At 32.9% G+C, this 70,675-nt stretch overlaps 5 protein-coding genes and 1 non-coding gene across 25 annotated transcripts; 2 read left to right on the top strand and 4 right to left on the bottom strand.

Annotated features, from left to right (window-relative positions):
* Positions 1 to 22,195: 22,195 nt before the first annotated feature.
* Positions 22,196 to 33,075, top strand: LOC107425364 (DExH-box ATP-dependent RNA helicase DExH9). 3 transcript variants are annotated; one of them, XM_016035367.4, is made up of 15 exons: positions 22,196 to 22,674; positions 22,992 to 23,280; positions 24,096 to 24,296; positions 24,388 to 24,606; positions 25,315 to 25,653; positions 26,094 to 26,198; positions 26,348 to 26,458; positions 27,579 to 27,829; positions 27,931 to 28,054; positions 29,061 to 29,343; positions 29,422 to 29,576; positions 31,061 to 31,210; positions 31,310 to 31,542; positions 32,007 to 32,271; positions 32,427 to 33,075. In XM_016035367.4, exons 2-15 carry the CDS (start codon positions 23,011 to 23,013, stop codon positions 32,703 to 32,705), a joined length of 2,985 nt encoding a protein of 994 aa, XP_015890853.3. In that variant the 5' UTR covers positions 22,196 to 22,674; positions 22,992 to 23,010; the 3' UTR covers positions 32,706 to 33,075. The 3 variants fall into 3 exon arrangements, with proteins under 3 accessions (XP_015890853.3, XP_024932436.3, XP_024932437.3); XM_025076668.3 differs by lacking the exon at positions 22,196 to 22,674 and adding an exon at positions 22,685 to 22,812; XM_025076669.3 differs by lacking the exons at positions 22,196 to 22,674; positions 22,992 to 23,280 and having other exon boundaries at positions 24,157 to 24,296; positions 24,401 to 24,606.
* Positions 33,076 to 33,210: 135 nt separating this feature from the next.
* Positions 33,211 to 35,546, bottom strand: LOC112492589 (formin-like protein 3). 2 transcript variants are annotated; one of them, XM_025076673.3, is made up of 3 exons: positions 34,654 to 35,546; positions 33,979 to 34,538; positions 33,211 to 33,363 (listed from the first exon to the last, which is right to left on the bottom strand). In XM_025076673.3, exons 1-2 carry the CDS (start codon positions 34,717 to 34,719, stop codon positions 34,014 to 34,016), a joined length of 591 nt encoding a protein of 196 aa, XP_024932441.3. In that variant the 5' UTR covers positions 34,720 to 35,546; the 3' UTR covers positions 33,211 to 33,363; positions 33,979 to 34,013. The 2 variants fall into 2 exon arrangements, with proteins under 2 accessions (XP_024932441.3, XP_024932440.3); XM_025076672.3 differs by lacking the exon at positions 33,211 to 33,363 and having other exon boundaries at positions 33,691 to 34,538.
* A 142-nt stretch (positions 35,547 to 35,688) lies between these two features.
* On the bottom strand, positions 35,689 to 43,683 carry LOC107431430 (auxin response factor 1). Of its 5 annotated transcripts, none has more exons than XM_048479362.2 (15): positions 43,336 to 43,683; positions 42,429 to 42,491; positions 41,154 to 41,269; positions 40,068 to 40,163; positions 39,920 to 39,976; positions 39,599 to 39,751; positions 39,392 to 39,476; positions 38,805 to 38,895; positions 38,541 to 38,705; positions 38,019 to 38,138; positions 37,832 to 37,907; positions 37,045 to 37,210; positions 36,468 to 36,970; positions 36,084 to 36,274; positions 35,689 to 35,953 (listed from the first exon to the last, which is right to left on the bottom strand). In XM_048479362.2, exons 2-15 carry the CDS (start codon positions 42,472 to 42,474, stop codon positions 35,782 to 35,784), a joined length of 2,037 nt encoding a protein of 678 aa, XP_048335319.2. In that variant the 5' UTR covers positions 42,475 to 42,491; positions 43,336 to 43,683; the 3' UTR covers positions 35,689 to 35,781. The 5 variants fall into 5 exon arrangements, with proteins under 5 accessions (XP_048335319.2, XP_048335314.2, XP_048335315.2 ...); XM_048479357.2 differs by having other exon boundaries at positions 42,429 to 42,515; positions 43,336 to 43,682; XM_048479358.2 differs by having other exon boundaries at positions 42,429 to 42,510; positions 43,336 to 43,682.
* Positions 43,684 to 47,025: 3,342 nt separating this feature from the next.
* LOC107425341 (uncharacterized) lies at positions 47,026 to 53,686 on the bottom strand. Of its 9 annotated transcripts, none has more exons than XR_009639580.1 (10): positions 53,414 to 53,686; positions 53,149 to 53,288; positions 52,204 to 52,350; positions 52,041 to 52,100; positions 51,670 to 51,903; positions 50,581 to 50,745; positions 49,634 to 49,786; positions 49,312 to 49,383; positions 48,803 to 48,903; positions 47,026 to 48,703 (listed from the first exon to the last, which is right to left on the bottom strand). XR_009639580.1 is itself a non-coding variant. In XM_048479399.2 (5 exons), the coding sequence occupies exons 1-5, from the start codon at positions 53,673 to 53,675 to the stop codon at positions 51,727 to 51,729; spliced, it is 786 nt and encodes a 261-aa protein (XP_048335356.1). In that variant the 5' UTR covers positions 53,676 to 53,686; the 3' UTR covers positions 51,340 to 51,726. The 9 variants fall into 9 exon arrangements, 2 of the variants coding, with proteins under 2 accessions (XP_048335358.1, XP_048335356.1); XR_007242553.2 differs by having other exon boundaries at positions 48,803 to 48,893; XR_009639579.1 differs by having other exon boundaries at positions 49,312 to 49,786.
* Positions 53,687 to 54,084: 398 nt separating this feature from the next.
* Positions 54,085 to 54,158, bottom strand: TRNAV-AAC (transfer RNA valine (anticodon AAC)). The gene has a single exon. It is a non-coding gene; the product is annotated as a tRNA-Val (tRNA).
* Positions 54,159 to 54,234: 76 nt separating this feature from the next.
* Positions 54,235 to 64,645, top strand: LOC107425320 (mitotic spindle checkpoint protein MAD1). 5 transcript variants are annotated; one of them, XR_007242613.2, is made up of 18 exons: positions 54,235 to 54,583; positions 54,725 to 54,824; positions 55,225 to 55,385; positions 56,240 to 56,437; positions 56,530 to 56,622; positions 57,070 to 57,186; positions 57,564 to 57,811; positions 59,548 to 59,719; positions 60,528 to 60,635; positions 60,731 to 60,934; positions 61,618 to 61,780; positions 62,818 to 62,908; positions 63,026 to 63,095; positions 63,348 to 63,476; positions 63,671 to 63,709; positions 63,976 to 64,026; positions 64,117 to 64,220; positions 64,319 to 64,645. XR_007242613.2 is itself a non-coding variant. In XM_048479439.2 (16 exons), exons 1-16 carry the CDS (start codon positions 54,389 to 54,391, stop codon positions 64,033 to 64,035), a joined length of 2,148 nt encoding a protein of 715 aa, XP_048335396.2. In that variant the 5' UTR covers positions 54,235 to 54,388; the 3' UTR covers positions 64,036 to 64,050. The 5 variants fall into 5 exon arrangements, 2 of the variants coding, with proteins under 2 accessions (XP_048335396.2, XP_048335395.2); XR_007242614.2 differs by lacking the exon at positions 63,976 to 64,026; XM_048479439.2 differs by lacking the exons at positions 64,117 to 64,220; positions 64,319 to 64,645 and having other exon boundaries at positions 63,976 to 64,050.
* Positions 64,646 to 70,675: the final 6,030 nt, after the last annotated feature.

Genomic DNA, 70,675 nt, shown 5'->3' with positions numbered 1-70,675 from the left:
AGACTTGGCAGAATTTTCTATGAACAATTTTTTCTCATTTTTATTTAGTTTAAAGGAAGTGAATAAGCTTTTGTCTAAACATACATGGTGGGTTGTACCATTATCAATTCACCACTCTTTAGAGTTTGATCTCACCAAGTTCACTTCAAAGACAATAGCACTGAAGTCGATATCATCAACCTCTTGAGTGATTTGGTCCACCATCTGTGCCTCTTTGTTCTTCTTCTTTTTTGGTAGTCTACAATCTGCTAATTTGTGATTCATTATATCACAGTCGAAGCATTTACCTTGAAGCTTGGTATTTTTAGAGATCCCTTCTTTAGGTCCCAACTTAGAGTCCTTGGAATCTCTTCTAGTCTTCTTCTTCTTCTTGTTCTTGAAGCTTCGACTATGCTCAACAATATTGGCCTTATCTCGGCTTGTAAAAATTTTTTGTTAGATCTCCTAATGTCATATTTGATATGAAGTTTGCCAACAAGAGTTTTCGCATCAATTTCCTTCCTCTTATGTTTAAGATAATTCTTGAAGTCTTTCCAACTAAGCGGTAAGCTTCTCAATTATAAATGATATTTGAAAGGGTTCACTAGTTATCATCCCTTCAGAATGAATCTCTTGAATGAGCACTTGTAATTCATGTACTTGAATCATCAGAAGCTTTGATCCACCATTATGAATTCCAAGAACCTGCCTACTACAAACTTTTTGGAACCAATATTCTCAGTTTTGTATTTGCGTTCCAAAGTTTACTGTAAATCTTTTGTTGTTTTTGTGCTACAACACAACCCATACAAACCATTTAATAGGCTATTCAAGATATAATTTTGATACAAGTAATCGGAATGCTTACATACATCCAACCATGAGTGTTTCTCTATCACTCTTTTCATTACTTAGATGTGTATTTTTAGTCAAGAACCTCACAAGGTTCAGGATGGTCAAGTAAAACAACATCTTTTGTTTTCATCTTTTAAAATGTGTTCCATTAAATTTCTCTGGTCACTCAGTATGATTTGCAGGTATAGCAACCGGTGCAGGAGTAGGCATTTGGACCACAGGAGCTGGAGTTGGCGCTTGTTCAGCATGCACAGTTGCTCTTGTATCAGAAGTCACATTATATGATCCACTTGCCATTTCAGTAAGATTACAAATAGAAATCAACTAGTTGTTATTCTAAACCCCCTAAAACTAATTAAACCCAATTTCCAATATGAAAATATAACAATGTGATTTTTTTTATTTTTCTTTATACACCCACAAAATGTTGTAAATGCCTGCAAAATTATTGTAAATACCTATAAAATTACTGTATACACCATAACATTTCTATATACACTTGAATAATTACTTTATACACCTACCAATGCCGACATCATCACTAACATTATTGCTGATATCATCCATCGATGTCATGATGATGTGGCATTCTAACATGGCACACTGCTGATGTGGTATGGTGATGTGGCATCATAATGACATTCATGATGATGTGGCATGCTGATATGGCAGATGATATCACCGTCTGGTGTCACACGTTGCTCTGCCACTACACGACTCGTGGCTATGCCACTACTCTGCAGGTGGCACCCTAAACCTTTTGGGCCAGCATCTCATAAGCCAATTTTTGCTACTGGACCTTGCATTTGAGTTGAAATACCAGCCTGCTTGTAGATGGGTTGAGCTTTAACATAAGCCAAACCTAGCAAAATTCATGCTCCAGCCCATATGTCCATTATCCAACCTGTTTACCTATGGCTGACCAGTCTTCAACCTTCAATCGGGTTATTCTTGTTCTGTTTCATTGGTAAACAAGTTGACTGACTAGGTTGGATTTTTTTTTTCCACCATTTTTCAACATTCCGGCACCGAAAAATCACCAAAATATTTATAAAAACATGGGTAATCAAATTATGAGAATAAATTTTTGATAAAACAAGGGAAAAAAATTATGCCAAATCAATTTAAAAAGGGACGGGAATGGAGATTTTTTTTTTTTAAACAAACAAATATATATATATATATATATATAGACATAACGAAGGAAAGAATGAACATATAAGAGAAATTCGTCTTAAAATTGTAAAAAAAAATTAAAAGAATTTCCCGAACCTGTATATATGATGTTGAAAGATTTATCTAAGGTCTGTGTGATACCATAGTATTCTTAAGACGAATTTCGCCCTACTAGTGTAGATGGTTCTGTGACATGCGTCTTCCAAGATACAATAGACGATTTAGATTTCGAACACGGTATTACCAAAATCTTTCACTACGAACTTAATGTATCTAAGCTTTATCACACTTTTGCACACAATGTAAACTACACTAAAACTCCACAAAATTCTTCTTCATTGTTCGATTCTTCTTTGTGCTCAAAAAAGAGCTCCAACAAGCTGTATATATAGCTTTATAAGACCCAAACGGTAAAAATATGTCATCAATTCCATTAAAACTCATTTATTCCTTATTAATACAAAACCCATTAATAAAAAAACAAAGTTAAATCATTCAATTAAATTAAACGTTAAAAGTTACATTCGAATATCAAGGAAATTCAAAATCCCATGTTCTCATATTTGAGAAAACTGCTATCGAGATTGATTATCCCTCTAATTCCAATCCTACAACTTTCTATGATCATGAAACTGATTGATCTAAATATATATATATATATATATATGTATATGTATACACACACACACACACACACACACACACACACACACACACACACACACACACACACATATATATATATGAGTGTTTTTAGACATATTAATTTCTATTACTTTATAATTTATTTTAGGTTTGGTTTTTGTTTTCTTCTAACTAAAAGACGCTTTTTTATACTCTCTTTTTTTTTTTTTCTGATTAAACAGACCGCAAACAAAAATCGACCAAAAGATCAGACAATGCCATGGACAGGAACAAAGCTACAGCTATTCAAAGAGCTGAAGCTTTCAAGTCCAAAAGCCCTTTCTTTTGGAGTCTCTTGCGGCCAACTTATGTTCATCATGGCTACTTGGTAATTAATTATTAATTAAGCTTTCAATTCTAAACGGTTTTTGGTACTTTCGGAGGATGTCCATTCGGGTTCAACTCATCAAAGAACAATTTTTTTTTTCTTTTTTTCAATAATGTACAAAATATACCTAGAAAATTTGTTAAGAAACATCTTGAAGATAAATCCACAGTTGTCATCCTAAAGAATTCAAATGGAAGAACTTGGCCGCTCAGGTTGGTGCACACAATTGACAAGAAAAAACCAAATGGAAAATTCTCTTGTGGTTGGAAAAAGTTTGTCGAGGACAACAATGTGGACATTGGTAATGTGCATATTTGAGTTGATCAACAAGGATCAACTTTCTTTCCGAGTTCAAACTTTCTGCTTTCCATGAATTGTCGTATTAATTTATGATAACTCCTTTTGAAAGTCTCTTTTGATGTAGCTATAGGATATTTTTTATTATTATTATTATTCTTTTGCTTTAAAAAATTGAAAAATAAAAAATTTCTATTTTAAAACATAAATTAATTGAAATGGAGGGTTTAAATTATGTATTGCTGTTTTTAAACAATAATAAATAGATTCAAATACATTGAGCTGGCCACTAAATTGTAGACAAAAAAAAAAATATATATATATATATATATATATATATATATATAGACATTATTAAAATCTTAGATTTAGCTTATAAAAATCTGAGTAAAAAGCCTGACAAGAAGTAAGTGGATTTTTAGATCAAGTTTTCCATTTATTGGACAAAAATAAAGGTACATATCATTTAGATATCTTCATTTTTACTGTAATTACTATTATGATTTTTTGTATAAATTAACAGCAAAAAACATTACAGAGATGAATTTTGAATATGATTTTCTAAAAGTATGAGACTAACTGTAATTAGGATAAAATTGAAGAACTTTAAATGAAATTGATGAAGAAAAGCAAAAATAGTGATTGAAATAATTTTTTTTTTTTTGTAAAAAAAAAAATTATTTAAATCATTTAATTGAAACTTGAGACGACCATTTAGATTTTTTTTTCTTTTTTCTTTTTTTTCTTTTTTTTGCATGTTTTCTCTCAAATATTTAGTTGAGTATTGGATTGAAGTCTAGTTGTAATTTGTAAATCGAAACTGTATTAGGGGTTGATTTTTTATTTCTAAACCAAACCAAAGTAGAATTTTTTTTTTTTTTTTTTTTTAGTAATCTAATTAGAGTTAGAAAGGCAATAAACGCTTCTTAATATTCTTCATTCCACTAAGTTGTATGTTTAAAACTTGCAGTCTTTTTTTTTTTCTTTTTTTTTTTGAAAATTCAATTTGCAGTCTTTGAGTATACTCAATTCCTAAATTAGTTTTTCAGAAAAACTTGACACTAATTAATTAAGGAGGTTTTGTACTGGTTGGACTTCAAGCTTTTTTCCTATTATTTGCAAGCTAATTCTCTGAATACTCTGGTTGAGAATTGCTAAAATGCAGATGTAAGTTTTAAAAACTTCATAAAGAAGATGAGTGGCAATGGTGCATGAAAATGATCAAAAGTGAAACTATAGAAGTTTTTTTTGTTCTACTTTTTTTTTTTTTCTCAATTTTATCTATCACTTTTAGTTTCTACAATCAATTTTGCTTCTATTTATTTTACAATCAGAAAATACCTCTATTTATTTTGCTCATAATGAAAAGCTATCCTCAAAGGTCAACTATAGTGCAAAAACATTATTTTTCAACTATAGTGCAAAAACATTATTTTTCTTTTCTACAAACTTTTTATACAAAACAGAAAACGAGGTTTCTTGTTCCATAAAATTCAGACTACTACCTCTCATCCCATTCTTCATCACCATTTTCGTATCCTTCAGAAAATTTTGGCCTCCCCGTATCGTTAGATCGGGAAGAGAAAAGGATTATGAAATTCCAAGGAAAGCGAGCTAGCTTAACATTCCCTTAACCTTCCCTCACTGTTTCACCCTTGAATTTCTCAAAAATCTCTCTCCATGCATGGCTTTGGCAGCAATTATGTAATATATTGTATGAACTAATGCAGAATTTGTCTGAATGTTAAGTCAATGTTATGTCTGATGATTTGGTTCTGCTGATCCTTTAGCATCCATGCACTCAGCCTGATATTTTGAAGCAACCAGATTCAACTTGTCCTGCATCAAAGCAGACATCATCTGCAAACTCCTAGTTAGGCTTTCAGTTCCACGCTTTAATCCCTGCACTTTCATCTTAGATTCAACAAGGAAAAAACCATCTAAACCATGATTACTGACTTCCGTGCCCTGCTTAGTTTCCGGAAATTCGCTTGCTTTCCCTTTGACAAACTCAAACAACTTTGAACATAACTGTGAGCTCTCATTCAACATTGACAACCCTTGATTTTGCAAGTAGCAAACCCGAGTCCACATTTCCTTGGCTAGCTTAATATTTAAAGCTTCACTTTCTTTCCCATCGCCTTTTAAACGATGTAATAGATTTATATTCTCGTGCTGAAGAGAGTCAACTTCAAGCCTATAAGATTCAACTCCCTTCTTAAGGCTAGTTCTACTCCGATTAACCTCGCTTGCTCCATCTGCAATTTAGCCACATGCTTATCAAACTTCTCCAGTGATTCATTTTTCCCTAATTCCTCACTAAAACCGTTTCTCAAGCCATTGATTGTCTTCTCTTGTTCATTGCAGGTTCTTACTAATTTTGTAATTGTTGTAGACCTGCTCGCCGACCACGTAGACGCCGAAGGAGGCGACTCCGAGGCCAAGACCGGGAAAGGTGTGGCGAAGCTGATTGCTGAGCTTCCTCCTCCTGAAATAACTCTCCGGTCGTCCCAAGCTGCATCAACATTCTCTCTTTCTCTTCCTCTTTATTTTCATGCTCAGTTTATGGGAAAAATGCATAGCTTTTCGTCTTGATTTTTCCTTTTAATATTTAAAAAAGATAATATTAAAACATAGAAAGGTAAAATAAAAAATAAAAAAATTGAAATGGAGCGGGTAGATTCATTAAGACCCTTCAAACAAGGATACTGGGTCAAATTCTCTCTCTCTCTCTCTCTTTCTATATATATATATATATATATATATTTATAAAAATAAATAAAACAATAAAAAAAGTGTGAACTCACTGTAGTTTATGTACAACCCCAACCATATTTTGGCACTGGACCTGAACTATCATTCCTCTCATACTATACTATTTCATTTAATGGGCCTCCACTTTGGGTCCATGGAAATTATGTACCATTTTCTTTCAATTTTAAAAAAATGAAAAAAAAAATAAAAAGGAAAATTTCAATAACATATCCAAAGTTTGATGATGACTATTTGACAATTTTGAAATTTGAAAAACTGTCTTACACTTTTAAAGGTTTGGAAAAAGAGAGTTTCTAGTTGCAATGCAAAAATAATTTTATACAGTTTCAAAAAATTTATATAATTATAATATCTTTGTTAATTTTTAGCTTTCAAAATAAATCATTTGGGAATATTGGAACTTCCTCCAAAGTCAGGCTATGTTACCAATTTTCTTTTCCCAATTGTTAGATTAGATTATGATAACATTGGATGGGTCATTCTTTATTGTTCATGATTTCTTTTAGAAACAAATCAGAGAATAATTTTTGTCGAAAAATAATATCTAAAGATGAAATTGGTTATATAGAATCTAGCAAATGGAGAAGTTTCAGGAGTTTTAGACCCATAATATCTGAAGTTTTGAGTGTTTTGAAAGGTGACAAGCATTGATAATATTTGGAAGCCCGCCTCCACCCAGGTTCTTTACCAAAACTGTTTCAATTTTGGTGTTGGAGACCAACTAAATGTTACCTTCTCTGGTGATTAAGAATAGTTGAAGATTCAGTGGCTATTCCAGCAGATTGCCCAAGTGGTGGTTGCTCCTTTTTTTTTTTTTTTTTTTTTTTTTTTTTTTTTTTTTTTTTTTTTTTTTTAAAGAAGAAGAAGAAGAAGAAGACATTAAGGGGAAAAAAGGGGGGAGGGGAAATTGGATAGGTATTTTGATAATTTAAATGTTTTTGGGATTACATATAGATTCTTTTACATTGTAAAAAGAATTGTAAAAAAAGTTTTTGGAAAAATCATTATTTACCATCGTTGGAGCAAATTTTTAAGTGAATTCATTTTTGAAAATTCTATTCTACCCCTTAATTTATAAATATCAAAACTTTATTTAATGATATTTTATATAATAATATAAATTAAAAATTATAATTCGTTTATCATTTCTAATTATATAATTTATCACTAGGTAAATGAAATTTATAGTAAATGATTTTTTTTCTGTTCATTATTTAAGAAAATAATAAAATAATAATGTAATATATATATATATATATATATGTTGACATATAAAAGTAAAATAGATTTTTTCATAAATCAATTATCAAAAATCAACTTTTAGAATAGTAAATGATAATTATACAAACTTCATGGATAAATGATGATTTTATAACCGTGTATATGAATTTTCATCAAACTTAAAATGTAGATGAAATTTTCCTTTAAAAAAATTCAAATTTAATAAAAAACAATACAAACAAGAGCTTTTTTTTTTTTTTTAATACCGGATACAAACGACGTGGCTGGGTTTAACTCATACAGAAGAAGTGGAAGGGTTTAATTGCTCTCCCTTCCTGTCAGCCACATGAGAAAATCTTGCATACCACTGTGTTACCACGTCAAATTTGTACCACTTCAATTAATTTACTGCTACATGTTTAAATATTTGCCACCTGTTAAACCATTTGGCTTATCATTTAAAAATTTCCAGCTCATCATTTTTTTTTTCTAAAATAGTATTTTGTTTTATTGCCCCTTTTTCCTTTCGCACACTCCTATGTACACTTGCAGATAACTCCGGTGGCTACCGAAAACAACAACAAATGTGCAAAGAGATGAAGGGAGGGTACAAATTGTGTGTCTCCTTACTAATGCTTTAGCAAACCAGATTTCACAATTTATCGTTGGGTTTAAGCTATTAATTTCCTCTGTGTTCCTTCTGCATCCAATTCTATGACTTTTTTTTTTTTTTTTTTGGTCCTTGTTTTTGGTTTTCACAATTTTAAATGAATTGGTCTATTCGTTGCAAGATTTTTGATTCCCAAAGTTAGAATTTTTCACAATTTGGACCACTGTTAGATTTGTTTTTAGATTCGAGTCTTGTTGTGGAGGGAGAAATGTCTGAGAATCATGACATTTCGAGAGGTCATGGACGAGTTGTGGAAGACGAATACCAGCCACTTAGCCCACCTAACCCTTATTTGGATCAAGTAGATTCACTTGATTATCCTAATGGGTTTGTCCCTGCTGAAACTCCGTCACAATGTGGTGGATCGGTTTATCAGGTAACCAAGTTATGGAAATTGCAAGAAGTTTCGAAACTTTTCACTCATGGGTGAGAAATTTGGTTTGGTGAAAGGGAGACCTAGACCTTGTTTAGTTTCCTTCCACGTTTGCTGTTGTTTCCGGTGGCTGCTGCAGTTAGCTCTGCAATTCGCGAACATGAAGTTACCTGCGAAAGAGAGAACGGCAGCCACAAGAGGAGAAAAAAAAAAAAAAAAACTATTTTAGAAAAAATGGTGAGCTGGAAATTTTTAAATGACATGGGTAAAAGTATAACAGGTAGTAGATATTTAAACATGTGGCAATAAATTAGTTGAAGTGGTATAATCTGACGTGGTAACACAGTTTATTTATTGTTGATTTCTATAAAATTAAAAATAATAATAATAATAATAATAAGATCGTTAAATTTAAAAATATTAATAAATATAATTATTTTTTTAAAAATAATGTACAGTTTATTTTATTTAATACAACACAAAACATGTATTGGTCACAACTTTTTAATTTTATTTTAATAGCATGGTTAAAACTTAGTAATTTATCTACCACCTTTAAATATCAACTAATTTAGGTGATGTAGATAACTCAATAATAATAATAATAAGTTATCAACTTTTATAATAAAACCGAAAATAAAATAACATAGCACGTTTCTTGCACTAAAACATTGTATAGTGGTTGATACAATATAGAGCTATACGATCCAACCCAACACGATATAAATATTATAATATAATCTTAAGTGAAAAATGAGCCATTAAAGTATTTGACTTTTAATGTTATCCACTGTAAAATGTAGATTTAAAGTTGAAAATTTTAACCTTTAGGTTTATCAATAGCGTTGTTGCTGCACCAAAAAAAAAAATATATATATATATATATATATATATATATAATGGACAATTTATAACGGGTGTTATGAAAAAATTATTTATATATAAAATTAATGTAAATGGTTAAATGCTTTATTGAAATGAACAAGAAACTTACTCTTTTTTTTTTATCTTATTTTATTGTAATTATCTCAATTTCTATCTACGGCTACACATATGTGTCATGTTTTGGTATTTTGCGGTGGTTATTGATTGCCATGATAAAAAAACGAGAACATACAAAGCAGCAAAATCAACTAATACGTCTATTTTTAAAAGAAAAAAAAAAGGAAGAAAAAAAATCAATCAATATGAAAAAGGTGCCTATGTTTGGTTGGAGAATTACGATGTAAAAAAGTGCTTGGTAGATTTGTCATTCATGGTTTTTGGCCTCAATATACTAAGAGATTTAGGCGATTCAATTAAAGATTATACGATAAGAAATGATATGTTCTTAACTTTTTTTATTTTTTTCCTTTTTATTATTTTCTTTTAAAAATTAATGATATTTATTATTCTTTCAAGATGAGGAATGGTAAGTATCGCCAAGGGTTTTTGGCCATCTCCATCCCTAAAGAAAACGAGATATACTGATCATCAATTTGGAAAAAGAATGGAAGACTCATGAAGTGTTATTTGGGATACAGTGAGAATATTTTAGTCGAGCATTGAAGATTTATTACATGGATAATGTATTCAAACAGCAAGGAATAGTTATTGGAGAATATGAACCTGCTGTTATCACATTTAAAATTAAAGGTGCTACAAGGTTTACACCAGAACTTGTTTGCAAGTCGATGCTTTGGATGAGAATGAGGCTTAGAGTAAAGTAGAACTTGTAGAAGTTAGGTTTTGTGCATCAGAATAGAAAATATCTTAAAAGGTTGCACAAATCAAATCTTAAAAAACTGCTTATCAAAAGTTTATTTTTCAAGGAGTCAAAAGGGAATTATATGATTAATTGTGAGGCATGATGGAGTTAGAAGTTCTTTGTAATATTTATTTGTTCATGCGACTTGAATTTTTTTGGATGTTAAATAGAATGTTGAGTTACATTTTCACAAGCATCAAGCAAAAGAGACACACCAATATGAGTTCTGTCAAGTATTCTAGAAAACCAAGTTAGACACACCAATATGAGTCCTGTCAAGTATTCTAGAAAAACAAATTAATCATTTTAATGCATGTTTTGAACAAACGTTGTGATGCTAGTGTTATGTTGTTTTAAAAATTGTTTTATATGATATTTTAAACAAATATTATGATTTAATCATTTGAACACATGTTTTGAACTAATATAATGATGTTTTAGACTAATATTGTGTTTAACTATTAGCACTTATTTTTATAGAACTTCAAAGAAAAAACAAGAACCTAAAAAAAAAAAAGAACTAAAAAAAAAAGAAAAAAAAAGACGTTTTCCGGTGTTGAAACACCAGTACATTGGTCATTTGAGACGAAAATTGTGGATCTTCATACATTTTAGTGCACCCATCTATGTGTATGCGATACCATAAGCATACCTACTCAACCTTATAAAATGAAGAAAAGCAAGGGATATATCCATAAATGTCTAGCTAAATTATCATAAAAAAAATCATAAAAAATGACATTTTGACATCATCCCATAGTGAGCTCAAAGAGCAACAAAACACATAGGTTAAGTTATTGACATCCTCATAAGTTGTATAGACAAACTAAAAAGCACATGCCAAATCACAATGACATCGAAACAAAACAAGCCAAACCACATACGTCTAAGTCTTTGTGTAAATGACATCTCTCAATCTAAACAAAAACAGAACATGTCTAAACATAACATGTCTAAACACTATTTACAGGATCAGGATTCAAGATATGATAGACCGTTCCAGTTCTGCTTACTTACATTCTCATTAGTGCAATCACTGGCAAAACGAAAGGCATAACCGTGGTTGCATTGACATTTCTACTAAATCCTCCGAGAAGAGATTGGCCTCCCTGAGAAATTCCACCACTAATAATAGGCAGAATAACTACGCCACCTACTATAGGATTAGTCCCTGAGAAATTCCATTGCCAATCATGGAGGTAATAACCATTCCACTTGCTCTAAGATCAGTCCTCTAAGAAATTCCATCGCCAATCACAGATGTTCCAACTGCTCCACCTCCATTGGAGAAGGCATTTGCAAAAGAATTACGGCAGTTCAACAACAAGCTTTCATGATTTTGCATTAAGAGTTGTAGGTCATGCACTCTCATGATATTAGCTCGTAAAGAGATGAGTAGGGCGGCTGAGGCATAATCTGAGCCAACGGCTTTAAGGATTTGAAGAAGTAGGTCTTTATCCGAGTCAGGAAAGCCAACGATAGATAGATTGTTGGCTAACATCAAGATTCTTTCGAAATACTCAGCAATTGAGAGTGAACCTTTCTTCTAACTCTGAAACTCAAGTTTAAGATATAACATAAGATTTAGATTGGCATGAAAAGATCCTTTTGATAGTTTTCCATAGACTAAAACTAGAGGTATGGTGGACAATTTTACACCCAATATCAAAATCCATAAGGATAACAATTCGTGTTGTCGTGTTGTGTTCACGTCAAAATTACTCAACCCGAACTCGATCTGTATATTAATCATATTAAAAATCTTCAACTCGAACACCACCTGTTTAATATGCAAGTAACATGACACAACCCATATAACCCATTTATTAAATTGGTCAATTTGAATCAACACGATCTCTTTACACAAAATTGACTATTTATACGAAATTGACTCGTTTATAAGAAATTGATAGGTCTGGTAAAATCTCACACAACACAATAACACCACATGAACCCCCACGATATTTATGGATTTAAGTTGATGATGTCGTGTCGGATCCATATTAATATCACTTAATCAGGCCCTTAACGAATTTTAATGGGTGAAATACGACAATATACGATAAGCTCATTAGATCCATTAAAGATGAGTATTTTTGTACTCACACAAGTTTTATAATATTAAAACTACTTAATTGATTATTAAACATGTATTGATTTGTTCCTTTTTAGTTTAATTTTTAAAAAATCTAAAAACAAACAAAAAACTTACACTTTATAAGTTTTTTTTTTAATATTATTTTATTATTTTAAAGCTAAATCAAATTTAAATTTTTAAAAATTTATATTTATTTTTAATGGGTTAACAGGTCAGGTGACAGGTTACACGATAATTTTTTTAAATGGGTTCGGATTTATCTATTTTCACACGAAAACTTAATGGGTTGTTTTTGAGTTAATTATTCCACATAAGCATAACACAATACGACATGAACACGATTCAATATAATACATTGCCAGGTTTAGAAATTGACCTATTTATACAAAATTGAGTCATTTATACGAAATTTATCCAATTAAATAAATTATCTAGTTTAAATTAATTATTTCATATAAAATAAAAATAATTTAGTTATTAATTAATCCAAAATTAATATATATATATATATATATGTAAAACCATATAATTATAGTTACAAATTTTCAAAAATATAACATATAATATGATAATATAACAATCTCATATAATAGTTAAATATATATATATATATATATATACACACATAATAAACCTAATACTACTTTTCTAAAAATAATATAAAAAACTTTATTAATAATTATGTTTTTAATTTTCTACATCTCCAATACTCTTAGGCATATTAATTTTTATCTTTTCGATATCCATAAATCCATGCATATATTAAACATATTATATTTAAGTAATTAAATATTATTTTAATAATTTTTATTTTTTAATTAATAAAATAAAATTAATAATATAACCTTAAATAAGTTTGATATTTAGTGATAAAAAATATTACTTAAAGTTTTAATTTAAACGTGTTATAATTGTATCGAATTAAATTGATACGTTAATTGATACATTTAGTTAAATGGGTCAATTTGAGATTAAACGGTTTAATTTCGAGTTAAACAGGTCAATCTGAAACTGACACATTTATTTAATGGGCCAATTTTGGGTTAAGCGGGTCAACTTGAAATTGACACTTTTATTAATCATGTTAAACAGATTAACTCAAATTTGACCCGAACACATTTATAATAAATCCAAACCTGCTAACTTCATATCATTTTCAAGTCATGTTACCATATCATGACCTAAATTGTCACCTCTAAGAATCCATGCTTGAAAGTAAAAGTTTAACAAAAACTTATCGTGTCTTTCGAACATCTCAAATTCTTCCTCTAGTTTCCGTTCATAAAGTCTAATGATTCAACATTACTATAAATCGGAGGAGGAGTATAAAATTCTTCGATGAGCCAGAGGAGGCCATGAGCCTTGATTAAACAGACAATCATCAATTTCTACATGCATAGTTTGTAAAATTGAGTTTTACAGGAGGAGTATTTAGAAACTTTACTAGTTTGCTCGCCATTGGAGTAGAAGCTAGTGGAGTAGAAGCCATTTCACCCAATCGCCTTGCCATCTCCCTTGCTGTTTCGTTACTGTTTTTAATGTTAGCTAAACAGGGGCTTAATTCTATTAATTATATAATTGGTTCACTATACACTAGAAATCAAAAAGTGGTTGATTTTTTTTTTATTTCTATTTTTATTTTTTCATTTGGACACACACATGCATATATATATATATATATATTTATATATATAGATATAAGCTAGCGATAATCTTAATTCAAAATATACATCCGTTTATATTAGTAATAATCAAACCCCCAAGTTTCTACATCGGAAAATGGATTCAATTTACAATGGATGATGATATGCATTTCACTTCTCACATTTCACTGTCAAGGTTCTTCCAATTTGAAAACACATTCAAATTTAAACAATATGCTGCTGTCTTGATTCATCCACATGTCATTTGCTTTTTTTGCCTTTCTTTTTTTTTACTGGGTTTTTCATATTTTTGTCCCATGTGGTGGGCCTGTTTGGAAGGTAAGAGTTTATGCTCTTGGCAATGGACTGCGACCACCTTTAACAGCCAGCTTGAGGGCATCTTCCAATTGAAAATTGTTCCCTTGTCACATGGATAATGGATAATTCTTGTATGCTAATGGTAACGTGTTCATTTTTTTATGAAATTTTTTTAGTTTTAAAAAAATTAAAAAGATATAAATAAAATTTAATTAATTGATATTATATCATCATTGTTTGTTTTTATTATCGATGGTGATAAAGACTATTATTTTCCATTACATAATATAATGATTTAAATGAGTACAAATATAGACAATAAAATCTATAAACAAGTGTAGTTACACTAGCGAGTAGAAGTGTAGGTGGAACCCTGGAAGCAAATGTTGCATATAACTTGTCATAGCAATAATTTTAAACACATATACTCCATTGCATTAAACTTGAGCTTCATCTTTAAATTTTTGAAATCTAAAAAAAATAATAACTGAAGTTAAATGAACACCGACCTAGTACAACAATTGGCAAAAAATAATAAGATCAACTAAAAAATCCTAAATCTCCATTATCCAAAATGTGCACCTGGAAAAATTATGAATGTTGACAAAAAGCACAGCATATATACATACCATGATGTGGTAAGTATTTAAAGGAGCTCAAACCTCCATAATAACTTAAAAGCAGCCTCTGCAGACCCAAATGCCAGGATACAATTCATTTCCATGAGAATTCTTCCCTATAACATTTGTAAATATAAAGATAATAAATTGAAAGTGATGATAAAACATTGAACAATGACTTAAGTCTGCAACATCTTCCCAAGTCTTAAATCATAGCCAAATTATTCTCTTACAAAATGCCAAACAATTTTACTGGGATGCAAAATTGAAGAAAATCATTGATCGATTTTAAGCCTATAAAAGTAGAGAAAAATTTGATTCTACTCAACCATCAATAGTAAGGATTCAATTATGTCAACTTAAGACAACATTATCTGAAATCTGGAGCCGTATTGGGTGGTTAAGCACGTTTCCTTTTCCTAGGTGTTACGAGAAAACATAAAACATAATCCCAAAGTGTCAAGGTTTCACAAGAAATACTCAAAGATGCAAATTGAAAGGTCAATAGAAAAACTCACCAGCAATCCAAATTTTAGTAACTGAATCACCAACCAATAATCAAAATATAGTTACTTAGTAAACTAGCAAACTACTTAGTTGGATAACTTTAATATACATAGATAGGAATTAACCGTCGTTACAACAAAACATAGCATTTAACAAAACTAAATAACTGAAAAAAAAAATTTAGTAAAAATCAAGTTTTCACCTTTGGATAATCAAAGCCAAACTCCTACACCATAATTGACTCTATAAGATAGGTTCCCTACTACTCCCAGTACACCAATATAACCAATAAAAGAATAAAGCATTATAAATAAGTGATTATTAGCATTAGCCTAAGTATAGAAAGATAGTAAACTAGTATGTCATGACTACATAAATAAATAAATAAAGCATATAAACATGTGACTAGCATACGGGATAAGTATATATAAATAGATATGTATATATATATATATAGAGAGAGAGAGAGTGTAACACCCCGTCCCGAATCGCACCGGAATCCGTGCACGTTGACCGAGGTTGACCGTTGACCGTTGACCGAAGGGGTCAAAGTTGACTTTTTGACTCGGTGGGAATTTCGAGTTGACCAGGGTACCGTGGCGAAGTGCATGACGCCCTGAGTTCGTAGACTAGTAGCACGTCGAAAACGGAGCTACGGTTTGAAAGTTATGGGCAAAACAAGTTGAAGTGTAAACTGTCTAAAAGGGGTGCCGGAGTTGACTTTTTGTTTATGGGGAATTGAGCTTTGACTCATGCATGGTTGTGAAGTGCTCGTCGATACGAGTTCACAGACTAGCGGCACGCTCAAAACGGACATCCGGTTAAAAAGTTATGGACGTTTGAAGTTTACCGGATACCGTATTATTTTAATATTTTTTTTTTTGGGTCGGTGAACAGTGAAACGCCACGTGTCAGTTTCTGATTGGTCCACGTGGCATGAACAGTGTCATGCAGGGGTTTTATTTGTTAAAACACTCGGGGAAGAGAGAGAAAGAGAGAGAAGAGAGAGAAAGAGAGAGAGGAGAGAGAAAGAAAGAGCCACCGCCGGCCACCGGATTTTGCCACTGTTCCGGCCGAGTTACTGTACACGCGCCGGACAGAAAGCTTGCCCACCTCATTTCCGGCAAAACCTCCAAATTTCACGGCGAACGGCCGCCGGACGCGCCCGGATCGGACGTCCGAAGTTTGGCGGCGATTTTTCCCCTCCACCGCCGGCCACCGCGAATCGGCACTATTCCGGCCTATAAACAGTACACGCGCCTGACAGCCTTGATCCTCTCCTCAAGTCCGGCCTACCCACCAAAAATCACGACCATCGGACCACCGACGCGCCGGGATCGGAGCGTTTTCCGGCGAGGGGTCGAAAATCTTCAAACGGTGATTTCTCCGCCGTCCGACCTCCGTTTTGCTCACCGTCGGTCCCGTTGGATTGCTCTCCTCACGATCTACAAATCTGCAAAATTTCACAGCAAACGGCCACCGTCGGAAATTACTGTTCCGGCGACGGTTGCCGGTGACGTGGCGGCCGCCGGAAAGTACTGTTCCGGCGAGTACCCTGAAAATTCCGGCCAGCTCCAGTCCGCAGTGTTCGACCTCCTGAACCCAAATCCGACTTCCGTTTCCACCAATTCGCGACGGTTTGGGAGAATTGCGGAGCCGAAACCCGAAAAGCTTCCCGATAAAATTCCGACCCCGTCGGGTACGATCATCAGAAATTAAGACCGGATCTGTGATTAGCATCACTCGAGCTTCGATTCGGTATATCATTCGTAAATTTTAGTTATCGTTTGGTGTTCGCTCCTCGGGTACCCATTTGGGGATTACCCGAATAAAATATTAATATTTGTGGTTTTGGTACTGTGGATGTTTTAGGTGCACGTGCAAGTAGCGGAGTCGATCCTGCGGAGGATCTTGATTGAGATACGTGCACAAGGTGAGTGACCCACCTTCAAATTAATTTTGGGGAATTTAATTGATGAATATATTATGTGTGAATTAAATATTTGGAATTTAATTTCTATGTGCCAAATATTTATTGGATTTATTGTAGAATTATTTATGAATTTATTGGATTTAAGAAAATGCGAATTCTACAAATTTATGCCGTGTGGAATTATTTTATGGTTTTGAGGATTTTGAAATTGGTGTGGTTTTAATGGTAAATTGGGCACGATTTGAATTTCAAATATTTCAAGGAAAATATTTGGTTATGTTGGTGATTTCAATTTTTATAAAATATGCCCATGAAATATTATGAGATTTGATTATGAGATTTTGAGAATTATTTATGCTTGGAAAAAATGTGGATATTTGAATTGATGGATTTGGGAGTTGGTGGATTTGAAAATCATGGGATTTATGGTATTAATTATAAGGAAATTGTGGAGAATTTCCCGGTTCAAGCGGATGGATTATGCCCGCTATGTTTATGAAAAATGTGAAATTTGTTTTATAATTTAAATTGTGGATTTTATGATTTTTAGATGCACCGTGCACGTACTGGTGTTCTGATTATGTGATATGGTATATGTGATATGGATATTGTGCACACGGATATGATTAGCGCGCAGGTGGGTGTGAGTAGCGCGCGGTTGATATTATGAGGGTGTCCTGTGGATGCCATCGGAGAGGGCGGCCACCCCCCTTTGGCCGGGACACCAGGTTAGCAGCGGCGCAGTGGGACGCCACGCGACCGTATGCCGGTTTCTTTCTATAACCTCCTGTCTGGCGGTACCTTGGGACGCTGGGTACTGTTGGCGCCACTGGTATATAGTGGGTGCATCAAATGATTTTCAGAACTGTGTTTTAAAAATAAAATGTTTGGAAACTGTATTGGAATTAAAAATATAATATTACTGTTCTGGTATTTAATTGATGTCTTGGTTTTCGGGAAATATGAATAAAGGGTTTTGTGAAAATGTTTTAAAAGGGGAACCTTTCCAACTGAGAGAATTGTAAGGGTTTTGAGAGACATTATTATTTCCAAATAATTATTATTTATATACCTATTACCGTGGTATGATAGTGTAGAGTAGTAGGGTCGCTCACTGAGATGATTAGCATCTCACACTCTTAAATTCCGTTCCTCTAGGTACTAGGTTGTCGGTGTTCACTCGGAGCGGACTCGATCTTCCTCGCTGTATTTGTTCGTGCAGTACCTTGTTCTTCTTTTACTGCAGTTGTAATATTTCGTTCACTTTTGCTGTATTCTGTATTTTGTAGTACTTCATAAAGCTCTGTATACTGTAAGGGACACTTATGTATTTGTATTGCACTGGATTACTGTATTTTTATTTTGGAGTGCTGAAATTTGTGGAACCAGTTCGTCGTACTGTGGGAGGAATAAGGGAACAATTATAGAAGTGTGTTTTCAGTGCAGGAAATTTTGTGGTAAGTCCATCCCTTAGGGGAGGTTCTGCCGGATCTTCCACAGAAGGGTCCGGTAGGGTTTCCCTGGGATCAGGGCTTGTCTAGGGTTCCGGTGGGGAACTTTGGACGGGTCCTGACAGAGAGAGAGAGAAGGCGGGGGAAGAGAGGCCTTGAAAACTCATTTCTTAATAAAACAATATGTTCATTGAGTATACTAATTCAAGTATGTTTCAATTCAGGACAATATAAATTAGTTAAAAACAATATGTTCATTGAGTATATTAATTCAAGTATGTTTCAATTGAAGACAATATAAATTAGTTAACTTAAGTTTCACCTTTTACCCTAGTTCCTACCATTTCTCTTCTATCTTCTTATATAAATTCAATCCAAGCAAGATACAGTTTCTAAAATTAAAAGAGGACATATATATAATTCAGTAAAACACGTGAAGGAATTCTATTAGGTCTTATGCAGAAATCATTTGTAAATATATGAAGGTACCTGAATCAATACATCGATAGCAGCTCTTGACCATGCATACTTTCTTGTGGATCCAAGTCCTTTGAAAGTGGAAGATATTTCATTAAGTCTTTCTTGTGGAAAGCAGAGCCCTCAAGTTTTACTGGAAAATAATTATAGTTGAATTGGCAACTCAATAACAGAAGTTTCACACCATGTATATCTTACATGATATATAGAATCCAAATTAATTATGAACCTCCTAAAGAAATTAGATTCCATTACAAAGAACTACAACACAGAGATGATATAGTATGTTACAGTGTAACACAAGCTGAAGAACAACCCAAAGTTTGAAAATGACAATTGTAATTCATGTGATCATAAATTAGCCTAGAATTCAGAACTATTTTATTGAAACTTTATAGAATCTGAAGCTCAATCACAAAAATTAATGCAAATAGTGTATCAAAGTGGTCGTTCTACTAGCTATGTTTCAATTCATCAAAGGGTGTGACCAATTGGAATCCATATTTGTTCTGATACACAACAACAAATTATCTGAGCCAAAGAAGCAGCATGTAATCCATCATCAACATTTTGTGAAATTGGAACATGAGGCACCAGTGTTGTCTCGAGTTCCATATTTGAAGATGGATTAGTCTCTCGGTGTAGCAACTAGTCATAGACCAAAAGGACATAAGTGCCTATTAAGATGCACACTTAACCAGCATTCCTTGGTATCATGGCCCATGCAACCATAAGCATGACCAAAGTAATTGCACATTTAATTCTAATTCTTGCTGCCCGATAGCTGTAACCATTGTCCCTCCAAGATTTACATCAACAACCTTACCCAAAGATAACTCAAAAGAATATTAGGATTCAAATAGTCCATAGGCATAATGAAGCAAAGGTATAAAAACAAGCTACGGTACAAAAACAATTACAATAGTTATAAACATGCAATTCCATGAAAGGTGTTGCCAGAACATATTGCCTTATGTAACTAATGATTAGCTAGAATGGTTGACTTCATTTTTTTCCTTTTTGTTGCTGTCATGATTGAAGGTTGAATGGATATGTGTTTTATTATATATATATATATATATATATGATATCAGAGCTCAAAATCCTAATAAATCTTAATAATCTAGATTCAAATACCACAATCGTCATATTATCACTAATTTAAAAAAATGACACTTGTAAAAACCAAAATGATCTACAAGTAAAAAGGAATATTAGACATAAGTTTAATATAGATAATAAACCTACATTCTAACAATTTATGTTCTTGGGATAAATGATAATTTAATAAGCAAACTATGAATTTGCACCTATAAGTAGGCATTATAAATACTCAATTTAGTCAGAGATATTTTTGGCTCCCATCTCTGCAGAAGTAAAACACTACCATTAGAAACTCCAAGGGCCACGCTCCTCCACTTTACAATATCTACTTCACAAGCAAACTGAAAACAATAAATATTTCTCCAGTTCCTTACAGCCAACCCTTTTAGCCAAATTCCTACCTCTTTTTGAAAACTGAAAACATAGCATTGGTATTAGCAGCTTTATTGCTTAATAAGCGACCAAACAAACTCAAATGGATATTGGGATGATAAGGAAGTTCATCATTCGCAATATCAACAAGAAAATTGGTTTTTATTAAAAATACCATAAATATGATGTATATCATCTATGGTAAAAGTATAAATGGTATTTGGGAAACAGGAAAATTAAGTCATCGAAATGAAGAGAGATTTAAAATGAGTGATTGAGAAATAATCAAAATCATGCTTTCAAGGTTAGACTAGAGATTAGAGATTAAATAGTTACATTTAAAAAGGAACATAGCTGCAGTAAAGCAAAAGCGGTTATTTTTTCAATAATTGTAATCAGGAAAATAGCTAGGATTTCATATTTGATAATTTTTTTTTTTAAAGAAAAAATGAAGTTTGATGGTATGGAAAAATTTTATTAATGAAGACCTGATTTTTTTTTTTTTTTTTAATTGCAACTTGGGAGAGAGATGATCTCACCTAGATCAAGGTTTGAAAGTGTATTTTCAATGGTTTTACCACTCTATACTAAACAGAATGGGACATCATGAATCATACTTCTTAATATTCATACAACTGCCACAGTACATTAACTCTTTAAAATATATATATATATATATATATGATAGTAAAATGTTAAATCTAAATACAATAAATATGCCAAAAAAAAAATGATCTGCAAAGTGAATAACAAAAATTCTAAATTAATATTAGGAAAACATAAAAATTATGTCTTTTAATAATCAAGCTTCTAACTACTTGATTCAAATTAGTCAAAAATATCATCACAATCATTTTTTAATGTTCAATTTCACCGATCAAAGTGGCATATTCTAACTCATAATCACAATTTTAATATGCAACTAATATTCAATTTATCCAAAAAAAATATGAAACTAATTTTAATTATAAAAAAAAAAGACAAAATTTCATAGTCCCAACTCCTAATTACCCACTTTTTTTTTTTCTGGAAAAAGACAAAACAAACTTTTATTGTTACAAACTAACACATAAAATACCACTTAAATCCAAAATTGCCTATGCTTGCTCTTAGTTTTTTTTTTTTTAACAAATCAATTAATTTACAAACTATCCAAAATTTTTCTGCATATGGTATAACTCAAACTCGTGCTCTCATGGACAACCACTTGAGCTATCCATTTCGTCTTGCTTTTAGGTATTTATCCTTTTTTTTTTTTTTTTTTTGGGTTTATGTCCATCCTATTGTTTTTAATTTTTTTATATGAATATAATTGTTATAAAATATATATATATATATATATATATATATTATATATACACATATAGTGTGTTGGATGGGCTTGAGCCGTCAAAAGGCCCAAAGCAAGCCCATGAATTAGCTAAAGAGTGCTTCCTTTTACACGCTTAAACTTGCTCCTTACACTGCATTAATATGTAAAATTACCAAAAGCCCTTTGATTTTTTGATTTTTTGTTTTTTTTTTTTTTCAATTTTCTTAACCATTTTTATTTTCTTAGGGTTTGAATTTGATACTCTTGCAACTGCAAAATCTCTTAGATCCATTGACCTAGGGCTAACCTGCACGGCAGACCATCGACGACAAGAGCACACTGGTGGTGACTTCCTCATAAGTTGAATTACTTACCAACAGAAATCTACTTCATTGACAAAGAGAGACCAAAAGCTTTTCAATTTTTTTTTTAAGTTTTTATTTAAAAAAAAAAAAAAACATCAAAGCTACAGTCACCGACGGCGAAAGCTCCTCCGAGCTAGATATTAAAAAGTTGAGGAATTAAAGGGCATTTTTAGTAATTTCAAAATAATATGCAGTTTAAGTTGAATTTTAAATCGTGTGAATTGAACGACCCAAAATAACACCCTAAAAATAAATTAAAAAAAAATAAAATGCAATAACACATAAAACCCTGCATCCCAGTGTAAACGCCGGAACTCTTAAAACGTTTACAGGAACCCAACACCGGTGCCCTCTGCTAACTTCACACTGGTATCATTTATTTTTCCTCTTTCTCTTTCTCTCTGTTTCTCTGGGTTTGTGAGGGTAAATTGTTTTAAAGCTTTGGATGTCTATGAGACTGGATGCTTCAAAAAGTAGTAGGCTTTCTGTGTGTTTATGAGGGTAAAGGTAGTAGAGAAAAATGAATTCATTCAAAAGCTCTTCTTGTTTTTGTTTTGGATGTTTTTGGGATTGGGTACTTCAGGAAGTTATAGGCTTTCTATGGGTTTTCTGTGATTAAAGTTAGGAGAGAAAAATTAAGTCATTCACAGTTCTTATTGTTTATATTATTTTTTGGAATTTTTTAGGTGATTGGTTTATGGTTTCATGGGTTCGTTAAAGAGGAAGTCCGATGAAAACCCATCCGGGGAACCTGCACAGAAACAGCAGCATAAGGAGAATGGTTCGGATATGGTTGATAGTGAACCCGTTGCCTGCATACATGATGTGTCCTACCCGGAGGGATATGCTCCTCCCACCCATTCTGGTCCCTCTTCAGCTTCGGATCATTCGGAGCCTCCCAAAGTATTCCCTTTTACTCTTGATCCTTTTCAGGCTGAAGCAATCAAGTGCCTTGAGAATGGTGAATCTGTAATGGTAAATTTCTTGGTTCATTTTGGTTTTCATGATGATGATGAAACTGTGAGTATTTATGATCGTTCACTTAGTTTCCGGTCAGAATGTTTCACTTGGTGATAGCATGAATTTTTTGCCCCCCCATTCCCTTATATTTGACATTCACTGTGATTTTGTTATATAATTCAGTAGATATTTCTACTATCAGCTTGATTTTTGTATGAAATATGTACATATATGGTAATAATGGAAGTATTTATGATAGTTTACATAATTTTCCTTTTGAATGTGAGGTATGTCTTTTTGCTTTTGTTGCAAGTGATTTGTTTAATTATACAACAAGGTTATACTCAGTCTTTATGCTTGCGACTCTCCTCACTTGAGGGAATACTTGTTTACCTGTTTCTTTGACATTTTTCAAATATGGCCATGGCAATCAAACAAATCAATGATAATTGGGGATACAATTCAGTTGCAAAATATATGGTTGAATTAGAAACTAAATTAATATTTATATTAATAGGGAAGTCATGCCAGAATTGCTAGAAGAGGTTGTCCTTGGTCTTGTAGTGGAGAAATATACCTAGTTTTTACACATTAATTTACTTTGATGTAAATGTTATTTATTAGATATAACCTTTTCAAAGATTGAATATATGGAAAAACATATCACCACTGCTCTGTTTACAATTGTTTATTTGTTTCGCTTGCTTGGGCTATTCCTCTTGGATTACTTAAGTAAAATCTAAGCTATAATGGCTTGAGTTCTTAAACTGTTAAACGATAGAGGATTTCTTTCTAGTGTCTTGTAATTGACCGAGCTTTATTTTTTCTAGGTGTCTGCCCATACATCAGCTGGAAAAACTGTTGTAGCATTATATGCTATAGCTATGTCCTTACGGAATAAGCAACGGGTCGTATACACCTCACCAATCAAGGCACTCAGTAATCAAAAATATAGGGAGTTTAAACAGGAGTTCACAGATGTTGGATTGATGACTGGGGATGTGACGCTTGAGCCTAATGCTTCATGCTTGGTATGTTGTTTTTTTGTGTTGGTTATTTATATGTTTTCCTTCATTGCATTATCTATATCATCTTAGGGATTGCTAAGCTGTGTTAATATAGGTTATGACCACAGAAATTTGGCGTAGTATGCAATACAAAGGATCAGAGGTAACACGAGAGGTTGCTTGGGTCATTTTTGACGAGGTACATTACATGCGTGATAGGGAAAGAGGTGTGGTATGGGAGGAGAGCATTGTTATGTCCCCAAAGAATTCTCGATTTGTATTCCTCTCTGCAACTGTGCCTAATGCAAAAGAATTTGCTGATTGGGTTGCAAAGGTGATGGACTGTTATTTGGATTTTTCATATATTTTGCTTGAATAATCATTGAAGCCTTATGACCACTAGGTTTAGCAGAATTTGTAATAATCTGATTTATTTTCATATTTTTATTAGGAAAATAAACTTAAAAATTGAGCTTCGGAGATTCCTAAAAGATTAGAATAAAATAAGCAGTTAGATTGATATGAAACTGAGGATCATAAGATTTTGCCAAGTGCTTGTGGTGGTTTTTTAACATACATTCAAAAGGTGTAAAGGCCATAAAAGAGCAACTGCATGCTTGCTATATGAAAATTTTCATTGAGGATTTTTAAGATATATGAACTTTCATTATTATCATTGGTACTGATCATCATATATTCAAACTAAACTTGGAAAAAAGAAAAGAAAGAAAAGAGAACTATCATTCGTTTACAAAAATTTAAGGTTTAGGATTCTTGAAGTTGTTATTACCCCTTCATATCTCCATTCATTGTTCTAAATTGTTCTTGTTGATCAAATTTAAATCTGAAGAGATTTAGGTAGAAAAAGAAGTATACCATGGCCTCCTTGCTACTATTCTAGATTACATGGCACAAGATAGAGAAACTTGACCTCACTTTACTATGTTCATATGTAAATGAAAACTACATTTCATGTATTTTTTATTTATTTATTTTTGTTATATGATAGAAGAAATGCAATCTTAATTTGGTTGCTTTGCAGGTGCACAGACAACCATGTCACATTGTTTACACTGATTATAGGCCAACACCTCTTCAGCATTATATTTTTCCATCTGGAGGTGATGGTTTATTTTTGGTGGTTGATGAGAAGGGGAAGTTCCGAGAGGATAGCTTTCAAAGAGCTTTAAATGCACTTGTCCCTCTTAATGAGAGTGAGAAGAAAAAGGAGAATGGGAAATGGCAGAAGGGTTTGATAATGGGCCGAGTTAGTGAAGAAAGTGACATTTTTAAGATGGTGAGAATGATCATTCAGCGTCAATATGATCCTGTCATACTCTTCAGCTTTAGCAAAAGAGAATGTGAAACTCTTGCATTGCAGGTAACATTTTTTTTTTTTTTGGGTAAAATATAGTTCTTTAAAATATGCTGCATGCTTGTGATACTCTTATTTGTCCCTGGCCAAATAGTTATTCCCTTAAATCACGACCCTTCAAAAAAGAGGAAAAAAGGGAGGAAAAAGGAAAAAAGAAAAAAAAGCCCTGAAAAATATATTTAAAAAGAGAAGAAAGTGTTGTCCTTGAAACATGTTTAACTTCATGTTCTTTTTTTCTTTTTCCTCCCTTTTTTCCTCTTTTTACTTTTTGAGGATCTATGTTAAATTAAGCCCTGAATATAGATAGAACTCTTGCTGATTATAGATGTTACAACTTGTTTATTGCTATGTTGTATTCTGTAAGTTCCCTATCTTTGGTCACACTTTGGTTAATCATCAATTGTTCATTTTTATACTTGTTTTCTGTCTTCTCTTTGGTTTTATAGATGGCAAAAATGGATCTAAATGGTGATGATGAGAAAGTGACTGTAGAAACCATCTTTTGGAATGCCATGGATTCACTTGCAGATGATGATAAAAAGTTACCCCAGGCAAGTTCATTCTCTTCTTTTCAGTGTATGCACATCCATAACAAGGATTTTGCTTCTCCTTTTCCTCCATGTTGTTTCATGCTGAATATGTGTGTGCGGCTGTTGCTTTCTTTTGTCTAGACATGACAATGTATATTGTTGTAAAACAGGTTTCGCATATGTTACCACTCTTGAAGCGTGGGATAGGTGTGCATCATTCTGGCTTGCTTCCAATTTTAAAAGAAGTGATTGAGATATTATTTCAAGAAGGCTTGATTAAGGTTGGAATTAAATTTGTATTCAGTTATTTGCAATTTTTTGTACACTTACATTTTAGGATTTAATTGGTGATTACAAGGTTGTTGTGCCTTTTAGCTTTGGTTTTCATCAGTGTTTAGAAGCCAGACTAGCATTGAGATTATATTGTTAAATGGTTGTATATTACGAAAGTCTGGACCGGATAGGGACATTGTTAATCCGGATGTTGGGCTGTTTTGTGCCAAACACATTGGTGAGAAGTAGACAATTACTCACCCTTAAAAGTTCAAATTTGTCACAAACAGCATAAGCAATTGGCAACAACCATCAATCTAAAGTTTAGTATGTAGAAGTGGAATAAAAACATGTTATAATGATCGAGACTTTCTTATAACCTTTTTCTAATCTTTTATTAAATTAAATATTACTAAGATAACTATCTTTTTAAAGAAGAGATCTTGGCGGAATTGCCACATATGAAATTGAGCACAATTTTGCAAAGAAATAGCCCACTTGTTTCTCGAGAAGAGATGAGAAACATGCTCAATATCATTTGATTGGATAGTTGACCAAGCTCCTTGTTGTTTGAAGAAACCCTCCGCTTCAATTGTTTTTTTTTTTTTTTTTTTGTGGGGGTGGGGGGGAGGCAACAGTTGGACTTTACGGTTTACTGATAGTTATTCTTCCTGCTAATCTGGACTCATTTCTTAACATACCATTTAGTTTATACTATTTTGTGGATGTGCCTACAGCATTTGCTCCTTTGATGGTTACCCACATGGAGAGCAACTTAAGGAAGGTACCATAGACAAAAATTTTAGAAACAAAAAATTCGATATTCTCCAAAGTGCTTCTTATAGACAGCTTCACAGCAATTCAATATTTCTGATCTCTTTCTTTAGCTTTTGAAAGAAGTTTTGCGAATATAGACTGAAGGGCCCCATTTTTTAAGGAAAGTCTTAGTTGGCTTCTTCTTCTTCTTCCCTTTTTTTTTTTTTTTTTTTTTTAATAATATAACTTCAACATTTTTTGCCAAATTTAATACACTTATGTTTCAAAAATTCTTTTAGCTCTCATGTGTTATTATTTTGATTATTTTTTGTTCTTTCTATCTTGACAGAGACTGAGATTTTTCCCTTTCAGTGTTTGTTTGCCACAGAGACCTTTAGCATAGGATTGAATATGCCTGCAAAAACTGTTGTGTTTACCAATGTGCGTAAATTTGATGGGGATAAGTTCAGATGGATATCTAGTGGAGAGTATATACAAATGAGTGGACGGGCTGGCCGTCGAGGTATTGATAAACGTGGAATATGTATACTTATGGTTGATGAGAAGCTGGAACCATCTACTGCCAAAACAATGGTTAAAGGAAGCGCTGATTGTTTGAACAGGTACATCCATGCATGTGCTTTTGTGTACTTGTACTGTTAGAAATGTTCATCTGTCCATTTTGTTGGAATACTAGCTTACTTTTACTCCTCATACATTTCAGTGCATTCCATTTAAGCTACAACATGCTTCTGAATCAAATGCGCAGTGAAGATGGTGACCCTGAAAATTTGCTCCGTAACTCATTCTACCAGTTTCAAGCAGATCGTGCCCTTCCTGATCTCGAGGTTAGTCAATATTGGAAGGGGACAAGATGGGTATTAGCAATTGTTTTCATGGTCATGAATTCCTTGATAATGATAGTTTGGATTGCAGAAACTCATATTGTAATTTAAAGAAGAACTGTTGAAAGAGGCAATTGTATTCACTCCATGATACTATTAACCACAGCTTCCTTAATAGTTAGTTAACACTATTTTAAGAAATTTAGAGAAATTTTTTAAAGTGAAAATATCATTGGGGAGGGAGACTGGGCTGACATTAATATCTTATTTTCTTTTACTATTTGAAATGTATGTAAGATAAAACCTGTATTCTATGTTTTATATATAAGCCTAGTTTAGATATAAACATGAAATTATTAAATTGCACTTGTTCTTGAACATGGTTCATCAATTATTTTAGAGCAAATAGCACCTGCTTATTTCATTGGATGTTTGATTTTTATTTTTTGTTTTTTTTTAATTTTTATATCTATGGAGTGTAATAATGGGAATGACATAGCCCCATTACTTACAAAAGTTATGCATTTCCAGAATGATAGTTTCAGCATAATTCAAGAGGAACTAAATAGATTAGCTCTTCTTCTTCTTCTTCTTAAACCTTGATAATAATGGTAGCTCAGTGTAGATTTTCATGAAGGTTGTGAAATATTGCAGATATTCAGCAAGTTGAGAATCAAATATATTTACAAATTTGAAGTCAAAGAAGAAATACATTAGGGGAGAGAGAATAATCCAAACTGGTCATGCTTTACTGCAGGCATGGAAATATGATCATACAAAAGAGAAGAGCAGCTTAATACTTTCATTGATTTTAATTCCTATTTGCTCTCTCTCTCCCTCTCCCCCATCCCCTTCCCCCTCCCTCTCCCTTCTTTCCTTTCTTCTTCTGATGCATTGGCAATGTCAAGTTAGGGTTCCCTCAATTATTCACATACTGCCTGTTTGATTTGGCCAATTTCTTGTCCTCAAATAAGATTTAAAACATACCGTTAATTATATTATTCTGCAGAAACAAGCAAAGGACCTGGAGCTAGAAAGGGACTCAATTATAATTGAAGAAGAAGAAAGTGTGAAGAATTATTACAATCTGCTACAGCAATACAAAAGTTTGAAGAAGGATATTCATGATATTGTGTTTTCTCCAAGGTACTGCCTACCATTTCTGAAATCTGGACGGCTTGTGTCTATCCAATGCACTAAGAGTGATGAAATTTCTCCATCATTCTCCATTGAGGACCAGGTTACGTGGGGTGTGGTAATTAATTTTCAACGCATTAAAACTGCTTCTGAAGGTGAGAACTTAAGTTCTTTTGGTTATACAGTGAGTTTTGCTTTGCAATTTTTAGTTGATAGTATGTTTGGGTACCCAGATGATGCAAGTAAAAAACCAGAAGATTCAAACTATACTGTGACTGTTCTTACAAGATGTGTGGTCAATAGAGAGGGAAATGCAAAGAAAACGGTTAAAATTGTCCCTTTGGAAGAGCCAGGAGAACCTTTTGTTATTTCGATTTCCCTTTCTCAGGTAAAAGTGTTTGATGTTATTCTGCTATTTCTTTTTCCTCCAATCTCCCATTCTGATCTTTCTGGTGGGTCTTTATTTGTCAACTTTCCATTCATGCCCTTAAGTTGTAAAAGAAAATTCTAAAAAAATAATTTGCAATCAACCTGTTTAGTAGTTAATATGACCAATACTTAGTTAATCTTTGTGCATAGTGTAATCCTTATGATCGTTTATGTCCATCATGGTGCACATATGCGGAAGAAGCTGTGAGTTCATTGTCCATTTATTCATTAGTTGTAAAGTGGCTGCTAAATTTTGGTCTTGGTTGGTGGAGGAAGCAGGGATTGTTTGGGTAATCCCCCAACCTTGTTTGGATTTACTAATTAGAAAACTTAATGGTTTTGCGGGCAGAAAACGAGGAAAAGTCCTTTGGAATTCTTGTACTATGATGGCTTTGATTTGGTCATTGTGGCTGGAAAGAAATGCTAGGATTTTTGAAAATTAGAGTCAAAATGTGAGGAATTATTGGATTTTAGCAAGTTTTGGGTTTCTATACGGCCATTTTCTTTAAAGCAGTTTAGGGATATTCTGATATCTTTAATCTTGTTGAATTGGTAGGATGTAATATGGTTAATCTTTTTCGTTTCCTTGAGGATCTCTAATTATCTTAAATTTTCTGTTATTTCTTTTTTATCAATAAGGTATACTTTAAAAAAAAAAAGGTTTTTGTCTTGTTAGTTGCCATTACCCAAGTCAATACTCAGTATGTTATAAAATGTTAAACCGTCCTTATATGGCTTTATCTCCATGCTGTCGTGCATAATATAGAGAAAGTGGCGAAAGTATATATGATTTGTTTTATGCATTGTCAATCTTGATGAAGTTTTGGTTTCATATAAGGGGTGTTATTGGAGCTCCATGGGTGATATTTTATTATGCATTTGGTAGTGATAAAGGCGCCGAGATTTGTGAAAACATGCATTGTATGGTTATCATGTGGGTAATTTGGTTGGAGAGGAATGCCAAAATTTTTGAAGAAAAATCACGAGATAGGGAATTTATGTTGGACGGAATCCAATTTGGGGTGTACTATGAGATGCTCCAGGAAGGGAATTCTATGATACTCTTTCCTTTATTATTATTTATGAATTGGAAGAATGTCTGTAATTAGGGTTTTGATTAGTGGGTTGTTTTTAGCTTTGTTTTGTTTGTTCCTTTTGGTGGATTTCTTGTCCCCAAAACTTGTTTTCTACATTTTTTTTTTTCTTTTGAAATAAAGTTATTTTTATTATCTGAGGGGGAAAATAAGAAACAAACTAAATCTAATTTAATTCTTATCATCAAGAAAAATAGATTTGATTAAATCTGCCATGGACCAATTAGTGGAGAAAAATCATTGTGAAGAGATAATGTTTCACTTGAATGCTGTTTGACTAAGTGGTATTTTCATTATCAGTTGTCCTGTGAAAGACATATTATATCATAGTCTTATATTGTGTGTGCAGATTAGTAGTTTAAGTAGTCTCCGTGTCACTATGCCAAATGATACTTTGCCTTTAGAAGCACGTGAGAACACACTGAAAAAGGTTTCAGAAATTCTTTCAAGATTTCGTGAAAAAGGGGTTCCCCTCCTAGATCCGGAAGATGATATGGATGTATGCTACTCACAATAGTTCCTACATGTTTCTCCTTTTTTCTTTTATTTATTCATTTATTCTTCCAAGTATCTTACCCTGACTTTGTTTTTTTTTAAGGTCAAAAGTAGCTCATACAGAAAGGCAGCACGTAGGATAGAGGCTCTAGAGAACCTGTTTGACAGGCATGAAATTGCGAGAACTCCACTTATTGAGCAAAAGCTTAAAGTGTTTCACATGAAGCAAGATTTGAATTCCAGGATCAAGTCGATCAAGAAATCTATGCGTTCTTCCACTGCATTGGCTTTCAAAGATGAACTTAAGGCAAGAAAGCGAGTTCTTCGGAGGCTAGGGTAAGGAAACTTCTCTGCATCTACATTTTACACTATCTGCCTCCCTTCCCACTTTCTTTTCCTGCATATCGTTTTGTCAGCTTGATTAATAGGCTGCATGACAAAATATCCACTTTGTTGATGAACTTGATATCCAAATGAGCAGAAATTTCCACATGAAACTATTGTTTATGAAATGTTTTAAGTTTTACCTTGTGATGTTTCTGGAGTTGTTTTAGCTTCCTGGATGATTTCTAGAAGTAGGAACTAATGGTGAATGTAAACAAATTACGTGCTGTTTTAATTTTTTTTCAGGATTTATTACTTTTTGCTTATTGGTATAAAATTCTTATAACTATTATCCATATCTCTGAGGAGAGGGAGTTATAAAAGCTTTGTAGAACTCTCCATTACCTTTAATATCCCTTAACAGTCTGATTTTTGACTAGTGTTGTTGAAATGCTTGGATGAATTTACACGTGCAGATATATTACAAGCGATGATGTTTTGGAGTTGAAGGGGAAGGTTGCTTGTGAAATTAGTAGTGCAGATGAATTGACCCTGACAGAGCTTGTGTTTGATGGTGTTTTAAAGGACATTAAAGTGGAAGAGATGGTGTCTCTTCTCTCTTGTTTCGTGTGGCAGGAGAAAATCCCAGAGGCTACAAAGCCTAGGGAAGAACTTGACTCTCTTTTTGCACAACTACAAGATGTGGCTCGGAGAGTTGCTAATGTTCAGCTTGAGTGCAAGGTAATGATAATTTTCTTGTTAGCTCAGATAAGAACTTTGTAAAACTCCCTTTTTATTTGCATGCATAATCCTGTTCTGTTACTGTGAATTCAAATTAGTAAAATGATTATGCACTTGATTTAAAAAATAAAAAAATAAAAAAAATTACTACACAGGTCCAAATTGATGTTGAGAGCTTTACAAATTCATTCCGGCCTGATATAATGGAAGCTGTGTATGCGTGGGCAAGAGGATCAAAATTCTACGAGATCATGACAGGAACTCCGGTCTTCGAGGGTAGCTTGATAAGGGGAATTAGAAGACTGGAGGAAGTCCTACAGCAGCTTATACTAGCAGCCAAATCTATTGGAGAAACAGAGCTTGAATCAAAACTTGAGGAGGCTGTTTCAAGGATCAAGAGGGACATTGTCTTTGCAGCTTCCCTATATTTGTAGGTTCATCCTAAAACTCAAGATTCTTTTGGTCCTGACCGAGTGCCCAAATGGAAGGGGGCAATCATTGTAGAAGCTAATTGCTACACAATATTTTAGTGGATGATACCAGGAGGCACTGTCACTTTCCGAAGCGCAGGATGGAAGACAAAGAGGTTTTTCAGGGAGAACTCAACAAATAGTACTGGAACCATTCACTTTTTTGGGTTTAGGAAACAATGTAATGTAGTTGAGGTTTTAGCTAGCAAATGATATATACACACATTACTTTTCCTTCTATATTAATTTGAAATTTTTTTTTTTTAATGGAAATTTTGGGTGTATGGATGGATTTAGCAAAATTATAGAAAGTCATATGTTTCTCTTTCTTTTCTGATCACTGGTTGGTTGTTCAGGATTTAAGGCTGGAAATAGATGCATGGATGATACTAAATTGCTTGTGTAGTAGATAAATTATTTCGTGCCAGATCAAAATTGTAATGCTAAATATAAAGGATATATTGATGAATCACATTTTACTTTACATGTTACTAGCAAATGGTCTAAGCTCCTTTCCCTCATTGAAGAAACAAAAAAAAAAAAAAAACGGTGCCTAATTGTTGCTGCAGTACTCAGATTGAGGCTAACTTTTTGGCAATGCATTTTTCTCCAACGACTGGCTCTGTAAAAGAAATCTTAATGAGAACATAGATGACCACAAAAATTGTATTATTTTTCTGATCTGTTTTTAATGTTTTTATTAACATATTTTTCTATTGGTTTTTTCACTTGGCTACCAACGAAACATTATAACTATAATCATATTCAACAAAAAAGAAACAACAATCGACTTCAAGACCAAAATTTTTCAAATACTCTTTTTCACTTCGCGTTCTAAGAATCTAAAGATAAATTAATAATTAATGGAGCAAGGAAAGATTGTTCATTTAGCATTGCTCTGGTATTGATTATGAAAGAATGAATCAAAGAATAGGTCCATTCAGGAGCAAAACTAAAATACTATGTCTTATGTGTGTATATAGATTTCATTTATGTTTATGAAGGGTAGAAATACAATCTCCTATAGCAGAAACCAAAAACAGAAACAGATTTGAGAATCAAAACAAGCAATCTGCATACCCATCTTTCAGTTCACTTGTCTAATTACATATGCTTTACAATTAGTCTAAGAATGATATCAATATGCAGTGACCTGAGTCTAGAAAATACTACCCCCCATTCCAAGATAGCCACACCATTTTCAAAACAGACAGATCTTGAAAAGCTATAAACATACCAAAAGCAAGAGCATAACTATACTTTTATAACCATTCAGCGAACTTCGCGAATTCGATAACATGGAACGAAGCATCGAATCAGATGGATTCCGAAGTTGACAACACAACCAAAAATTCCACCAGATTTTTCTCTTCTAGATGTTTGTGAAACTGGTATGCCATACACTGGGTTTGGAACCATGTATTGCTGATAAGATGAGTTGCTTTCAGGCAATGTTGGATAGAGTGGGGTGGTGGTACTATCCAGCACAATTTCTTCAGGTTGGTTTGGATTTGGAAAGGATGATTCTGGAGCTGGAGGATGGACCCCAGGTCCCAAAAACGTGTCATGGGTCAGATCAGAGTCGAACCACGATGGTGGAAGAGGTGGAGCCGAAGGCTGAGTTGAAGAGGAGTAGCATGAGCAGCAACAATGGCTTCTTGGTGGTGGTGGTGGTGGTGGTGGATAAGGAGGAGGAGGAGGAGGAGAATAGTAGGACTGATGGGTCTTCTTCTTTCTCTTCTTTCTAGACCAGAACTTGAGCTTCTTCACAGCTTTTATCATGTTCCTGCTTGGGAGCTAAGAAAATGTTGTAAAGATGAAAGAATTTCAGCTAGTATTCTTATTTGGATGTATATAATATTTTATATATATGTATATATATTATGATAACAGTAATTTCCTTAGGACTTACAAGAGCGTCGCCATGGAATCTTTGAAAAACTGAAGGCTGATCTAGAAAGTATGTCAAAAAGCACATACTTTGTGCTTTTCAAATATTATGACCGTTGGCTACCCAATTAGTGGCCCCACTTTCACGATCTAGATCTTAGATTAATATATTTTTGTGCAGTTGTGCTTTTTTCTTTTTTCTTTAATTTATTTCGTTTTGTTATATTTGATTTCCCCTTACAGTTTTCATATTTGCAAGTTTTATACGGTGTGCCTCGTCAAATGCTTCCAAGTGGAAAATAACAAAGATAATAAAAAAATCCAAAAATTCATAACAAATACAAAGAGAATAATTTGGATCTGAATATTGATAATTACCATCTGCATCATGTATTTGCATTTTAAACGTCTCTTCAACTATGAAAACATAAGTAGAACATAACAACATTAAAAAAATATATAATAACAATTATTTCTCGAACTCCTCTTCGCTGAGTTTCCTGTCCATATTTCAGTTTGAATTCCTGCAACTTTTAGATGAAAGAATAAAAATTAAATAAAAAACCTCCTGGGTGACTATTGAAATAACATCTACTTGATAAGAATCACACATGCATTAGAAAGCAAGAAAGGCTATATATTTATGTACAAAAGAAATGCAACATGTCTTGACAACAAACCCCAAAAAAAAAAAAGAAGAAAAAAAAGGCCAAAAAAAGGACAAAAATATATGAAAGGGAAGGCGTAGACTCTTCTATTTCATACAGAGCAGAAAGAAATTTGAAGCCCATCTGAGTCTGAACAAACAAGCACCATGAGATTCTCTTGACAAAACTAGACCACAAAACAATAACCAAAACACCCGAACCTAAATGTGATCAAGTCAGTCTCCAAATGGCATGTCTGCCGACGAGCCGTCCCCCTCATCTCAGCTTGTTCAGAAACTGTTTTGAGCCATTCTGGGTAATTGGTTTTGAATACGATCGACCATGTAATACCTACAGACAGAATCTTAAGGCGACAGTCAAGTTCCATTTATCCACTTCATTTCTTGCTCTTCTCTTTTTCTTTTTTTTTTTTTTTTTTTTTTTTTGGATTTTTATTTTTTGTTCTTTTCAATACTCGATATATATGGAGAGACATGGGCATCTTAGCACCCAGATCCCACAATAGACAATTGGTCATCATTGTTGACTACCCCTTCAGAATCTGCCTTGCCAGGTTTGACCTCTTCATTGACTGAGAGTTTTATCTTGGGTGATAACCTCTTGACTTCTTCTGTTGTATAGATAAAAATCTTCCTCACCATATTGCAGAACTCACTGCAGTGAAAATCAAGGTTTAAACAAGATCAAAATCCTAAGGTTGCTAGCAGACAACAAAAAGACTATCATTTATTACAATCTTGACAGATCAAAAAAAAATAATAACAACTCGGTCAAATGAACTTACTGCCATGGATCATCCCCAACCATCATCATGTCATCCTCATCATCAGTGTAGACAACTTGCCATTTTTTAGCGGACCCACGGAGCTCACCCTCGATGTCAAACATCTGCTCCAGTTTCTTCAGCAGATCCTCGTAATGGTCAAATCGTGTCAAATCTACAGCTCTTCCAACGGCAATCCCTTGCATGTGAACCTAAAATACACATACATATTCTATGAGGTAAACCAAATTAACACTCAGCAGACACTATCAGGTTTTAACAAGTAGATGCACAGATGGGGGAAGTGGGACATCCAGCATTGCTCCGCATTCTTAAACACCATTCTCAAAGATGTGCATTCAAGACCAATACTACAGACATAAGAAAGAAACAGTCAAGCATTACCTTTGTGCAACTCCTAATTTGCCTGCTTTGTGACTCCTGAGGAGATCTCAGGCATGATTTCTCTGCATCACAACTTACAGACGGATTATCAGCTCGATTAACATTTGAAGGTTCAAAGAGCTGATCAGATTCAGCTTCTAAAGATGGAACTGGTCGAATATCCCCAACAGTTCCTGACACTGTAACCACTGGTGAAGTGTCTTCTATATTGGAATTTTCAAGTAGCTGAATCCCAAAAAGCCTACAGCCATTCCCTGTGCTCTGTCTCCTTTCCCCAGAGTCTTTGTTGATAGCAGGCGAAAAAGACTCCGTTACAGTTTCCACTCGATTAGACCAGTACATTGAGTTGCTTGAAACAGCAGCCAGAGAGCTATTCCCACTAAAACCAAGAGAGTTGGTTTTTGAAACAGAACTAAACTTGGGTGATGTATAGAGTTCTCGTCCACGCTGTGGGTCGCAATATGAAAAGGCTGATGGTGATTCAACTGGAGATTTCCATACACCTAAAAATGTTTAAATTGAGAATCAATATGATGGCAGTGGAGCAGTTAAGAACAGCAGTAAGAACATATCATACCAAGTACAGAAAGATCTGGGGAAGGTGATGGTAAAACAGAAGGTCGTGCACGTTTATTCCTTGGCGTAGGTTGAGAACTCGGGGGGGAAGCTGTCACAAGCGGCTCCAATTCCCATGGTGATACTCTTTCAGGTCGCAATATGGATGAAGGTTCGTCCCATTGAACCTGAAGATAAAAATGTGAATAGTTGACAAGATGAATCAATTTCAAATGTACAAACAAACAAATAAATCAATCAAAACGTATGTTCAAGAAGTATGTCGTAGTCAAATATTCCTGCATAGTCCAAATGAAAAATCTAAAGGAATTTTGAATCTAAGCAGCAGCTACCACAAGAAAAGGCAAAAAAGAGCACATTTCCTATAGCTCCCACTGAAAGTAAAAAAGTAGGAGGGCCAAACCCATGCTAAACAAATGAATTCAGAAGAATATACAGATATCTTTGTAGTCAGAATCTTTTTTTTATTTTATTTTTTTATTTTTTATTTTTTTCCCCTTTCTTCTTTTTCTTTTTCTTTTTCTTTTTCTTTTTTTTTTTCCCCTTTTTTTTTTTCTCTCTCTCTCCCTCTCCCTTTCTTCTTTCATCCCTTCTCATGTATCTTGTTAGTTGCATGTAGAACATATATGCTGTTACTAAATTATCCCCCAAAAGAACTCTCCTACTAAAACCTGGTAACATGAGAAATTCATGCACAAGTTCCAAGAATTTCCTTCACAAAAGCAAAAGGATTGTCCAAGCTGCACGTTAGAATACTAGTAAAAGAATAATTGAGGAAATATGTGAACCTTTAAAGACCGCCACTCAGAGTTGGCCCATCCAGATGATGAGTTGTCTCCAACACCAACAATTGTGCCACTGAACCTGTAGGTCAGGGAAATATTTTAGGGTACAAATTCAAGTTCATCATTTCCTTGGAGAAGAAACATAAAATAAAAAAAAATTAAAAACTAAAAGAAAAAATTAACAATATACCTTCTTTCAGGAGCCTCCTCACCCTCAAATCTCATCTTAAACCTCATCCCAACAGAAAGTTTGTGACTTCGAGCTTCAAGGTATTTGTTAACACTAACAAGGAATTCTGATCGACTTGTTCTGATAAAAATGAAGCTAGTTTAGCAAACATCATTTATAGTGATAGGATAAAGCAATAGCATATGAACAGGCACAAAGGGGGAGAAAATTATTTATCAAGGCAATAAGAAGCATTCAATAATCAAGTAAACGGTGAACAAACAGTAGGGCATTCATAACTAAACCTTGAAATCAACTGACAAAAGGGGGATGATGGGCTACAAACTAAGAACCTTGAAAACCTCATCCCACTTCCTCTTTTTTCTCATTAAAAATTGCTTTATATTTAAAATGCCTTAACATAGCATCCTCAAATATAGATATCTGGTCCAAGAAACAAGGCCCAATGCACAAGAATATAAAAAATACAAAGTAAACAACATAGAAATTTCAGTTGCCCTAAACCAAGAAAAAGACATGGACCTTGGCTTGTAGAAGACAGAAAAGAGTGTTCCAGTAGCAATGGCATGAGATGCAGTAGCTAGAACGCCAAGATGCATGCTGTGACTAGAAATAACAGAAGATGGCATGTTACTTGGTTGTCTCATTAGCCTCCTAACTCCAACACGTAACTCTCCATTTTCACCTCTGGAAAAGACAAGTAATACATTAAAAAAGAAATAAATAATTTAGTAATAAATAACAACCGTAAAAGCAGATAATCCCCAGGAAATGTACTGAACTTGCCTTAGGAAAATAAAGGCATCACCAGCCACTAACTTTTTGGAACTGACAAAAACACTCCACCCAGTTGTGAGTAAATGACGTCTGGGTTGCCCTGTAATCAATTGTTTTAAGTTCAATTCACAGCCATATATGACCTTGTAGTATTACATTCACACTCTAAAGACAACATCCAATCCATAGCATTAAAAATTTTAAATCATCAAAGCCTAGCCAGCATGACAAATATAGAGATAGAAATACATAAAGATACTAGACCATTACTGTTCTGAGAGAATCTAATACCATACTTTCGTGTTTTAACATTCTACTTTCCAGAAACTTTCCACAAATCGCTAATGTGTTTCTTACCAGCTCTTAAAAAGGAAAATAAAATAGTAAAGATGCAAATAGAATGCAAATTCTGTCTTCACTAGTCACAACACAAATGTTCCAAGTTGGGACATCACACGATCAGAATCAAAGGCTATATAGCCTATAAACTTAAAAAAATAACACTTTAAAAATGTTTCAAATAAGAATTTACAATAATCTCTATCTCCCACAAACTAAAGGCATTCAGCATCACAAATCAAAACAAAATAACGAACCTCGAAATATGTGACGAAAATGCCATTCATTCCCATGCAAATCAGTCGCAACCAATTCCTGCCACGGAGGCTGCTGGGACATATCCTGAATGAAACAAAATTACAGGCACTTACAAAAAAGAGCAAGAAATCCCATCTACACTCCCAACAAGAGACAGTGAACAGGACATAGATACATAGTCTATTACAATCAAGTAAATAAAGTACCAGTGGTGGGAGACAATCATCAGCATGCCTCCGGAGGACAGAAAATCCACCATGAGTGCTTGTGTCAGAAGCAGTAAGTGTCTTGCAAAATGAATGGACCGTGCACCTTGGAGGATCTGGGAGTGGAGGATCTGGACTTGTGACCTCACTTTGCTGGTTAATGAAGGCAGACAGAAAAAGGGCAGATAGAAAGGAGCAAACATAAGAAAAAAATGCCATGGGTTAGGAGCAATCGTGCACGATAAAAATATGTAAGTAATACATTTCAAAATCAAATTTAGCTTCATGGCTTATAATGATTTCAAACAAGAGAAAACTCACTTCTGCTTCTGGTAACAGAGTTATTTGTGCATAAACTTCATCTGTTTCTGGTTCAGCCTACATTTCAAGAACAAGACCTTAAAAGCATAAGCAAACCACTAATAGAAGATCCACTATGAACAAGAAAAGTCATTTCGACATAACATACCCGAAGCTGAACATGAACAACTTTACAAAGAATTTTAGATGGCAGATTAAATGAAGGCATTTGCTGCTCCAACACCTGATGCATTGAGGCTTCCAGCTGCAAAAGAAGCATATATGTTAAGTTTGTGGAGATTGACAAAGTTAAATAAAACAGAAACTAATCATCATGACACCAGACTGAAATATTTAGTTTGTATTTTCACTTGTACAATTTTTGGATACAGACAGGGAAGATAGTAGAAGAACTATGATACTTACTTTTGGTCCACTTCCTATTTAGCTTAAGCAGTTACTAATTTGAGTTGATGGTACCTTATTTGACCTATAGTTGTTTGTCTCATATTCTAACCAAACTCTACTCATCAGATTTTGACACTCATCAGATTTTGACAATTTATTTCTATGCACATGTAAGTTCCACTTTCAATCCCACTGTTGGTTTAGGTGTACATGTGAAGAGTGCTAAAAGACTATTCTATCGGCTTGATTTGAGTGCACTTTCTACTAAATTAAGCTTTTCAAATCGATTGCAACTTAAACAATTCTAAACAATCAATCCTACCATATCATTCCGACGCACTATACTATACCCAAACAAAGTCCATTTCCTAGACAAATAATCAAATGTCCAATGACATACAAACATACAATTTGACTCCTACCCCATACTTACAGCAGAAGAAATGCTATCATAGGTAGTCATGTGCAAAGTGTAAAACTGAAGAAACATCCATGCAGGATATTGGAGGTCTAATCAAGATTTTTCCTTCTTTTCTTGAAAAATTAAAATCAAGACCTAATCAGCAAATCACCAACTCGCATGACTTATATAATTAATAATTTGGCCATTTGTTCCATAAAAGACCATAATAGGCTAATGCATTATCATATTTGTAATTTGTCAACAGCGACATTTTGAAAGAGGCATTAGAAATAACAGAGTAAAGCAATTTAATCACATGTATTGAATTTAAGTAAAGCAATTTAATCACATGTATTGAATCTAAGTAAGCAAAATAGGGTTGAAAATCTATAACAAGAAAATAACATTCTAAAGGCTGATATTTTCACTTTATCTTCAACATACCTGTTCCATGTGACCCTGTGGAAAGTAATAAACACGCTCCTCTTCACGAGGAAGGGTAACGAGTGGTCCAGCACATGCATGCCATAATTCCTTATATAAGGCATCAGCAGAGGCCCCTGCATAAAATAATGCAATTAAAGTAAACAAAAGGCCTAACAAAAAATATGTAGAAGCCGGGCCAGGCCCATGAGATACCACATTTAATGGATTTAATGAGTAACAACCAAAAATGCTATGATAAATTATGATAAATGTAATTTCATAGATAAAGCCTGTCAAATCAAAGCATAATAGAAAAGCATACAACCAAAATAATGGACACCACTGTAAGTTTAAGTTATAAAACCAAATTAGTATACCTGAGTACATCCTATCTTCTTACATTTACAAAATAAATGTTAATTATGTTATGCACATGCCCTAGAAAAATGCCATTATTTTGCAAAGCTATCAGCTATCAGCTATCAGCTATCAGCCAATTCCAGGTCAAATGCGAAAATAAACAGACACACGAGAAAGCAAAGATCCAAATATTCAGTTATCTGAACCTTCATTTCAAACAGCTTTGCTAAGCAAACTGCAAAAACTCCATTTCATTGCCTTCTGGTCCTAAGAATGTTAGAATGAACTATAAATTCATAACTTCTTGCACTAAGTTAACTTAGATTTATAGTTACATTTCCCAAGTCCCTTTCCACAGCAGTCGCAACCTATGAATTAAGCTAACTCTAGTTTTCTAATCGTGAAGTTAGTTTATGATTATTTAGTATATGTAAAATACTACGGCAAAGCAAATCATGGTCTCACTAGAGCATGGACCTGTTTATAACTGAAAGAACTGAAAAGCTTGGTCCTTCCATTGTAATTTGGGAAAATTTAGGTGGTAAACCTAAAAAAGTTTTCAACTACCGAAAGCAGCTAAATATCAAATCCTGTAGTTAATACCTAGTTTGCATTAAGGGCAAATTTTCTTGAATGGACAAGCAAAGTCAAATAACAGACAAGCAAAATAGTTCCTTCCAAAATGCCAAAACAACAACCCCTTGACAAAATTTTCTTGGACAATAATGCATCATCAACCAAAGCTTGATTAAAAGTTTTGTTGCGCACACAATATGAGAATATACCATTTCAGGTTAAATTGGTTACTCAACTCCCATTTTAAATAGATATCCATTTCAGTTGCCATTTATTAACATTCCAGAATTATAAATTGAAAGCAGCAAAGAAGATTTTAAAAATAACGAGAGGCTTTGTGAAAAGAAAAACTCAAACCTGTATGGGTTCCTCCAGAGGAGTGATTCGTAGCTGAGAAAGCCATGGCAGAGCAACGCAAATCTGCACCAAATGCTCAAATCTATTCTATAGAAAGCCAAAATTAAAAAAGTTGCTTGCATTAATTCTTCACCAACTAAACCAAACCCATTAACTAAAACCATTTATTATCAACCATAATCAATGCTCAAATTGGCTTGAGAGCACGATAGTAAAAGCCATTTAGTTATTCACTTTGTGACAGAGTTGTTTGCTCTGTGACTTAAATGCAGAAAAAAAGAAATGGAAAAAAAGTTTGGGTTTCTAGAGCTTTAACGCAAATCCCTGAACAATAATAAAGCCGCGAGACTTTTAATGCGCAAAATCTGCAGACTTTTTTTTTTCTGTAAAGTGAAAAATAAAATGCTCGTTACTTTAAAAGACATCTATCTTGTGAAAAAATAAAATAATTTTTATAAAAAATTAAACCAAAAATCCAACGCATTTTCCATTCGGTAGACTTTGATCTGGACCCATGAGAAACACTCTGATTCAGTTCAATACCCCCCCCCCAAAAAAAAAAAGAGTTGGATTTCCACCCAGCAACAATGAAAATGAGAAGGGCATACAAAATTCATAGCTACAACCGTTCAAATCCCTTTTTTTCCGTTCTATCATTTCCTCACCAACCAAAAGAAAAACACTTGGCAGGAAAATACATTCCATGCTTTACACAACCAACAAAAAGAAAATTTAAAAAAAAAAAAAATTCGCACTTGCCTCTCGATTCAGACTATTTTCCTACCAACCAAACAACAGCCCCCAAACACTGGATCTCATAGATTTCCGATTCTCAGCGTACGGAACAGACCAAACCCTCTGTCCTAAACAAACAAACAAAATAAATACAAAGAAAAAAAAAATTTACCTCAAAGACGAAGCGAAAAGCAAATGAAAAGAAATGAAACCCCCAGTTTCGAAAACCAAGGAAAAAATAAAGCTGTACAGCAGAGACCACTAGCTTCTGGCGAGTGAATTGGAGGAGAATTTAGAGAAGAATAAGAAGAAGAAGAATACGAAGGAAGAAGAAGAAGAGGGTTTGGTTTTGTGAGCAGATCGATTTGGGGGGATCCGACGACGACGATAAGGTCGTGTTTGGTTGAAGCCGACACGAACCCTTCTTTGCCTTTTTTTTTTTTTTTTTTCCTTTTGTTTTTTCAGAGACACACACTCTTTCTCTTTCTCTTTCTCTCTCTTTTACTCTTTCTCTGTCTACATCTATTTTCTCATTTTGTTTAAAAAAATAAATAAATAAATAAACTGTGTTTAATTAATCTTTTTGTCTGCGTCAAATGGGGTTAGACTTGGACTGGCCTTTTTTACACACACAACAAAAAATAATAATAATGATAATTTTAAAAAAAAAAACAAAAAAACAAAGTAAAAAGCGACGCAGACACAGAGAGAGAGAGAGAGAGAGAGAGAGAAAGGAGAGTGCGTACTGCGCACCACCCCCAATTCATTACAATAATTATTTATTTATTTGTAAATAATAAAAGATTGGGTGGGAAATTGGGAAATTTCGGTGGGTTAAGGAAGAGCAAACAGCGATCCAAAGCGTGCCCTTAAATCCCTACAAGTTTTGAAGATTCCCACTGTCCCATTATCCATGCGCAACAAAATCCCCTTTTCCTCCCTACTCAATTTTCCTTTTCCCAAATCCCCCCAATTTATTTTTCCCAACTTTTCTCAGGGACAAATATGTAAATTTCGTACACTGACTAAGGTACGTCTCAGAGGTTTCTTTCATACTATTATTTGTGGGTTTTAATTAAAAAATCGATAAGATGGTCTTGTACGGTAATTATGTAGGTTTGTTGTGAAATTACTTATCAGTCCTCATGCTTTTGCCCTTTTCAGTCCTTTAAAAAAAAGAAAAAAAACACACTTTTTTCGTATTGTACCCCACCCCACATACAAATAGTACCTCTACTCCTCCTATTCCCCACCGTCTCTGCCACCCCTCTCCATTCCACTCCACCACATAATTATATTATATTTATTTGATATTTTATTTTTTGACCTGGTATAACTAAAACATAAAATTTTGAAAAAAATTATAAATTACAGAGTGTTCCAACTGTTTGTTTGGAAGCAAATTTAAAATGTTTAAAATTACTTTCAAGTTGATAAAAACATTTTCTGCGTGTTTCACGAAATTATTTTTGTAGTGAGTTTGATTTTATAAAATCACCTACTCGGTGATTGTTAATAACCAATTAAATGATTCTTCTTTATAGGGATCGTAATTACTTTTTTAAGGTTTGGCAATATATCATATTAAAGTGTATTTATTTATGTCATACAATATGTCATATTAAAGTGTATTTATGTCATATTATATTGTATTTATATTAAATTTTTCATCCGATTATAACCTATTAAGCATATATGAACGTGAATTCGTTTATTAAATTATTATATAATTTATAATACAACGTCTTAACTCATTAACCATATATATCAAATTTTGATTAAATACTATAATGACATAATGAAACTTAAAAAAATAAATAAATGGATTTGTTTGTTGATAATTCAAACATTTCAAAAAAAAATCTAAATATTAAAATTGTAGATGCATTAATAATTGTCAATTTAAAATGTTACAAATTAAAATCATATTAAAGATTTATGTAAATAAATAATGTGTATTGTCAATTTTAAATATTCAAAAAATACAAACTAAATCAACATTCAAAATTCAACATGACTATTAAAAAATAATAAATCTAAAACAACACATCAGAATTTAAATTTCCATGTAAATTTAGTTTCAAAATAAAATTATCATGTTACGTAAAATTATAAAACTATCTCATATTAACGGATTTCTTCCATTATTATCCATTTTCTTAATAAGTTTTATCAAATAAAATTTATATGAATCCAATTTAATATTATGGATCAAAACCTGCAATTTATCGGATAGATCCATATCATGTTAACGAGACATGTGGTTTTTGTATATATCATATTAACGAGACGTGTAGTTTTTGCACATATTAATAAAATGTGTGGCTTTGTACATATCTTGTTAACGAGACGTGTGGCTTTTGCACTGACTTAATTTTTTCCAAAAATCTTCTATTAGTGCAAGGAAATTTTCAAAGTCTTTGTTGTTATTATTAATTATTTTTGTTTTGTCATACACCACCTTTGCATGTACGTTTGTTAGTTTTTTCTTTGTTTTGTAATTCACCTTTTTTTTTAATATAATATTGACCAAAAATCTTATATACAACATTTTTCCATGAATCTTCAATCTTGTTATCATTCGTATTCTGTTATTTTTTGGTGATTTTTAAGTTAAATTTTTTCCACCAAAGTCTTCAAATTTTAGCAATAAAAAAAGACTTTTTTTATATTTAGTTATTTATTATTATTTTTTTCTTTTGGGGAGGGTTAAAGGAAGTGAGATGTCTTCGAACCGAACTTTACAAGAAATGAAGCAGAATCATCAAAAAGTCAAATTTGTATTATGGTAATCTTCCAAATATGGAAAAGTGAGAAAAATTAATGGAATCTTATGCGTAGCCGATTTGACTAAAAGTATATTACGTGCTTGTATCTATATTTTTGGATATTCTGACCAACCTATATCCCCTATTATATTCCCATTCATAATTCCTATTGATTCAAAGACTTTGTAATTTTGTTTTTGTCAAATTGATTATGACATATAGCACATTTAGTTCATGGCATAAAATTATGAAAGTCATGTTTGGGTCGTGGTTCAATTAATGTACCATTGATAATGGACCTTTTCTTGGCCTTTCCCACCTCATTTGTTTTACAGCATGCGTGTACCCTCAAAACATATTGCAGGACAAATAAAAAGATATATGATCACAATGACTTGAGCGTGATAGAAAATTTGCACATTATCAAGGACTATTTTGGCCATATTTTCTATTTCCTGTTTTCAATTGTTTATTATCAAAAAAATAAAATTTCAATTGTTTTACGAGAACATTTTTTATTTATTTATTTACTTTTGTCTATGTAACTAAAAAACAGTTCTATGTTTTTGAAAACTATAAATAGTTCAATAAAGACAAATATGTAGATGTTTGGATCTAAACTCTACACCAAAATCAGTACCTAACATAATTTTAAAATAAAATAAAAAGATAAATAATTTTTAAAAATAACTTATTTTTTCTTTCCAAACAAATTCTTTTATTTTTAAAAAATTTAAAATTAATTTGCCAAAACACCATTTTTGACTATGTTTACTACTTCTATTTTAATAAATTGTTCTTAAAAAAAAAAAAAAAAAAAAAGACATAACAATGGGCGTTTGGCAAATTATTTAAAAGAAATTGAAAAAGAAAAATGAAAAAAATATGCCTGGACCCTAAATTCCTACCATATCATCTTTCTCTAATAGGAACAAAACAAGGTGGGGATGTGATGGTTGTTTTGCGTAAAAATAAAATCTCCAATTTTTTTCTCAGCCATAGTTCAATGTAGCCGATCAGATCTGATGTTTTTAAGAATAAGATAAGAAAAACATTAAAAACGCAAGCTTGGAGAGTTAATTCTCGCTTGACTCTAGATACCCAAAAAATAAAAAATAAAATAAGAAAAATATTAAATATAACTGTCACACCCCATCATCTCATATAACTCGTAGTAACGAGCAATTTAAAACCAACAAACAATTTATTGGCACACGCAACGCCAAAATAAATTTAGGTGTTTGATTATGAATTGCTTGGTAAACTGCATTATCCATGCAAACCATTGGATGGAGTGTTCTTCCTTGGCTCTTAGCCTCTTTTTCTTCTAAAATACACCATTGATTTTCCCCCTATTTTCTTCCACACATGCAGCTTCCTGTACAGCATATAGCCATATCTAATTTATAATGTCATATAAATCCTAAATCCAAATATATATACATATATAATTATATAATTATAGAATCCGTCTATGATGCAGATGTTTGCATGTTTTTGTCATATGAACTTTAATATTAATGATAGTTTTAAAAAAACTTCGTTAATGACATCAGACAGAAAACCATCATCAATATTGAAATCTGCATCACACCATAATGCGGATTATCCACGCTATAAATTTTTTTATAAATATAAATATGAATATTAAAATATAGAATTTTGATAAGGTAAGAAGTTTTAAGAACTTCAACTCAAACATCATTTGGCAGTTTTCTTCTTTTTCTTAACGTCAACGTTTAAGGACATGGAATTGAGAAAGGGTGCACTAGAAGGGATAATTTTCTGCACTAATCCTACTATCAATTTATATAGCAAAGAGTAGCTAAGTCAATAGTTCAGTTGCATGTCAAATTTCAAAATTTTTTCTATTTTTGCAGTGACAAAATTTTTGTTAGCAGGTTCTGGACATGAATGCATTTGAATTCATTTCATAATCACATAGAAAAGAAGAAAACCAAAGCTTCCCAAACGAAAATCTAATCCATCTCATGGAATAACTTCATGAAGCTAAATCAACCATTAGACCACTGCATCAAGAAAGTATATCATTACCTGATTTAAATAAAATCTAGAAACATAACAACAGGTTTATGGTATGCTTGCTTTAAATATGAAATCAATGAAAGGTTCCATAAAGAAGACCAAGAAGAAATACAAGATATACTAGATAATCTTATAAAATAACTTCATGATTTGTAGTCACTCTATTAAACTGCACTATTGCCTAAATTATATGACAACAAACAAAACTATCAGGTATATGGCATGCCTCCTCAAGTATGAAATCAATAGCTAAAAGAGGGTCTAGGTTTCTAATCTTTCTCACCACATATTTTTTGATGCAATAATCAAGTAAAATATATGGTGAAGGAACAGTCATGCGATCATAACTAAAATTCACCTTGAAAAGCATAGCAATTGTGAAATGATCTACATTATTAATAAAAACCTCATGCCACTTCCTCTGTTTTCTTCCTTTGAAACTCACATCAAATTTTTAAAATGGCTCAACACTCCTAAAAAGATCTCATCCAACAACCAACCAATGTATGTATCAGCAAATAAAGATATGGTCCAAGAAATATGTCCCAAAACACAAGAATATAACAAAATACAAAGCAAACAATATGGTTCCAGGAGTAATGGCAAGAGATGCAGTAGCTAGAACCCCAAGATGCATGGCTATGGCTAGAAATAGCAGAAGATGGCATTTTGTTTGGTTGTCAAATGAGCCTCCTAACTCAAACATGTAGCTATCCATTTTCACCTCTGAAAAAGAGAAGCAATACATTAAAAACAAATACGATAATTTAGTAATAAATAACAATAGTAAAAGCTGATAACATCCATAAGATGTACAGAATTTACCTTAGGAAAATAAAAGCATCACCAGCCACTAACTTTTTGGAACTAACAACAACACTATACCCAGTTGTGAGTAAGTGACGTCTAGGTTGTCCTGTAATCAACTGTTTTAATATCAATTCGTAGCAATATATGAGCTTATCATATTTCATTCACAAAGTAAAAAACCACATCCAGCCCAAGGCATTACAAAATATAAATCATTAAATCCTAGCTAGCATGACAAAATAGACATACAAATGTATACGGATGCCAGACTATTAAAGTTCTAATAGACATAGAAATGTATAATACTTTTTGTGTGGTCTCCATATGGAGTGTCAATTAACATTCTCCTTTCCAAAGAACAGCTACTCAAGGAAATAAATTAGTAATGCAAATATAATGCAAATTCTGACTTTACCATTCACAAGACAAATGTTCCAAGTTTGGGTGTTACACCAAGGCATGTAAGACCACAAGCATAGAAAATAATGCTTTAAAAAGTTCCAAGTCAGAAAGGGCTGGCTCACCATGCTTCCTGTGACTTTTTGGGACGAAAAGGAATTTACAATAATCTCCATCTCCAACGATCTAAAGGAATGCTGTATCACAAATCAAAGTAAACTGGTCAACTGCAAAATATGTGATAAAAATGCCTTTCATTTCTGTGCAAATCAGTCGCAACCAATTCTTGCCATGGAGGCAGCTGGAACATATCCTGAATGAAACAAACTTAAAGAGGCACTCAGAAAAAGAGCAACAGATCCATCTACCATCCCGACAAGGGAGAGTGAATTAGTGACAAAGATATATAGTCTATTACAATCAAGGAAATAATATAGTTCAAACTACCAGTGTTGGGAGATAACCATCTGCATGCCTATGGAGGACAGAAAATCCATCATAAGTGCTTGTGTCAGAAGCAGCAAGGGTCATGCAAAACGAATGGACAGTGCACCTTGGAGAAGGTGGGAGTGGATGATCTGGGCTTGTAACCTCACTTTGCTGATTCATGAAGGCAAATAGAAATAGGGTCGGCAAGACCAAGAAAGGGAAACAAAAGAACAGAATAGCGTAGGTTAGAAGCAACGGTGATTGGGAAAATATGTATGGACTGCATTTTAAGATCAAATTTAGCTCTAGGGCATATAATGATTTTAAAGGAAAGAAAACTCTCATCTGATTCAGGTAATAGACTAATGTGTGCATAAACTTCATCTCTTTCTGGTTGAGCATATATTTCAAGAACAATGACCTTAAAAGCATAAGTGAGCCACTGATAGAAGATCCACTATGAACAAGAAAAGGCATATTGACATAACATACCCGAAAACGCCGCATGCAAACAAAGTTCATTTCCTAGACTGATAATCACATACTCAATGACATATGAAGTTGCAATTTTGACTCCATACCCCATACTTAGAGCAGATGAGATGCTATTACTGGTAGTCATGAAGAAAAATAAAACAATAGAAACATCCATGCAAGATATTGTAAATACTATAATTAAGATTTTCTTTTTTCTTGGAAAAAGGAAAATAAAAACTTATCAGAAAATCACCAACTCACAAAACTTATGTAGTTACAATTGGGCAATTTGTTCCCTAAAATATCGAACTACAAATCTTATTGGCTTGTAATTTGTTAACACTAATGTCCCAAGAAAGCAATTTGAAAGAATTGAAAGTAATTTGATCCAATGTATCAATTCTAAATTGGCTAAACTAGGGTTGAAAAATCCATGACAAATATATGAAATTCTAGAGGGTGAAATGTTCACTTTAACTTCAACATACCTGTTCCATGTGACCCTTTGGAAAGTAATAAACATGCTCCTCTTCATGAGGAAGGATAACTAGTGGTCCAGCACATGCATGCCTTAATTCATTGTATAAGTAGGCCATCAGCAGAACATGTAGAAGCCTGGTAAGTCCCATGAGATACCAGATTTAATGGATTATCTGAGCAATAACCAAAACCAAGCTGTCACATGAAGATGTAATTTTCATAGATAAACAGCATGATAAATAAAAACATAACAGAAAAGCGGATAAACACAAAACGGAACACCACTGTAAGTTTAACTTATAAGGCATAACATATCTGAGTACATAATGACTTAAATGTTAGAATGAACTATAAATTCATATGGTTGCATTTCCAGTCCTCTCCTAGAATAGCAGCAGACACTCAGGTTAACTCTAGGTTTCTAACTATGTAGTTAGTTTATGATTATTTAGCAGATGTAAAATACTAAAGCCAAGCAAATTGTGGTCTCGCTAGAATAGAATCTCTGATCTTCTACTTTTGGAGCATGAACTTGGCTGTAATTGAAGAAATCGAAAAGCTCAGTCCTTCCATATCTATCAATGGAGGTCTAGAATATATTCTTTTTCAAGATTATGTTACAAGTTGATAATTGCATTAGATAACATCAACATTGTTAGGCACAATTTTTGCAAAGAACATTAGGTACTCAATGAATTGAAAGCATAGCATAAGGCCAGTTAGAATACATATTTCAGTCAGGATATAGATAGGTTAAGAGGAATAAGTAAACCAAAGGTAAAAGGGATCATCGATAACCATCATATTAAGAGACTAACATCCCATCACTGTTTTGTCAGTTCAGTTTTTTATTAACTGAAACTCTGATTCCAAAGGCTTCCAAATACAATATGAAATAATAAACTAATCAACTCATGTTTATCACTGTGGCTATGGAATAAACTTCAGGGCAATTGGATAATTCTCACCCCGACAATCATGGGGGGAATTTACAATGCATCTAATTTCTCAAGAGGTTGATAAGTCAACATTGTATACTCCAGTCTCAGAAAAGGAATGTAAAACCATGTAAGTTACATTTCAAAAATGAAAATTACATTGTGAAGCCTAGGGAGTAAAGTGAAAGTAGCATTGGGGCATCAAAATTCGATCAACTACATAAGACAACCAACATAGTGAGCCCGGGGATATTTTCTTTGCAACTGTGGCCATTGCACGAAGAACTGATCTGCAATATGTAACTTATAAAGAATAAAACCACTTAGAGAGAGCCTTTGCACTCTAGCTATACTCTCAACATAGAAAACAAATGACCATCGAATCCCCACAACCTGCAAGAAAAGTTAAAATGATAAATTCCAATATTACTTGGTTATTAAATTTTGGATTTTATGTGTGTGTGTGTGTGTGAGAGAGAGAGAGAGAGAGAGAGAGAGAGAGAGAGAGACTTCAAGGAATACATCTTAACCTTAAATAAGAATGCAATAATGCAAAGTGGAATACAGGTCCCAGGACCATTGCAGAGAATCTGGGGTAACAACAAAGTTGACAATGAACAATTAGATATCAGCGTGACAAAGCAACAGAAATGGCATGAATATGAATGATAAAAACAGAAATAGATAAAGTACCACTTCAGGTCTTATTCTAATCATTATCCATAGTGCATGAGCAATCGCAACTAAAGTTGTCCATACAGAAGTCAAATATGATTGGCCAACTTCCCTACTTCGATATATCTGCAGGAACTGTGAAGCCTTAACAACCTTCTCTCCAGCCTGTATTGGAAATTAGTTTGAGAATAAACACTCAAATTAAAATGACAAAAACCAGTGGGATAATAAAATGTAGCAGCACTACAGCTCCCAGAACAGAAAAAAGAGCACTAACAGATGATACAGATACATCTAGAATTTTTAATATTCCGCCTGCACTCAATTTAAGTTCACACACATTTTTCTTTTTAATCGAATTTTTAGTACGAAACAAGAACAACAACAATTTTTTTCAATTAATTTACAAACACAAAGAATTGGGTTAGGGTCTAATGCATCATAAATAGTAACAAAGATTCAAAGGTCCATGTCAGTTTAAGCCAGTAACAACTTTTTCTAAGGCTGATGGCAATTGATAAACAATATCAAACAATAATCATCTTATACCAGACTACGCCTGACAAAAATCTCATGACCAATGATTTCCAACTATCCAATAGGTACCTAATTCCTACCACAATTAATTCAATCTCTCATCATTACCATAATTAATTCCATTTCTATACTCAGTTCAAGAAGAGTACCAAGATTTCAATAAAAAAAAAAGAAAAAGAAAAAGGAACGACTCTCAAAACCAAACAATACAGCGAACCCAACTTTTTACTGAACCAGAAGCCAAGAAAGGAAAACACAACCTTAAATTACCCACCTAAACCAAACCTCGAGATCAACTTTTTTAACTAAGTAATAAATAAATAAACCCATCAATTTATATTCAAAATGGCCAATTTTCACACATACAAGTATATAAACACCAACCCACCAAAAAAAAAAAAAAAAAAAGAAGAAAAATTCAAAAACCTCTTTAGCCAAGGAGCTCTCTAACAAGCGAGCTTTCTGAAGACTCATATTATCAGTAGCAGCAGCAATGTAGACTCTCGGACTAAACCTGTCTTTCTGCAGCACTTGCAAGACGTTCAACATCTCGGCGGTATGTCCCCCTACAGACATTCAAAACACTTGGAATTTTATCCAAAAATCCACCATTAAAAAAAGTTGCAATTTGCTTCAACACCAACATATATATATATATATATATATCTAGAGAGAAAGATCGGAAACTGACCTGAACCTAAGACAATAAGCGTACTGAAAGGTCGTGAAGCTTTGCCTCTGGGTTTCAGAGGTTTTCCGGTTCTGTGAACAACATAGACGACGCGAATAAATATTGCCGCGATACCGACGATAATGATACCCATTGCAACGATGAAAGCCATGGCCCTGTCAAAACCAAACCTCGATTGAAAGAAGAAAACACCGAGCGATTGAAATTGAATACGAAGGAGGATGAAATGAATAATTTCCTCGGAGACTTTATTTAATTGCATAAAATTATTATTATTATTATTATTTTTTGTCAATTTTGTTTTTATATTTTTATTTTAACTGAAATTACAAAAACGAAGACGCGAATAATTTTTAATTTCCTCTTACCTTCTCCTTTAAAAAGATAATAATATATTTTTTTTTATCTTAAATAGACAAATTACTCAAATATCGAAAATTAGGTAAAATTATGTCTTAATTTTGATTTTTTTGATAAAAAATTAAAAAAATTGTTTCTTATATTTAATTTTAACTGAAATCCCATAAAATTTTTGTATTTTAACTGTGAAAACGTTTAATTTTTTTTTTTTTTCACAACTGTAATTTAAAAAAAGAAAGTGAATGCAAATAATTTCCATAAAAAAAATAAAATAATGATAACAATTAAAATTTTGTAAACGAAATTTAAAATGGCGTCGCCCGGACTCGAACCGGAGACCTTCAGTGTGTTAGACTGACGTGATAACCAACTACACAACGACACCGTTGTGTCAGTGAATCGGAAAAATATAATCAAAATATTTATTTTTGTGTTTGGCAAATTCCACTTGGAAATGTGTAAGGGGAGCGCTTTTGCAAAAATGGCGCCTGGCTTTTAAACGAAGCCACCGCCAATCGGCCACTCAAACAAACACTACACTCACAGCTTGAGAGAGAGAGAGAGGGAGAGAGTTGCTCTGAGTTGTTTGGATAGGAAGGAGAAGAACCGAGAACGATGATAGTGAGGACTCCACCGCCGAAAAGGCAGCGAGCTGCGGCGGCATCGGAGATCATTGCCGTCGAGAGCCCACCGCCGGCTACCGGGTCGGACCTGCCTCTCGTCATATACGAGGATCCTCCTTCGGGTGCTGCTCAGCCACTCGAATCCTCATCCCACCAAATGCTTTGCACCTACCAGTGTCGGCAATTGGTTTTTTTTCCCCCCTATTTCTCTGATTCCTTATTATTATTATTATTCTTATTTATAGATTTTTATTTTGTCAAAAACAAATTATTTTAAATTCTTTCTTTCTTCTCTTTCTTTTTTTTTTTTTTTTTCAATGTGTTTTAGGTTAAATCGGATTTTCTGGATGCTTTAAGCAGTGCAGAGAAGCAAGCTCGTGATTATCAATCTAAATGGGAAGCACTCAATGAGAATTTGTCCAAAGTTGGTGGGTTTTGTAGCCGCACTTTGTTTCTTGATTAATGTTTTTTTAATTTCCTACAAATAAACGACGATTGGTTGTTATTTTTGAGATGATGTGAAAAAAAAAAGGAAAAAAAAAAAAACTTGTTCGAAGTTTGATTTTTAGGCAAAGTTCTCGTTGTTGTTGTTGTTGTTTTTTTTTTTTTTTTTTTTGTTTTAAATAATTTCAGGAGAAGAAGGAAAGTTTTTTAATCTTGTAAAGTTTTGTTTTTTTATAAGCAGCATTTGAAACTATTATTTGAAAAAAAAAAAAAATTATTGTCATGTGTTTTGGTCTTGTATGCTTATCTAGTTTGGAAATTATTGTTTGTCTTTTGGGATTCATGTAGGCTTTTCTGTCCTAATTCTGATTGTAAATGTTGCAGAAGCTGAGAAGAAGAAATTATTGGATCAATTCTTATATGCAGAGCAAGAACTCGCTGCAGCAAAAGCACGCGAACAGTTGCTTCAAGAACGGCTTTTGAAGGAGACAAAAGATTCTCAGGAACGATACCGAAACCAAATACAGTCAAAAAGTGATCTTGAGGTATTACGAATATGTTTTCCATGAGATGGGTCTGTGGATCCATTTTGTACCATTTCATTTTCTGCTTTAAGGAAAATGGCTAATAGGCAATTTAAAGTTTTAATCAGGAAGATCCCATTCCATGATTTTTAGTTTGTTCCTTACAAGTTACAAGCCCATTCTTTTTTATCATTAGCTGATATTTTTCAAATCAAGTGATCAAATTTGTTGGTTTAGTATAAGTTCCCTGGAAATGTGTGTTAACTATGAAATTGTCCAACAGCTGGTGAATATGACTTCTTTAAATTATTTAACCAACAGTTTTAGTCCTAGATTCCTATTTATTTGTGGTAAAGTGTCAATAATTTTCTATTACTGCTCTTATGTATTATGTCCTTTAGGAATTTTTAAATTAGTTATTGTATAACAAGTACACAAGGAATTTCCTAATCAAATATGCTTCATGAGTGTATTAATATTTATTTTCAGTACCTTTGAATAATGCTCTGGTGTGTTTTAGAAATTTCACCTTATATTACAAAATTGAACCATAAAAATTTTAAACATTTATACCAATCTAGAATATTCAAATGAAGCATGACTTGTTAATATTAATTATACCTTTGTACCTAAGTTCATGTACAAATCATGAGATATACCTTTGTACCTAAGTTCATGTACAAATCATGAGATTGCCAATGCGAACCTAAGTGTACTGACGAGCTAATCATTCCTGTATGCTTGAAATACTTCTTTGATAAGTATTTTCAATTTTCTGTAGAGAGATGGATTTGCTTTTTGTTTCTGTTTATTGCCAAGTCACATGAACATCATGTTACTAATTTACCTCATGTCTTACTGATTTTGAATTTTAGGTAAAGCTCCAAAGTGAAATAAACCTTCGCATGAAAGCCGAGTCTTCAGCAGCTTCAGCAGAGGAAAAAGCAAGTACTTTAGAGAGAAAACTAAGTCACCTTTCTGAAGGCATGGAAAGGGAGAAGAAACGTCTAAATGATGAACTTGCACATTTGAAAAGAGAATCGAAACTTTCAATTTCTAGAATAAGTGCCGATGTGAGTATGCGTACCTAAGAATTTGATGTTAATTACCTGCATTCCATATGAACAACAGTAATTTTTAAATTGCCTAGTTCTCTTGTTTGTAGCTTGAACGAATGGAGTGTAGAGCTAATAGTGTAGAGAAAGAATCAGAACTATTAAATGAGCAGCTTGAAGAGGCTAAGAAGCAACTTATGGAGGTTTGTGTGTTATGTTTGTACATTTTTGAATTTTACGCATGTTTCTTTGATAAAGTTTTAGCTTTTTTTTTTTTATTTTTAAATTATTATTATTATTTTCATATTTGATCTCTTGAAATTATATTAAACATGGTAGCTGTAATTTGTGTGTGCTTAATGTACATCATTAGACTCGCTTCTTATTAGCTTAACTTTTGGGAGTGATGGTTCCCTAAGAGATCATATACTAGTGTAGATATGAAGATTGCCTTGTATTTATATTGTTGTTCTTTACCATCACATATATGCAGAACTGAAATTATTTGTTTGGTGTTTATGTCTATTTCACCTTTAGTATGATTGTTGTATTATTTGTGATGTGCTAGATTTTTTTACTGGAATGATTGACTTAGTACATTATAAATTAATCAATTTACTTTTGGGTGCTATATATCATTTGTTTTCCAGTGTTTGCAAGAGAAGAGTGAAGTAGAGAAGAAACTATCAAGTTTCACGTTTAAAGAAGTTACTTCTGCAGAGAGTAATATCTTGGTTAAACATCTGCAAGAAGAGCTTAGGAACTATGTGAGTCTGGCTCCTTGTGAATTTACGTTCAAACTGCTGTGTGCTTACAATATTATAATGATTGCGATTTTGTCAGATTACCTGCCATCCAAAAAAAAAAAAAAAAAAAAGGCTCTTTTGCAGAGATTTCCTTTATTTGTATACTTACAAAGAAAATAAAGGAGATATGAGTTTATTTGAATAAGGCTGTTGTCTTATCTACATCTTGGCCATTAAGTTTGGCTGTTAAGTTTACCAGTCCCTTATTCCCTGATCTAGTGAACTTGCATTGCATATACAGTTTAGTCTTATTTAGTTTAATCTTCAGCCTATGTTCTCGTTTCCTGTATCCTTTCCTACTACTGTTATCTGATTTGTTTGCTTTGATTTATTGATAGGAGGCTGAAGTGAGAGAAGCAAGGAAGTTGAAATCATCTCATGAACACATTGAGTTGTTAAAGGAAAAATTATTGGAAGAAAAAGGTCGTCGAGAGAGGGCAGAGTCGGAGTTATCTAAATTACAAGAGATTCAGCTGAGTATGAAGAATTTGGAGGATGAATTGTCATCTTGGAAGTTATTGCTTAATGATATTCCTGATGTGTCAAGTTCCGAGGATATACCTGTCAAGTTTGCAGCATTACAAAGGTTAGTGAGTAGCTTTATCTCAGACTTGAGACTGAATTAAAACAAAACTCTGCCCCTCTCCTCCCTTCCTTCCAAAGTAGCACTTCTAAGTTCTGATTCCGTTATCTGGTGATTGAAACAGAAAATTTTCCATGCAATCCACAATAGAAATGTTCATTATTTTCTGTTGTGTTGAAGTTTTCTCCTTCCATCTTTCTAATTAATGTATATGGATCACATTCAATGACCTGAATATACCAACACTAAGGCTACGTTTGGTATATAGCATACGTATTCCTTTAAAAGTAGGCATAATTATTCATAGGAATAGAAAATGGGAAAATGATTGATAACTCCTATTTATATGTTTGGTAAAAATATTGACTTAAAATTAAGGTTTAGGCTTTATAAATATTTTCTTTTTCTAAAAAATTCAAATTTGGTAAAAATTAATTAAACATTAAATTTTATATTTATTTATATATTTTTAGTCTGTGATAATCAATTTGAATTTAAATGTGATAATGATATTTTAAAGCTTATCCAAATTAAAACATAGGAATAGGGATTTTGAGGTTTTAATAAAGAATTGTTATTCCTTTGAATGGAGGCATATCTATTCTTATGGAATAGCTATTGCCAAATTCAAAAACTTACCAAACATAGGAAAAACAAAGTCTATGGAATATGAATTCTATTCCTATGTTTATTCCATAAACCAAACATGCCCTAAGGGAATTTTCTTTCACTATCTGTTCATATGCAAATGGTACTGGTAGAAAAGTTCAGCTCTTGTGTAGTATTGTATACATGAGTTCTAAATTATATTAGCAGGTGCATACTTGCATTCTACAATGTTTTATTTCTTACATTAATTTTCCATACGAATTTAAATGAATATATATTTTTTTGATCAAGTAAGGATATTTTGATTTTATTAAAATACGGATACATGCCTATCCTTATGTCGTGAGGCATGCATCAATATTTTAATAAGATCAGGATATCCTGATATGAAACTGACCTTATATATATTTAAATATAAATATGTGGAAGATTATTTGAGCATTAGGACCAAGTGGGCCAAAGATATTGTTTCTTCTTTCATTAAGTTGTTCATGGCCTGTAGTGTTTGGATATCTGGGTCAACATGGTCGTCTCTGGGCGCATGGTATTAGGTTCAAGCATGGGAACTCTGGCCGTTGGGAAATTAGATTTTTCCTAGCTGCTTTTTCATCAAAGGTTTAGGAGTAAAAGTTTTTAACTGATAACTTTCGATTGAAATTTGCTCATCTGCATCCTCATGAGAATATGAAAGTTTGAAGAGATTGGTAATGCCATAAATTTTTCTTCTGGAATCATGTTCCTTATTGATTTTAGATTTATTTTTCTTGTAAATTCAATTTCTTTTGATAATGCTTTAGATGTTCATAGGATGTATGTTTTCACAGCGAGTTTGTAATTTATGTCCCTATGATCTGCAGACTGGAGTTTAAGGTTTTTTTTCTTTTCTTTTCTTTTTTTTTTTTTTGGCCAGTGGCATCTTGATTTCATTTGAAAGGAAATTCTATTGTCTTTATGGAATGGCATGATTCTTGGGGTTATAGTTTGGGACAATGAGTGCCATTTTAGTTGGTTTATGTTACCCTTGCAGAATTACCTTAAATGAAAATGTAAAATAAATTCTAGGGCCTTTAGTTTACTGTCTTACATAAGCATGTATTGTTTTTCATTGCTAAAATTTCTCTCTAATGCAGAGAGGTTATTGATAGCACAATGAAAGTGGGTGAAGCAAATGCCCGCTTGAAACAACTGGAGGTGGTGCTTGATGCTGCACAAATTGATAAACAAAAAGCTGAAACTGAAGCTGTATTGGCTAAAGAGAAAGCAGAAATATCAAAATCAGAGGTTAAGCAGATTGAGTTGATGGTAATGATTCATTTCTATGCGAAGGGGATCTTATATAATGTGATATAATAGTAGATCTATATGGTATATTTTTGTAGAATAGGTTTATAAGTTTTGTATTTTTGATAATTTCTCATCTTCTTCACTTCTTTGGACTCCTGTTTTTGAAGAAATATAAGCATATGTTTCTATAAAAAATAAATTACAATTTGGATGGCCTAACATACGGGGAGATGTAGAGACTGAATGTTCTTGCAATTGGTAAAAAAGGACGTTTAGTTGCTTCTCTCATGCACAAATATAAACTCATGCATGCAGATTTTTTTTGAAGCATAATCGAGGTTGTTGATGGATGTTATCTTGATATGTTTTTTGTGAATTCTTACTTGCTTGGTGGATGATGTTGTCAATCATCATGTATGTTTCATGTACGCCTTCATTTTAGTTCTTTTCATCTAGTAAAATCCATTCTATCCTTGTATATTTTGAACTAATTTCTTCATGTAGGTTGTTATGGGTTGTCTATTGAGCGTGTAAAACTATCAGTCTTATTGATGCAATTTGAACTGTTTGGATGACGTCTTCATGGAAAATGCTTGTTAGCTATTAGGATATTAATGCCACAAGTTCTTTCTGCATTTTAAGCAACATGCTTTTTACCTAGGTTATTTATCCGCTCAGTACGGAACACACATGATGACTGGATTTGCTGTATATACTACTATTCTGTACTCTAAAACTGAGATCTGATGTTTGTATTTTTTTTTATTTATTTATTTGTTGATTCATTTGTTTATTTATTTTTAAAGTAAATGATTGTTAATTGCAGCTTTCTACTGTTACTGGTGAAAGAGATCATTTGAGAAATGTTGTGAATGAGTTAAAGAGATCAAAGATTGAGACAGGGGATTTTGCAGCTAGTGGAACAATTGTCCAGGTTGAAGATATTTACTTTCCTGTAGCATAGTTTTGATTCATGAGATAATTTGTAAGTGGCTTTTGCCTTTTTGATGACTTGGTTTGCACTTGCAGGAGCTTGAGTCATCTCTTGCAAAAAAAGAATGCTATATTAAAGAATTGGAGACTAGGTTAGAAGAGCAAAAAGAAGCCAGAAGCCGTCTGCATGAGGAAATAAAGTTGCTCAATGAAAAATTAAATAATGAAGAAAGAAGAATAAAATCACTGGAGAGGGAGAGTGATCGGTTACGTGCGGAGATTTCTCTATTGGAGTCTAAGGTAAGTGTATGATGTCTTGAGGATTACTGACATTGTCATTGCTATTTGTGAATCTAGAGTGAAGCTTAATTTGGAGGCTTGGATGAATGTCTAAATGAAATGTGAACCTATCTATCAATTCTTTCTTTTTTTCATGTAATGCAACATGTTTGGACATATCTTATGGTTTTTACTTGGCTCCATACTTTTATTATTTCACTGCTCTGTTTTTAATCTTGCCTTCGTAATGATGACAATTGCAATGTATTCAGGGTTGGTTTCCTGGTGGTGTCTTTGCTTATTACAATATTTTGATATACATATCATCTGATTCTGGATTTGATACTTAAGTATTAGCCAAATTTCTGCATTTCATCCATTTTTTGTTTATGGAAATGCTGTTCCTATATTTCTAACTAAGGGTTTATTTTGAAGACTTCAGTTTGTCGTTGTCTTGACTCTTTTATTACGATTTACACTGTTCTCCTTTCTAGTTCTATATCTTAAATTCCTGATTTACAAAGAACTAAAAGATTGTAAGATAATTATTTGTTTGAGGTTTCTGGTTGATTTCATAGTTGTGTTAAATTCCCACTCATTTCTATTTCAATCAAGTGTCTTGCCTTTGGTCAGATTTTGCATGATTCTGGATTTCTTTCTTAGATTATATTTTACAATTCTCTCTGTTACTTTTCCTTCCATAGCTGGGTCATGGTGATTTTTCTGCTGCAAATACAAAAGTTCTGCGAATGGTGAATACTCTAACAGTTGATAATGAGGCAAAACAAACAATAGAGGCATTACAAACTGAGTTACAGAAGACAAAGGAGAAGTTACAAGCTGTTGAAGAATTGAAAAGTCAGTCAGGTATAAGCACCGCTTCTTTAATGGCTAAGGTGGTATTTTTGCAAGTACCTCTCCTATTGAAGTGACCTTTTTTTCGAAAACCCACTGTGGGAGTATCTTGCTTATTATTGCCTTCTTTAAACTATATATTTGTACTTTTGACTTCCTTTTAAGCTTCATTAAAGACCTTGCTATGAATAAAAAATTGGCAGGTAGCGTCTCCAAACCAAGGTGACAACTAAATTGAACAGGATACGGATTTTTTATTTTTTATTTTTCTTTTTTGGTGAATACAGATTTCTAAGCCTGAAATTAGGAAGTAAACATTTAAAGTAATTTACACCATATATCAAAAATGTTGCACCATCAATCCGCTTTTCTGGACTCATAATCCTTCTCCATGCTCACTTGGAAAAAAAATTAAAATATTAATATCCATGTACGGAAATGAAATTTGGATGTGTGTTATATGGTATATATAATAGAATGTTACTAGGGTGTCAGCCAAACCATGGCTGCTCTTTGTTATGTTTCTGTAGTGGTTGCCATCCCATTTCTTAAAAGACCCTTCAAAGATTAGTTTTTAAAAGATCATAAAAAGTTGAAGCAGGCACCTTATTTGAAATTTGGATTGGACTGACCCTTGCTCTACGGATGCTGAAATAATACAGAAATTTTCATAAGATAGGTAATTGGTTGGAAATCCTGCATATGATTTCTCTGGGCCAATACGACTATTGAGCACACCAGGATGATGTTAATGCTCAAAGGATGAGTAGGAGGTGGGCATCTTCTCCACTAGAAATGGCAGAAATAACATAATTCAGCTATGACATTTACAATCTTCATCCTTTGTACCTATAGCCTTAAAGTTGGCTTCTGAACTTGCTGATTATGGAGTCAAATTATTGATAGAATCCTCTAGCGACACCTGCAAATTATAAAGAGATTGGTGTTATGCTGTAACTAATTTGTTGAATGATCCATAATCTCAACTTTTTGTTAACTATACGAAATGATTTATGTCTGTTATTTATAATTTTTGCTAAGCAATACAGGTGATTCTGGGAAACTGGTGGATTCGTATATATCTGGGAAGATAACGCAGTTGAAAGAACAAATTGCAACTTTGGAAAAGCGTGAAGAGAGGTGAGCTATTTTTGGAAGTAAGATTGATTTTTGTTGCCTTGTTCCATCAAATCTATATACTTTTAGACAACTTACATCTTAAAGTGATTAAAACATTTGAATTTATGTGTGGAACAGATACAAGACTGTTTTTGCGGATAGAATTTCTGTTTTCAGGAGGGCTTGTTGTGAGCTTTTTGGTTACAAGGTATTGTCATATTGCTTCTGGATGTAAATTCTTGCCAATCCTCTCCTTTTCATTGCTTCTGGATGTAAATTCTTGCCAACCCTCTCCTTTTCTGTACTTTCTAGACTTCTAACTCACATTAAACCGGGGATTGTGTTATAGGCTGTTTCCACTATTTATCTCTGCAAATACTTAGATAAACTAATACAAGTTCATTGTTATTCACTGCACTGATTCAATGTGCTTAAAAGCTTGAATGTTTTTATGGGTCAGATTATAATGGATGAACACCAGCGTCCTAATGGGATCCCTGTGACACGGTTTACCCTCCAATCCATTTATGCTCAAAGTGATGACGAGAAACTTGAATTTGAATATGAATCTGGGCATACAAATATTTTGGTGAGATGCTTAATTCTTGGTTACACAAGAAATGACTGGCAAGTTTCCTGCAGTAGTATTTGTATTAGAAGTAGAAGCAACAATGCATGAACTCCTTTGATCGATGTCAAAATATACTTTCTACTGTTTTATTTCATTTTCCTGAATGAACCTAAGAAGAAACTTTTTATTTATTTTTTGTTATGATCCAACAGGCAAATGATTATGGTTCTCAGCCAGAGATATCCCGTCAGGTATGGAACAAGATATTTTCCTACAATATTTTCTTCTATACGCTTTTAATTGTAAGCATGTAGGGATATTGCTTGCCTTTGTGTCTGGATATCTAGCCTATATTTATAACCATTACTTTTAAGAGTTTTTACTGCTGTTTGTGCAAAAATTTCTAGTTCAAGTTAGTTTCACGTGACCCAAAGTGAAAATTATATCTTATCGTTCTTGTAATGTGAAAATTATATCTTATATTCAAGTCAAGGTTTCTGTTCACTTCATTTTTCAGAGGAAAATTCACATCTTGGAAAATTGTTTCAACTTTTCTTTCCAAAACAAAGTTACGTAACAGTAAACTTTCTTGTGTCTTTTCTACTCTCTTTGCTAAAACTTTATTGTTTTGATGGGAATTTAATTATCATGGTTGGAGAAAATATTGTGGATGGCTCTTTTATCTAGCGTTACCAGCAATAATCAGTAAACATATTGTGGAAGGTTTTCAAAGGCTTTAGTTTGAATTTTCCATTACAATTGGTACTATTTTTCATTCTTTTTTTTCTCTTCGACTTTTTCCCCCTTTTTTTCGGCTTGGTTATCTATGCTTTCTAATGAATAATGATTGCATTTTGCAGATTGAGATATTTATTCGGAAGTTGAATTCTATTCCAGCTTTCACTGCCAACTTGACAGTGGAGTCTTTCAACAAACGAACCCTGTCTTAAAACGACCAGAACTTATTTTGAATGGCCATTAATATATCGTTTCCTTTTCTTACAGATGATTCACCAGAACTGTATTTCTATCTTCTTCCTCTTAAACAGGTGATCTTCTGTACACTTGTGGATAAATGCTTGAATTTGGGATTAGGTATATCCTCGAAAAAAAAGGTGCTTAATCTGCCCATGTGGTTGCAAATATAGGTTGAATGGCTAAAATTCCTTTGTTTTTGGCTTGCTGTAGTTATGAGTGATCAAAATTTTGTGTCTTTCAAATACTTCTTTTGGGCTATCATTGTGCTCCCAATCAGCATGGAAATATTTTACATCTTTTAACAACTTAAAACAAAATGAGACTAGCTCTTTGTGAGGGAGGAGTATTCACTTTTTCTGTTAGTAGCAAAAGTAGGAAGAGCTATGCAATTTGCACAAGTTATGTCCACTGGTTGCCAACACTTTGCCCATGTGACCATAATAAAACTTGGTTGGACATCAGGTATCAAAGTAGCTTAGTTGGGGGTCCCTAAAAAACAAAAAAAGAATGCCATAATAATAGTAACAAAATAACATGAAAAAGGAGGAGACATATCGATACACCAGGATAACAAATGAGGACTAAACTTATACATTGTATGAGTTAGTAAAACACTGCGTGGTAAACTAAAATAAAACTCTTTAAAGAAATCCCATTAATTTGTTTCTTCCTCCCAACTTCCTCTTAAAAAAAACTTACATACAATGGTTTTACCCTGACATCAGTACAACGTCAAAATAAAGTGGATATATATATGTATACGTATATATTTGTGAATGATCAAAATTATGCATACAGATCATATAAAATGAATTTTTATCAGTGCATTCGATTATGAATAGTTGTTGCATCATATGATCCATATAACATAATAAGCTTAATTTGAAAAGTTGAGAGCCACTCAGGACCCTGGCGGGTCCATAAAAAGTGCGCACTCATTGAAGATGGTTTCATTTTGTCATACTGATCACGATGGTTTTTCATTTATGACGTGGTTTAGATGAGTCGATTAGGTTCTTGTCTTCGCCAATCTTATGAGAAGAACAGAATTTCCTAACGCATCACTACGTAATTATTACTGGTATGTCTAAAAAATAAGGGTGTCTAGGAATTAAAATGGCTCATTCATTGGCTAGGGCCTAAAAAGTCATAAACAACTATTATGCATATTGCAAGGTGAGGGGCCCAAAACAAGTTTTTCAGCCAACATCTTGATGCAAGTTTGGCCCCGAGGGTGTAAAGAGGCATGAGCCATAAGAGAAGGTTCTGCAAGGAGTCGTCTGATCCCCAAAAAACCAAGACATGTTTGGGACATGTCTCATTAACAGAGGCATATGATTTGACAAAAAAAGAAAGAAAAAGATGACAAATGAAGAAACCCTAGGTTGGTGTCTTTTTAGCTTAAAGAATCAAATTTTTATGTTATTTTATTGGTAATATTTTTTATGTTTTAAAAATTAAGGAGCGTGAATGATATAAATTTAAAAAATATAAATAATTTTTTAAAATTTAAAAGAAGATTAATGATATTGGCCTCATTTTATTTATTTATTTAATTTCTTGGATCTTTGGACTTTGTTGATAGGGTTTTCATTACATTTCATACATTCATCATGAAGGTGTTAGAATGTTCATAGAATGGCATTTGGTGTTACATCAAGGATGCATTAAGTGGTTTCCCTTCAAGGATGATGCAGCATTAGCCTTACCACTTAGGCCTTTTGTCATTCAAAATGATAATAATAAGGGGAAAAAAGAAGAAGAAGGAAAAAGAAGAAGAAAAGAGCATTGATTTGCACCAAGAAGACACTAGAATGGTTCAATTCTTGTAAATTGTAATTGGCCTTGCTCAAAAGTTCCGCAAGGAGCTACTTGAAAAATTCTTTAGGGCCCTACTTAGAGTAAGTTGGTTCAATATACATCACAGAACGTCCAACATTTATTTTGACTTCAATTTTTCTTTTTTTCTTTTTTTGAAATGTTGTTCTCTCAAGGTCAATTGCTTCATGATCAACTCAACTCCATAAAACAATTAAATAATGAGGTGAGTGAGCTTGAGGGTGGTCCGCTAGAAGTTTAATAGTTTGAAACAAGTGGAATTTTGTCACGAAACAGATGGATTTACATCTTAGGGTCCCCAAGAAATAGGACATTCAATAACTAGATTGAATAAAATGAGAGGAGTTGACATATTAAATTTTGTAGAGAAAGCATAACCTTTAATCTTGTAATGAATTTCACCTTCATCTGTGGTTTCCTTTCAAAAAGATTTGTTTCTTTTAGGCAATCATTATAGCTAAGTGGCATGAAGATATTCGTATGTAGTCCAAATAAGTGAAGAGAAAGAGGTAAAGAAAGATGGTGCACTGTTTATCAGTGGAACACTAGCAAATATTTTATTGCTTATATTAGGCTGAGCTCAATTTAACCAAATTCGAATAAATCTAACGGCTGTGATTGAAGAATTTGTATATATTATTATTAGATCAATCTTTCTAATTTTTTGATCATCAGATGAATTGAATTTAGAACCTCACATATAGAAAGAAGCTTAGCACCAAACTGTCCTTAAACTTGTTATGCATATCAAATTGATAATTGAAAAGAAAGAAGTTTACCATCAGATTGTCCCTAAATTTATTATATATATATATATATATATATATATATATATATGTATATATATAAGTGTTATCGTGGGAGATGCCACATACTGAGTGGTAAGGGATGCACATCCAGCAGCATGTTGCGGGACGTGGAATTAGTAGAAATTTGTTATTGCACATCCACAACATATTGTATTTCTGCCACAATATAATTTATAAGAATGTAGAATTAGATTCACATTAAGATGATTTGATAATTTTTATATTAGGTTTGTCTTTATTAGTTCTTAGATCACATCAATATTAGAATTTTAAATTCAAAAAGTGATCGAGTATAGATATAATAGCATATTAAAATCTTATATAGAAAAAATAAATTTTGTTAAGATTATGTAATTAATAAATGTAATTTTAAATTTTAGTTTTTAATATAATTTAAAAACTAAAAAAAGAAAATATTGACGTTAATCCTACTATGAAGAACCAGATTTAAACCCTGATTATATGAATATATGTGTATATGTATTTTAATTTGGTATAATCACACAACTTGATATATGGAAAATGGGAGGACACAAACTAAAGGCGTCGAGGGCCGTGGCACACATTTGCCACATTCTTCGAGGAAATGTTCAAGCAATTTAAGTCCAACCACTAAATAATGCATTATGTGAGAGGATTTTTGAAGCATTGGATGATAGTTTCCATTGTTTCAATGCTTAATGCATTGAAACTTTCTGAAAATGTTGGCCAACTTATAAAGCAGAAAGAGATTTTGTCACAAAATAACAAGCTTGTATCAACCATACCTTCAATTGGTAGCGCTCACTATCTTAGACATGGCCATTATAAGCCCACTGGAAAAGCCCAATATGACAATTATAAATAAAGTCATTACCATAATTTTATGTGATAATTGTAATTCAAACTCTATCATATTTTTTACTTTTTTCGGTGAATAATTCAAATTCTATCCTAAGTAATTATATCCTAAACCATGTATTTTCTCACGCACACATATACTGGCTTTGAGTGTTTAAGTGTTTTTGGATAAAACATCATAATAGTGACAAACTCACCTTTGCGGCTTAAACGCATGATTTTAAGGTTAAGAGTTGGAAAATCACTTAAAAAAAGAAAAAAAAAAAATGAAGCCGTGGGTAGTCACTGCGCCCATCCCAAACCACATAGCAACTTTCCATCTATACGATAGAGGCAATCTCATGGCTAGATCTTGCTGGAAATGCCATTAGAGCAGTTTGAAGCCTTGTCCAATACATCTCAAACTAAGCATCCTCCATTGCAAGTGGATGCACACCGCCAACACCAACAGCTTTGTGTTGTGCTGATAAAGAGGGGGTTCCAATGATTGGAATGTATAGATTTTTACCTTAATAATCATCATCATCATCTCAAACCATCTTCTATAATCAAGGTCCCTTATTGATAATAATTTTTTCACATAAACATATATATCCTTCAAGAGATGATTTTGATAGTGTTATATATATATAATTAAACTCATATTAGGTTGATCTAATAATTTTAATTTCTTTTTTATTAGTTTTTAGATCACTTCATAATTTGAAATTCAAAAATAATTTAATAGTTTAATATAGATTTTTATAAAATACCAAAATCTTATTTAGACAAAATAAACTCCACAAAATCTATATTGGTAAGATAATCATGTCTACCAAATATGAGTCCAATTAATTGTATTAAAAAAAAAAAAGAGTCTAAATTTGTATTTTGTAATGAGGCTGTACCTAAAGGAGCATTGATTTTCCATTTGATCATGTCAACATCGACCTTTGGATTATTTTTTACTCTTTGGCAACAATTGGCCCCTGGTAGAGATTCTACTTCTGTCTGCATCAAGAAAGTTATGTATCAGATTGGACCAAATATTCTCTCTATATAATTCCACTGAAAAGAAAAATTCGCATATTTTGTTTGGTATACATATATATTGGTGTAAAATTCCCATATTTTGTTTGGTATGCATATATTGGTGTTTGTTCCTGTGTACTTTGATATAAATTAAATTTCTAAGTCACTTGAATATATAGCATGACTTTTTTTTCTTTCCCTTCAAAAGTTAGTCAATTTTTAAATCTTTTCTTGATTTGTATGCTGATATAACCAAATCTATTGAACTATTTGCATCGATCATTAGCTAATATACTTGTATGGTTGATCTTAATCTGAGATAAAAGGTCAACTAGAGAAAAAGGTCAAGTACAATTATATAATTTACCCGTTTATATATAGAGAATTAAATAATTAATGTACGTTGAATATAAATTTGAGGTATGTTTTTGTTGGCTGGCCGTCACTGCTCGGTGCTTCTGTGTCAATCTGCATCATCACCACCATTAATTTTTTTTTTTTTTTTTTTTTTTTTGGGTTGAAGCATCACCACTATTAATTTATTCCTCATAAGCATCATCACCATATATTATTCCTCATAATGTTTGCTTTGATCAAATGATCAGAGATTAAATTAATTTCTAGAAATAAAATTTATATATAAGAAATTAAAGAAATTGTCTATTATCCTTTTTTTTTTTTCCTTTCTAATACAATTTTTATGAAAGAAAAAAATGTTTAGATTGAAGTTGTCAAAATGCATAAATAGGTACCTTTATATAATAATAATAATAAATGGGTATCGTTTTAGGAAAAACTCAGATGACAAAACTAGTCGTTGTAATTAAACCCGAGACCTTGAACTTGACCAGGCCTTAAGCTAAAACATCCCTCCTACTCCCAATTTTTCATCAAATGCCCCCCAAAAAACACCTGTATAAATAGGTGTTACATTTCTAACAAAACTATTAATATTGACACTTTCTCAACAACAAAATATTAACTATCGAATTATGATACATCTTGTCTTTAAAGGAAAATTTTGGTGCACTTATGAAGTGTCTCAATTGTATTGTTTTTATGTTAGTGTATGCATATATGTTTAAGTATCATTTTATAATACATTAATTATTAGCCTCCTAAAACTAAAGAGCTTTTTGGGTTTTGGATTACATTGAAGCATTGGAGATAGGGTTTCCCAGTCTCCACCAATACATAATTAGTTGCTGGGTATATAAAGCAACTAAAAAGTTTAATAACCATTACAAGTCAAAAATGCGCAGTTTCTTTATAGAAAAGCAATCCAATTTCCTCCATTTCTTTTCACTTTGCTTTGGAAGTCAATTCTGGATCAAAGTTAAAACAACACCATATAATGCATATATATATATATATATATATACACAATCCAAAGTGATCTTGCTTTCTTGAAAGTGACCTGACCATACTTCCTGGCAAGAGCCACAAAAGTCGGAAAAAAAATTCTCCCTTTATCCTACCAAAAAGAAAATAAAATTCCAAAAAAAAAAAAAAAATACAATTGATGGAAAATTGAAAATACATACAGAGGCATCTGATGGTTCAGATTTTATAAGCTAGGCAATTAGTTGCTGCCACGTCATCCGTATAAAGTTCACCAATTTTTTAGTACAACAATACTCAAACTAAAATAGCATTTTACATTTTGTTTCCTCAAAGGACAAATTGAGTTTCAAATTTTGTCTTCAAAGAAATTAAACTATGTAATATTTATTTACAAGT

This window comes from Ziziphus jujuba, chromosome 7, assembly GCF_031755915.1.
Source record: "Ziziphus jujuba cultivar Dongzao chromosome 7, ASM3175591v1".
Classification (NCBI taxonomy): domain Eukaryota; kingdom Viridiplantae; phylum Streptophyta; class Magnoliopsida; order Rosales; family Rhamnaceae; genus Ziziphus; species Ziziphus jujuba.
This window is presented reverse-complemented; position numbering and strand designations above follow the sequence as displayed.

Excerpts from the sequence above, each read along its gene's own strand:
- LOC107425364 (XM_016035367.4), top strand. The coding sequence starts at position 23,011 with ATGGGTTCGTTAAAGAGGAAGTCCGATGAAAACCCATCCGGGGAACCT. Across the intron at positions 24,607-25,314 it reads TTGCTGATTGGGTTGCAAAG|GTGCACAGACAACCATGTCA; the intron begins GTGATGGACTGT and ends GTTGCTTTGCAG. Across the intron at positions 32,272-32,426 it reads ATGTTCAGCTTGAGTGCAAG|GTCCAAATTGATGTTGAGAG; the intron begins GTAATGATAATT and ends ATTACTACACAG.
- LOC112492589 (XM_025076673.3), bottom strand. The coding sequence starts at position 34,719 with ATGTGCTTTTTGACATACTTTCTAGATCAGCCTTCAGTTTTTCAAAGA. Across the intron at positions 34,539-34,653 it reads GATTCCATGGCGACGCTCTT|CTCCCAAGCAGGAACATGAT; the intron begins GTAAGTCCTAAG and ends ACATTTTCTTAG.
- LOC107431430 (XM_048479362.2), bottom strand. The coding sequence starts at position 42,474 with ATGGCTTTCTCAGCTACGAATCACTCCTCTGGAGGAACCCATACAG. Across the intron at positions 38,139-38,540 it reads TCTGTCTTCTACAAGCCAAG|AACAAGTCGATCAGAATTCC; the intron begins GTCCATGTCTTT and ends CATTTTTATCAG. Across the intron at positions 37,908-38,018 it reads GAGGAGGCTCCTGAAAGAAG|GTTCAGTGGCACAATTGTTG; the intron begins GTATATTGTTAA and ends CCTGACCTACAG.
- LOC107425341 (XM_048479399.2), bottom strand. The coding sequence starts at position 53,675 with ATGCAATTAAATAAAGTCTCCGAGGAAATTATTCATTTCATCCTCCTT. Across the intron at positions 52,351-53,148 it reads AGAGCTCCTTGGCTAAAGAG|GCTGGAGAGAAGGTTGTTAA; the intron begins GTTTTTGAATTT and ends TTTCCAATACAG. Across the intron at positions 51,904-52,040 it reads TTATTGCATTCTTATTTAAG|GTTGTGGGGATTCGATGGTC; the intron begins GTTAAGATGTAT and ends CTTTTCTTGCAG.
- LOC107425320 (XM_048479438.2), top strand. The coding sequence starts at position 54,389 with ATGATAGTGAGGACTCCACCGCCGAAAAGGCAGCGAGCTGCGGCGGCA. Across the intron at positions 54,825-55,224 it reads TGAGAATTTGTCCAAAGTTG|AAGCTGAGAAGAAGAAATTA; the intron begins GTGGGTTTTGTA and ends TAAATGTTGCAG. Across the intron at positions 63,477-63,670 it reads CTGGGCATACAAATATTTTG|GCAAATGATTATGGTTCTCA; the intron begins GTGAGATGCTTA and ends ATGATCCAACAG.